We start from the raw sequence: 72,089 nt of genomic DNA on the forward strand, positions 1-72,089 counted from the left end.
TTTTGCAGCCATAAACCTATGAAATCCAAATTTCTCCATTCAAATCCTGTAGTTTTGCTGTATATTGTTTTTACTGTTGATTTACATTTGCATTATTTTTACTATGAATATTCACTGTGAATCCTCTCATATAATTGAGGATTTCCATATTTGTCCAGCATAAATCTACTGTAATACTATGTAATACAACCCACATATTCTAATATAAGCTTTTTAAAAAAATCAGTTTTTCAGAGTGACAAAATATTGGTATGTCTTTAGATTGCCTCTTTTTTAGAGTCAATAAAAGAGTAATTCTTTCTCTGTACACTGATGTTCACTGTTACTGCTGCAGACCAAATGAGATCAAAACAGCAGAGACAAAGTGCACAGAACATCAAACCACTAGGAGCAAACTGCGTACGTCGTCTTCCCCATTCTTAGGTTTCAGCAAAGCCGCTAGGAGAGCCTCGGTCCTCTCTCATTATGGCCCTTAGGCTCCACTTAAACACACATCAGCCAGTTAAAATGTGTAATTAGTCGAAGACTCAAGGAATCAGCTTTTGCACCTACGAGAACGATTTTCCTTCTTGTCAGTCACCTAAAAGAAGTTATTCTGTCCCAGCCCAGTACCAGACAGAGACCATGAGCTAAATGAATGCTGATAAGTCAGTTAAGAGAAGATTCTATTCTTGAAATGTAAGGGACTGTAGAAAACAGTCGTTTCTAAGCAAAGGATGCTGTATGCATTCGTAACATTAGACATCAGTCTGGAAATACCATGTCATCTCTACACAGCAAGTCTTTCAATAAGCATTTTTCCTCAGTTTTAGTTTCTGATATGGTAAATAATGATAGGTATAACCCCCTACAAAAATAAATCTATTTGGGGTCCTTAATAACTTTTAAAGTTTTTAAAAGTCTTGAGATTTAAACAACAACAACAACAAAATGGAGAACCACAGCCTTCCATATTTGTAAAAGGCACACTTGACTAATTTTAGATTTCATTCAATCCATACACATGTATCCTCCTTTTAACAATCTGAAGGCCTTAGAATACCGTGATGGCAATGGCTTATTGAATCTGACACTTATGTGATGATTTAACTAAGGCAGAATTCCAGGTTACAGTTATAGACTGTCAGCATTTTGAAGGTAATTTTCCATTGTCTTCCGACTTCTTTTATTGCACTGAGAATTAACTGTGCTGGCTGAAATTTGGGGGAATTTAATCTTGATGCTTCATTGTCTACTGATTCTCACTCATGGATAAAATGTTTCCTCATGTGTTCTGTAATTTAAGTTGTGGATTTATCTTCATTGGGACCTAGTATTGACACAGCTTGGAATGAGAAAAGAGGTTTTGTGTACACTACGCTCAAGAGCTCCAAGGTGACCGCCAGTCTGAGGTTACTTTTGTAAGAAAATTTGGTAAGACATACTCGTACATAACAAAATAGTTACCATTTTAACCGTTCGTAAATATATGGTTCAGTGGCATTAAATACATTCAGTGTTGTGTAATCATTACCACTATCTATGTGCATTTTCCTCATCTCAAACATAAACTCCATACCCATTAAACAATAACTCTTCGCTCCTTCCTTCCCCCCACCCCTGGTAACCTCTAGTCTACTTTCTGTCCCTATGAATTTGCCTGTTCTAGGTACCTCATTTAAGCGGAATCATACAATATTTGTCCTTCTTTGTATGGCTTATTTCATTTAACGTGTTTTCAGGGTCTATCCATGTTATAATCATGTATCAAAATGGCATTCCTTTTTATGGTTGAATAATACTCCACTGTATGTATAAACCACATTTTGCTATCCATTCATAACTGTTGATGGACACTTAGGTTGTTTCTACCTCTCAGCTGTTTTGAATAAGGTTGCTATGAACATTGGTGTACAAATATCTGTTCAAGTCCCTGCTTTACATTCTTTCAGATGTATACCTTGGAGTGGAACTGCTGGGTTATATGGTATTTTTATTTTAATTCTTGGAGGATCCTCCATACTGTTTTCCATAGCAGCTGCACCATTTTACATTCCCACCACAAAGCACAGCGGTTCCAATTTTATCACATCCTCGTTAACACTGTTACTTTCCATTTTATTTATTAAAGCCATCCTAGTGGGTATGAGGTAGGGACCACCTACAATATTAATTTCTTGGCGTGGGGTTTCCTGCACCTAACAGGGAGTGCATACTCAAAATCCAGACTTGTGTGAGGGCTGATCCATGTAAACAAATCCTCAGGGGATAAGACTGTTTCCTTACAGAGCCTATGCCTATCTTAGCCACCATTTTACTGAGGTTCAGACCTTCAAGGATCCCATAAAAATGGAGAGTTTGATTCCAAAGTCCCATCAGCAACAGACTTTGTACCTATCATTATTAAAACCCAAATATCCCGTACTTCTCCCATAGGCCCCCTTTTCCAGGGCTCCAACAAAATCAGCTCACAGATTTTCTCCGAGGGTTTCACCAGCTCATACTGCAACTCAACAAACCCCACTCCACAAACCTACTTCATCTATGACCCGTAAGGATTTTCCTTACTTTGTTGCAATTTCAGCTATGCTTTAAAAATACATTTATTTTACTTTATTTTTTTGGTATTTTTATTGGGAGCGTTTTTCAGGTTACCTAATCCATCAAATGTCCTCCAAAAAATCATGTTCCATCTTCTGGCTTTATTTTTAGAAACCAGTCATACTATGTGATTGGAAGAAAAGAAACCTAGACATGATTCTACTTGTTCATATTTTAAAGGTAAGTTCAATGGTTTGTTCAAAACATTACAGACCCTTACGTGAGTAGATTGGAAATTATGTCATGATAAAAGTTTGGATTATTGACATATTGTAATATTTCTCAGAATGAGTTTAGTAGCACAGTTTCCAAAATAGACTAGCATATTAATTATGAAAATAATTGTTTTAAGATCAAGTTAGTATTGTATTAAACTAAACAGCTTTCATAACTGCAAGACTTATATGCAATGTACATAGTGAATCTCTAAGAAAGTGTTTCTCAAACTTATTTTCCTGGACCATCGTGTAGTACTAAATATTCAGAGGCACACACCACTTCTGGAAACCTTAATTCCACATGTAAAGCTCAAATGTAAAAATTTTCCATCAAATTATATAAGTCAGACTATTATCTGGATCATGACATACAAGTAATTCAGTAATTTACAGAATTTAAGATGACCTCTGATTTTTGTTAGCTACAATATTATCTTAAAGAAAGCTAAACTTTGATTTCTTTTTCATTTTTAATATCACCATAATCTCTGATACGTATTTTTATATATCAATAATCATAATAAAATTAAAAATTAGAATATTTACATACTTTGGAAGATTTGGAAGAGTGGAAAAGGAATTAGAGATCTCAGTACAGAAGGGAAAATGCACATTTAACGAATAAGTTTTCCATAACAACAGAGTCAGATTTGCCCCATAGTGATTGTACCAAAAATAACTTCTCTGAAAGCCCTGGACACTTTAAATTAATGGAAATACTAAAGAGAACATTAAAGTCTCATTTCCCTAGACGGTGATTTATGGATTGGGTTTACTAGCCTAAATATTCTCCCATCTGCTGATAAATATATCTTCAGAGGTTTAGCATTAATTTTAATAATTCTAGTTTTGAATGCAGTTTTCCACAAGCAGAACTTTTTAAAAGAATTTGCAACACTTCTGTGGGAAAATCCCTAAAGTTTCATACGATTGAAATCTGTTCAGAAGTATAAAAACAAAGAACCATTAAAATAGATGTAAGTATCAAAGACATGGAAATGACTTCATAAGACATTGCACAGTTTGTTTTCTATTAAAGGACTAATTTTCCAGTTTGTACACTAGTGTACTTCCTAGATTCTTCTTCTAATTTTTTTCTACGAACTAGTCATATCCCTGTTAATCAACAACCATATCAAAATGTGGAAAAAACTGAACATTAAAAAAAAATCACAAAATATTTGAGTTGGACAAGTTCTCAGAGGGGATCTAATGAAACCACTCAATTTACAAATGAGGAAATTGATGGCAGGTGAGTTGGAACATTTATCCAAGGTTACAGCAACTTGTGATTTCATCCCCTACTGGGTTTTTCAACATCTTGAACCAAGCAACTGTTTAATTTCAGCGATAGGTAAATAGCTGAATAGGAAAATTAGATAGACAGACCACTAAACTCCCTCTGACATTATTTTATCCATGTGTGTATGTGTGCACACATACACGTGTGTGTAGCCACTAACCCTATAAAATTTCAAATCTAACACTATATGAATATTAGGCATTGTGCTATATGACCAACTAGTTATTCTCCCTGAAACAAATTCTGTTTTCTCTCTTCTTCTCCAGCTCCATCCATCTCTATTCTTTTTCAATCTCTTAGTTTCTGCATTGTTTAAAATTTAATAAATTCCATTCTCATATATGAATAAAACTCAAAATAAAATGACCTCGTGAGAAATCTCATTTCATGGTAATTCCAATCTGGCAATAGCAAAGAATGATTGCATTGTACTAAAAGCATTCCATATTTGCAAAACATACTGACTGCCATTGGTCGCATTCCTTTTCCAAGGGAGAGCGTACTCAAACTGACAGGATCACAGTTCTGCTTCAGGTTTTTGTTTTGTTTCTGTTTTAAATCTTAAAATGGTGATAGATAATTGTACCTCTTTCTTAAGATGATCCTGAAAACTGAATGAGATAACGGGATAGAGTGCCTAGTTCAGAGCCTAGCGTAACAGATGGTCAAAATAAACATTGCTTTACTTTGCTCTCTGCTTTGCAATTGCATCATTATTTCAATTCCATAAAAGTAGGCAAATCTCTTTGGTTGAAATAAAAAAAAAAAAAAAGTATAAAAATAGATGGAAAATTATATGACCCACTTCAAATTACTTTCTCTAAACTAACTCAGGAATTCGAAAGGAACTGATGAAACCTAAACATAAAAGAAACAGACACAAAGAAATGTCCCATCTTACTTGTGCTTACTTGGGAGAAACAAGACAGGTTATGCTAAGCTCCAGGTTTGTCACTGAAAGCTCAGGCTACTTGTCTGTCTTTTTTAGTACCAGAAAGTAATTTGAGGGACAATTAGACATTCAGAGATGACCCAGATGTGATCGCTTTTCAGTAGCTGTATCTTTAATCAGGCATTCATTCAACATACATACATCATTGAGCAGCTGCTGTGTACACTGGGATAACTGTTAGTAGACATACAAATTAATAGAAAACTATCCCTGTCTGCTGAAAACCGACAAATCTACTGCAGCAATGAAGCTCAATGTGGTGGATGGAATATGAGAGAAATGAATAGCGTGACATGCAGTGCTGGGAGACCTTGGCCTGCTTGGAGCACAAGGGGAAATTAGGTCTGAGCTTAGTGTTTACAGTTAGAATTGACGATTCAGGGGTTGTCTGAAGGGAGAACATTCCATGTAGGGGCAAGCAGAGACAAGCATCAGGGCTGTGAAATGGATGGGAAAGTGTGACTAATGTAAGCCCGTGGCACATATGGGAACGCCGATATTATGGGGGAGACTTGTTGATTTTCCTTACTTTCATTGGCACTTCTTTCTCTTGGGAGTGAGAGGTGTTCAAAGCAGCTTGCCACATGTAAAAATGTTTAAAGGCAATTAAGTACAAATTTCAATACAAATTGTTAAACAAAGAAATCGAAGCGACTGATAAGATGTTCAGGACAGGCTTCGTAAGGGCAGGAAGGATAAAGGAACAGACATCAGGAAGCCACCGAAATAGCAAAGCTGTGGAGGTGTTGGAACAACCAGAAGGAGGCTTTTAGGTCAATGAAACAGAGTCAGAGGGCTGACATTACCCGACTTCCAGACTTACTAGAATGCTGGTTATCAAGACAGTATGATGTTGGCCAAAGAATGGACAACAGATCAATGGGCACAGACCCACATAAATACAGTCAACAGATCTTTGATGAAGGAGCAGAGGCAAAACCATGGAGGAAAGACAGTCTTATCAACAAATGGTGCTGGAACAACTGCACACCCACAGGGGAAAAAATGAATCTGTACACAGACTTTACATCCTTCACAAAAATTAAATCAATACAGATCATAGGCCTAAATATAAAATGGAAAACTATGAAATTCCTGGAGCATAACACAGGAGAACATCTAAGCGACAGGTATGGTGACGACATGTGTAATACAACACCGAAGGCAGGATCTATGAAAAAAATCATTGACAAACTGGACTGCATTACAATTAAAAACTTCTGCTCTGCAAAAGACAATGTCAAGAGAAGCTAAGCCACAGACTGGGAAAAAATATTTGCAAAAGACGCGTCTGATAAAGGAGTGTTATCCACAATTTACAAAGCATTCTTAAAACTCAATAATAATAATAATAATAATAATAATAATAATAATGATAATAAAATGAATGATCTAATTTTAAAAATGGGCAAAAGGTCTTAACAGACAACTCACCAAAGGAAATACACAGATGGCAAGTAAGCATATAAAAAGGTGCTCCACATCATGTCATTAGGGAAATGCAAATTTTAAAAAAAGAGAGATGCCACTACACACCTACTAGAATAGCCAAAAATCAAAACAACTGACGACACCAAACGCTGGGAGGACGTGGAGCAATGGGAATTCTCACTCACTGCTGGTGGGAGTGCAAAACGGTGCAGCCACTTGGGAAGACAGTTTCGCAGTTTCTTACAAAACTAAACATGCTCTTACCATACAATCCGGCAACACACTCCCTGGTATTTACCCAAATGAGTTGAACTCTATGTCCACACAAAAACCTGAACAAGGAAGTTTACAGCAGCTTTATTCACAATTGCTAGAACTTGAAAACAACCAAGAAGTCTTTCAGTAAAATAGATAAATAAACTCTGATACTTCCAGACACTAGAATATTGTTCAGTGCTAAAAAGAAATGAGCTAGCAATCCATGAAAAGACATAGAGGAACCTTAAGTACATATTACTAAGTGAAAGAAGCCAGATTTATAGGGCTACCTACATACTGTATGATTCTAACTATATGACATTCTGAGAAATTCAAAACTATGGAGACATTAAAAAGCTCTGTGATTGCCAAGGGTTAGGGGGAGGCAGAACAAAGAAAACTTTCAGGGAAAATTGAACCATATTTTAAATATTCCATGAAGGAACTGGTATCAAATAACTGTATAATAAATTAATTTGCTAGGTGAGGATGATATATAATATATTGAGCTGAATGTGTGCTGAGATAAAGGTTTTTCTAGGAATACCTAAATGAAAAGAGAAGATCATCTGAAAATTAGAATCTTAACTAAATTCACAAGTGAATATATATCTCCTATGCTGCCTTCTTGGCCTGAAGAAAGTTGATTCTACACAAAATACACCTCAAAAGTATTACCATCACTTTCAAACCTACTCTTCTGCCTCTGTTTCATGTGCATCTGGGTATACACATTCCGAGTGTAGGACAATATTTAGGTATTTAACTATAAGGATCCAAACTGAAGACCAAATATGGGTACATGGGAATAAAGACTAACTTGCAAATCCATTCATTAACATGTCTATTTATAGTTCTGCTGTGAAAAGTAGTCATTATTTTCAATATGGCCTCTGTGCCATGAGTTCAAATATTGTTATGATCTTCCAGTTATGGCAGACTAAATAATAAGGACCAAGAGTCAGGAGAAGAAAGAAACACAGAGAGGTGAGCCTGGAGTTTCCCAGTGAAGTGTCTCCTGATTCTGCCAGAGGTGAGGAGAAGCTGAGCAGTGCGGTCAGCAGCCTCTTTGGGCCACAGTGGAAAGTGTAAGAATCAGTATAGTGGGCTTTTTGGAAAGAGGAGGGGAGTAAGGTTGAGAGGAGGTGATGATCTTTTTCTTGACCTTGATGCTGGTTATACAGGTGTTCACATTGCCATAACTCACTCAGCTGTATATCAGTATTTTGTGCACTTCTCTGTATGTGGGGTATACTTCAAATTAAACAAGTAAATAAATCATACTAAGAAATGTCAACTGTGTTTATGTCCTTAAGTTTACTTAAACAAATTAAAGCGTCTTCTCCATGTCAGCTGCTGTGCTAAGTGCTAGCATTGCAACTTTAAGTAAGAGAGGAATGTCCCTGCCTTCATCAAGCTTACAATATAGGAAAAATATGGCATCGGAAAATGCCTCAGGTAAAGTAAAGAAGTTAGCACTTCCATTGAAAACCACTAACTTAATAAAGGAAGATGATGTCAGTTCTGAATGGTAAGTGGAAACCTAATTTATAAATTTACTATTTAGTTTTCTATGGTCACACTTTTGCTGTGATTTCTAAGCATATCAACTAGAGGTTGGAGGCCATGTTTTACTTCTCTTTGAATCCTCTGTTCCCTGCACAAGGTCTAGCTAACCGATATAAGTAAAAGGTTGGATGAAGAAATACATCAAGATAGTACATAGAATGTCTTCTTCAATGTACCTGGTTGCCTATTTGACTTTGCCTTTTTTAAATATAAGCTAACTCAAGGCAGAGATTTAATTCTTTAAATTTTATGGAAAAATTAATGTCATGCACAAACTTAGTGCTTGATAATTCTCTCCTGATTATTAAAGATCCACTGTTCAGCTTTAATTTTTTAATCTTATACTGACTCATGGCAATCACATAAAAACTAGTTTTCAAAACTGCAAATATTTGTAATTTAGTCTAAGTTTTCATTTCATAGATGAGGCAAATAAAGCACTGAGAAATTTAATGACTTGCCTGAGCTCATAAACTAATGCATAATATTTAGACAGTCTCACCTGCAAATTCTCTCTACATCCCCAAAGAAGAAAATTTAGTCTGAGATCATTTTATGTGTTTCCAAATATGTACTGCCTGGTGGTTCAATCAAAAAACGAAAAATAATTCATGTAAGAAAAGCAGTGTGATTCTGCTTTAAACAGGAAGGTAAAAGAAGGCAGAAAATACACAATATTTATGTAAAAAAAAAAAATGAAGATCTCCAAAGTGTACGTATTTAATACTAACAAATGGTTTCAATAAAGTCAAAGTTATTTTGTAGGGATATGAAATTGCAAGTTTTTTAAATTGTTTATTATAAAAATTAGAAAATAATTTACCTTCACAATTATTTTCAACCTGCAGTCAAGGAACATAAAGCCTACCCAAGACACAGATTTCACACCTGTTATTGTTGTTGTTTTAATGGTAGCATCATCAAATTGAAGAGATCCAGCCAAAAAATTGAGTCTCTGCCTTGAATTTTCTTATATTCAGAAGGAAAAGTCAAATAGACAACCAAATACATTAGATTCCTAGACTCGGTGGCCACTTTCTAAAAGAAAACTACATTGCTACATTCATAAAGCAGAGAAAGGTTTAAGCTCAGAAGGCTTTCTCACAAGACCGGGCTGAGAATTGAGAATGAGAGCCTCCAGAGAGCATTTCGCTAATTAATCTCTCTGGTATCCAGAGGTTTATTATCTCCACTGGGGCCACTTAACAGGTGGAAAGGAATCCTGAACAGAGATTCATTGTCAAGTTGTTATGCTAAACAACAAAACTAGTCATGACACAATGCATCGTTCATCCTTACTAAGAAACTATTTAAGAGATTTGATATGATGACTGAATGACATACAAGAGATTTAGAAATACGGCAATTTGATGAACTATCGTTTCAGTTAAGGGTATATGAAAGAAAACTGGTTATTAAACGATTATCTAAAGTTACAGATTATACAACTTCTTGGGAACTTTACCTTTTTAATCAAATTTAGTTAATCAAAAATAATGAGTCATTTAAAATGAAAAAAATTCCTACACCAAAGAGATAATCTTCCTACGGGTTTCTTAAGGTTAAAGGTTGATTTAGAAAGAGATGAATGTTTCATGAAGACAAGTGAATTATAAATTAAAAAAATATATATATCGCTTTGCCAAAACATTTTATAATCTGAAAATTAAAATGCAAATAAGCATATGGAATATTTTTACAATCAAAAAGTTAAAACACAGTTTCTATGTACTTTCTTGTGCACTGAGTTCATTGTATTAGGCCCCAAATTTTCTCAGTAGTCACATTATATCATATTATTCTTCCATACATGACTATTTTTGGTGTTTTATATTTAGAAAAGTATGTTAGCTTCTTGTTTGTCATTTATAATATCCAGAGGGAGTTCAAGAAGCTGAAAATTTCATAATCAAAATCCTTTCCTGCTGATATAACTGAAATAATGTTTCTTTGAGTTATATATTCTGGCCCCAAATAATATTTCTGGAGAAAAAAATAAATACAAATAAGAGCCCTGAACGTAATCAGCAACAGAAAAGACTACTATAAGACTCTCTGGGAGCTCTGCTACTTTAAAGTTAAGCAAAACCCCACCCAGGGTTTTGGGAACGGTCTCTCGAAGTGGGTGGCACTGCCCTGAAATGGCAACATGAGCCAAGCTGACACTCTTACTGCTGCGCCTGCAGCACCGCTAAAACGTCACAATAATGCCGGTTGGTGACTTACTCTGTAAACTAGAGCCATGCTGATTTTGAGTCATTTGGTTTCACTATGTCCTTTTCTTCCTTTTCTTTTTCTTGTTTTGTTTGGGAGCAATCTCATGGTTTTCTGGACAATTATCTTTTAGCAGCAGCTATTTAGAGTGGTAGTTAAGCTTGTGGATTCCAGAGAAAGACTGTCTGGACTGCCTCTGCTTTTTCATCTATGAAATGGGGATGCTGATCATTTTATCCACCACACAGAGTTGTGATGAAGATGAGTGAATGCATGCAAAGCTCATAAAATGGTGTCTGGCACATAGTAAGTGTTCATGATGTTATTTATTACTCATATTGTCCCACACCTATGACTCTCATATGCCAATCAAAGCAGCAGCCTAGCCTAGCCATCACTCATCTCAGTTGTTTTCAAATGAACAGTATTTTCATTATTAACATTAATTTAATCTCACTCTTATATCTACAGTTCTTGGGGGAAATCAATAACCACTGATCTTTTAGAAAGGACAGACTATTTTGAGGAACAACAAATTAAACTTAACTCACCGTTTTTAAATCAAATTAATCTTGTTTCAAAATAGTGAGAAGAGCAGATAACTTATACATTTGCAGACCTCACTTTGAGTAGTAGAGTTATTTTGGGAGATATTTATTCAAACAACAAATATTAGACCTAAAGAAAAAAATGTTACAAAATTGAATCACATCATACTTGCAGTTACAACACCCATCTATTGTAATTTGAAAAAGGTTTTAAATATTATCTCTGCAAAAATTAAATAACTCAAAATATTCTCAAACATGAGTTGATTAATTTCAAGCATAATTTATTAAAATTGGGGGAAAAGAACTATTTAAATAATGTAAAGTCAGTCTCCTCATTTTATTTGTATTGATTTCATTTGTAAAGCAAAAAGCCCTCTGGTTTGTTTTGTTTGTTTGGTTGGTTGGTTTTTGCCCTCCGGTCTTAATATTGTATTCTTGTTAGAATGGTGCAATTTAAAACATTCAGATTAAACAGAACTAAAAACAAAAATCACAGGATTGAAAACATAAACTTAACTTTTACCATGTAAGGTCCAAGGAACATATTAAGCAATACTAGACTCAGGTAGCATTTAAAAATAGTTTGGGCGCAACAATTGGAAAACCAGATCTCAGAACTGACTGTGGCACACACAATGCCAGTAAGCTTTTATTTTGCCTAGTGCACAGATGATAATCAAATGGATTATTTTAATACGAATTCCACAATGGGATCATTCTGGCATTGCTGACGAAAACAATAGCTATCACATACCGAAGGGGGTAAGACAACATTTCTGTAGATGAATAAGTTCAGGTGTATCTGTGAAATCAAAAAGTCAGTATGACATTATATCATGCCTTACAGTCAAACATTAAACACATTTGATTAAAGAAAAGGAAGTGCTCTGTAGACATTTTCCGTCCTTGATGGTAAGCCTCCTACAACACTGAAGTTAATAGGGAGAGACATTTGCCACTATGAATTCAGGATAAAATGATTTGCTTTTGAATCTTAAGAGTTCAAGTCAAATCTTTAAGTTATTTTCAAACACTGAAAGGGATCAAAGGAATGGAAAAGTCAATGTAACTAAGAGTTTTTCATGCATTTTAAGGACAGATATTGAGTTTTACAATGTCTCTTGAGAAAACTGCTATAATGTGGATGAAATGGCAATTCAAGAAAACAAATTCAATTCTGCAAATACTCATTGAGTATTTCCAGTCTATGCAAAGCACTTATGAGATACACAAACACATAAAATCTGTCCCTTGAGTAGCTTAAAATGTAATGGGAAACATAAACTAAAGTCTCAAATAACCATAAATAGTTACAAATAAAATGGTATAGATTATTAAAAAGCTGGGATAGAACACAAGTAACAGAGGGTTCAGAGAGGATTTAAGAGTGAGCAGAATGAGAAATAAGAAGCTGAAGAGGAAATCCATCAACATTTTTTTATTACCTACTCTTTTCTAGAGAATTTATATTCATCACCTCATTTCATCTTCAGCATCGTCCTTTACAGTAGGTATTTTTTTTTTAATTTGTCCCAAATTCACAGACAAACTGAGACACACGGTGATTAAACAGCTCGTCCAATGTCACCTAGTTAACAAGTAACCTGTGTGAGCTCTGTGTGATTACACAACTCCTCACTGGTTCCTGGAGAAGTGCTTTGAAACATGATAGTGGAAAGATCGTGCTTTCAAACACAGGTTCATCAAAAACAACCTTGTCTTTTAATGCTTAGGTTTTCTATAAAGAGATTTATTAGGAAGGAGGGAGCTGTAAATTAGATATGTTTTGGTCCCTTATTAAAATAAATCAAATTGGAAGAACTTCTAGTTAGAGATGGTTGAGTGAAAAAGCACCGATCTAGTACTTTGACTCACTAAGTTAAAAGAACAAATTTTAAAAAAAGCGTGGGGGAGGGATTTCTGATCTGGAATTAACAGAGTAATTCCCTACACCAGGCAACCCCTGACCCCCAGCCTTGAAAATAACTGTAAAATTCAGACATGCTACAGATAACAATTACCTACAGGCACTGGAGAACCAACAGTGAACAGACGCTTGTGCTGTGTCACCATTTGCAGAAGAGAGGAGCTATACCGAGGAAATTCCCATTTTCATGGTGCTAGAGAGAGGCTAATGGTTACTGGCATGTCACACACAGGACAGGAGCCAGTAGAAACATTAGTCTTTCTCATGTAAACCATAGATGCTGAAGAAAACCCTGAAAGGAAAAGAGCTGTTTGGAGATTGGATCCCAAATGCTGTCTACCCACATCTTTCACCGGCCCCTGAACCATGCATGTGTGGCACAAAGAGACAAAGAAGTTAAAACTAACAAAAATGAAAACTTTAAGACTAAAAAGTACCATGGTTGAACTAAAAATGTCACAGGGCAGATTTAACAACCCAAGCCTAAACGACAGATATGATGGAGGAAAGAGTAAGCAAACTTAAATATAGATCAACAGTAACTATCAAATATGAACAGAGAGATGTCAAAACAGAACAGAGACTCAGGCACCTGTTAAATAGCAAATGATCTAACATATATGTAATTGGAATCCCAGTAGGAAAGAAAAGAATGGAACAAAATATTATCTGCATAAATAAGGTCAGAAAATATCCCAAATTTAATGAAACAAAGAAATTTACAGATACTCAATGAGGCTCAATGAACATCAAACAGGGTAAACACAAGAAAACCCTGGCTTCCCTTTCTTATAAATGCCTTACATGGATTAATTATTTAATCTTTACAAAATCTTCAAAACATGGGTAATATTAGTATCTTCGTTTTTAGATTAGAAACTAATACACATCCCAAAAAATGATTAAACTACTCAGACAAGATCTTCCAGCTACTCAACGGCCAGTCAATATATCAGTGCAGCGGTCTGGTTCCAAGACCTGCCTGTACCCTCCTCCATCGCCGTGAACATCCACTGGTGTGGAAACCCTGATGTCCAGAAGAAAAAACTGAAAAGATGGAACGGGATGATATGCAATCACGTAATAGAAGAAATGGAGACATCGTATCCCAGGAAGAACTGATGGTTACTACCGCAATCTGTCAGGTGAAGTTGCTAAATTTCATGCACTAAAAAAAGAAGTATGGATATCTAAACAGAAAAAGCAAGTCCTAAGCAAGTTAGCAAAAGTTAGATGGCCTCACGCTATTGTATAGCTGGGAATAGAATACATATGACCCATTTAAAAAAAATTTTTTTTTTAAAGGCTACTTGATGAAATCCAGCCAACTAAATATAAATCAAAACTTAAGTACTCAAAAGGGAAAAATCCATTGTTACAAGAACTGTTCGTGAGCTCTGAATTTTTTATATTTCCATCAAAATACAGAGTTAAGACTAAAAAAAAAAAGGGTATTATGGTCAAAAATGAAATCCTGGTGATGTTAAATATTAATATCAAAATTGGTAATAAATATTTGGAAGCAGGTAAGAAAGCAGGAATTGGTGTAGGCACTTGAATCAGTTATCTATTACTACATAACAAATGACCTCAAAAACTAGCTGCTGAAAACAACAAACATTTCTTTCCTCTCACAGTGTGTGCGGGTCACACAGGCCAGCCTCACCCGGCGAGGGAAGGATCCAGGCAAGGCTGTGATGCGGGGAGGTGACAATCCCTGGGCCATCTTGGCTTCCGGCTACCGTGAGGGCACGTCCTCATCTTTCATTACAGGGAACACAGAGGAGAGCCAGCCGCCAACACGGCCTCCAGGGATTTTGTTCCTCTTTGTTTTCTAGATAGTCTATGTCATGTCCTTAAAGGAATCTGATTTAAAGCATGGACTGCCTCTCCTAACTTTTCCTAATTTCTATTCCTCTACCAAAGCCTTAGGTCCTCGTTTTAGAATTTGCCTATTCTCTCTTCTCCTGATGGGCTTTCTAAAGCAGAAGCAGTGTTCCTAACCACCACTCACTTAAATGAGAGGAGGTGTATGACTTTTAACCAAAGAGCCCTGTCACTGCAGAACACCGTAGATGTCAGGCAAATAGAAGGCCTCCTGAGCACCCTCTTCTTACCCTGATGCAGTCAGCTAAGCTTCTGTCTGTGGCGTGTACCTAAGAGAGAGAATTCAGAGCCTGGTCTCATGAGGGCAAAGTGACGTCTTCTAAGTTTATTGGTTTGGATTAGTTTTCTAGTTTTTACTACCCTGAAAGACTGCCGTTTCATTTTAGACAAACATTTTAAACAATTACTTCTCTGATTATTAGCAAGCAAGAGAACTGTGGTGAAGTCAGGTATTGGCTGAATTTTATGCAATGGAATTTTATAGGACTTGACATTTATTCATTCAGTCCTTCCATAAATATTTATTGCCATTAACTATGTACCAGCCACAGTACTAGATCCTGAGACTCAGAGATGAAGAAACAAGCAATATTCCTGCCCTCGCAGAATTTACATTCCTACGCATTGCTTGCTGCCCTTGCAACGTTACTTGGTATTCCAGCTACACAGTCCTGCACAAAGAAAACACCTGTGGGGGAATTTATTCAAAGGTGTCCCAACACTATCTCCCACCCAACATGCTCTTCACGCAGTGTGACTTGAGACTCCTCCAGAACCCAGGGTTTAGTAGGGTAACCAGCTCACTCTGGCTTGCCCAGAACTTTTCCAGCGTTAGTACTGAAAGTCTTGTGTTCCAGGAAACCTCTCAGCCCCAGCCAAAAGGCCATGGGACTTGGTCGCCTGAGACTTACCTTCCCTCTCTTAATCCAGGTGTCTTGAGACCACATTACCAAGGACACATGTGACTTCCAAGACTCAATCATAAGAGGCAACAGACATTCACCTAACTCTCTTGAAACCGGGTGCCAAGCCCTGAGGAAGCCCCAACTTGCCATGGAAAGAGACTACGGAAATGACACAAAGTCACATGGTGTGACAGCCAACAGTCCAGCTCAGGTCCTAGCTAACATCCAGAGATGGAAGGGAAGATGTCTACCTATGACTCAAGCCCTCAGCCATCAGGTCACCCCCAGCTTTCAGATACTGTGGGTCACAGCAGAGACAAGCCAGGCCTGCTCTGTCCCGTCCAATTTCCCGAGCCATACAGCCACGGACAGATAATGGTGGTTACTGTTTAAGTCATGTGTGGTAGTGATTTGCTACTCGGGAATAGATAACTGACATACAGCCCCAAAACTTGTTGACTCAAAAGCAAAACATTTTGATGTAACTGTCAGTTTTATGGACCAAGCAATCAGTCCAACTTCGGCTGGGTGAATCCTCACGGCACTGACCTGGGCTACTCGGCGATAATCACTGGATAATAGTCTGCTTTGGGGAGCCCAACACAGCTTCATTCGCACATCTGGAATCCTGGGAGCTATGGCTGGCAGCTGGGGCTAGCCGGGACTGCCGGCCGCAGCATCTCTCCAGCATGGCAGGCTCAGGGTATGTGGCCGCTCAGAGCTTCTGAAGAATGTTCTGGTAGCCCAGGAAAAAGCCGCAAGGCTTCTTAGGACGTAGCCTCCAAAGTCCCAGAAAGCGCTTTCCACCAAGTTCTATTAGTCAAGCAAGTCACTAAAGCCAGGCCAGATTCCAGTCGAGAGGAACTGGATCCTACCCCTCAATGAGGAGAGTAGCGACCTATTTGCAGCCATGTCAAGTCTGTGTACTTGGTATCACAAGAATCGCACACGAGGACTAGGAGCTAAGATGACAAGATCGAGAGTTTCAAGGCCACAGTGCGTCCCTCTTCTTTATCTTTAGGTTGATTACTCTTCAACAGCTATTTGGACACCCAAACAAATATTATTTTTTTGTGGGTTCAAAGGCCATTATATTAAGGTCAGGCTGTTGTGCTAATCATCTGAAAATGGCAAATGCCAAACTGTTGTGCATGGGTGTTTAGAACAGTCCATGTGGACTGCTACTATATACATAGTACTTTGTGTTAAAAAAAAAAAGTTATTTTTAAAAGTAAGATTCTATGAATCTACAGCTAATCTTTATTAACACTCTGGGGAAACAATGTAAATTCTAAAAGAACATAGGAATCAAATTTCCAAGTACAAAGCAAAGGATGACTGTTCTAAATAAAATGACTTTCAGACTTGATATTTTCACACATGCTGCTGCAGTGTATTTTGTTTGTGTTATAATTGCTAGTAGGATTTTGCCAAGGCGTTATTAAAAGCAAATTCAACATTAAGCAATGATTTTCACATCAACAGCTGCCTTCCAGCAAGCTTTCTGTCTTAGGCATATGGAGCCAGTGTTTATTCCAGTGAATTGTAATTTTCAATGACTTCACAATGAGTAGGGAGCTGCTGGATTTGCACTTCTTGACTTTGGTAGCTTCACAGTCTCCAGTTTGCAATCTATTATTCATTTTGATTTGTATATTCCACACTTATTTCTCTTTTCTAAGAATGATTTTTAAAAGAAATTTTATTTGAATTTATTCCATTTGAAGTCTAGAGTGTATCTTCCCAGATTAAGATTTAAAAAATTAAGAGAGGCTGAAACTAATTTGAGATTCTTCACATAATCGCTCTTCTTCCTTCAGCCTCTTATTTTTCTTCTTCATCTTTATTAAAACAACTATTTAAGAGCCCACCATATGCAGGACACTTTGGGCCTCATACTATGATTAAAAAAAAAAAAAAAATACAGGAAACAAAGTCTACATTCAAAGGTTTACAATCTTGTTGAGGATATGAGACACATGTATTTAAAATAACAGTACAAGGTTGTTTTGAACTGGATGTCAGAGGTCAAGTGTGGGGCCCCCTGCATACCCTTGAACTTGAACGATGTTCTCTAATCTAAGAAATCATGACTGGAGACATTACTCCTCCCTTCTTGGAGACTGTCTGGTACCTTGACCGTTCTCTGGTCACCCAAACTCCAAGGGACATCTTTCAGGACTTCCTCGGAATGAAGCCCCTGCTATGATTCACTCTTTCTGGAAGAGTCCTCTTGTCTAATTCCCCAGATGACAATCACACAAAGAGTTTGCCTCTGATAAACGGACTGTTGAAAGCAGCTATTATTTAAAAACTAAGAACTTAGTGTCGATAGAAATAAGAGAGAGAAAATATACTAGAATGGGTGTAGAGATTGGATGGCTAAGGCATGAGAAGGAACAGAAAGAGAGAAAAGGCTAGTACTGTTAAGGGAGCAAACAGTTCCCTTCAGGTCAATGGGAGTTATCCATAATGATGCATAACAGATAACCCCCAAACCTGCGTGCCGTACAATGAGTGTGTACTGCGTGCACAAATGGGGTGATCAGGCAGTTCTGCTGATCTTACCTAGGCTTGCTGACAAGTCACCGGGGATGGGCCGGCTGTCAGCTCATCCAGAATGACCTTGGCTGTCTCAGCTGGTACAGCTTGGATTGCACCATATGTCTGTCACTCCTTTCCCAGCAGGCCAGGCTAGCACGCTCTTTTCCTGGCAGTGGGAGAAGACAAGGGCAAGCAAAGCAATGGCACAGTGCTTTACAAGACTCTCAGTAGAAACAGGAGCTCAGAGCCAGCAAGGTCAGGAGAGTGTAATTATCCTATATGACCGGGGGCTCGCAGGAATCTTGGCGAGGATGCAGGAAGGGAGATTCGAGCCAATGTTATCTTGGTATCGAAGACAGAGAAACCCCAGCTGACACCAGTGTATTCGTTTTCTGTTGCTGCTATACAAGTTACCATGGATTTAGGAGCTTAAAACAATAGAAATATGTTAACTAGCAGTTGTGTAGGTCAGAAGACTGGGTTGGTTCCACTGGTTTCTCTGTTCTGGTTTCACAAGGTCAAAATCAAAGTTTCAGCCACAAGTTTCAGCTAGCTGGGTTCTAGGATGCTTTAGGAAAACAAAAGGCTTCCAAGTTCATTAGATTATTGGCAGAATCCAGTTCCGTGTCATTGTAGCATTAAGGTCCCACGCCCGTGCTGTTTGTCAGCTGAGGGTCATTCTCAACGTCTACAGGCCACCCATACGCCTTAGCTCCTTCATCTTCAAAATCAGCTCTAGGTGGCTGAGTCCCTCTCACACTGTGACTCTCTCTAATCTCTACTACTACTTCCGGCAGGAAAACAAAACAACACAACACAGAATCTTCTCCTCGCCCAGCCAATGAAAAGCCACCACACTTGAAACTCCCAGTTTTCTCCAATGGACTCTTGGTTGTGCAACAGCCCCTCTGAATTCCCCTTTCTTCTATAAAACAACATTCCTCCCCTTAGTTCTCCGGACTTGTGCGTGGTTCGCCATTAGACCACATGTCCAGAATTATAATTCTTTGTTGTTCTCAAATAAATGCTGAGAAATATCTGTCTCTTTGTTTAAGGTCAACACCTAAGACACATGCAAATGAAATAGATGGAAGGAACTATGCCAGGCTACAGGCAGAAACAAAATCATACTGATATCTATGCCCAGGTAGGATTCTCGAGCTATATTTGCTCATGCCCCCCCCCACCCCACCCCCATCCCACATTCCCTTTTCCTCCATCCCAGAAACTCCCTGGGATATTTCTGAGAGTCTTGTTTGGGGTCTTGCACGTTTCTGTGACCAGTCTGTTTATGTCCCTCTGCTCCGGCTTCTTCCTCTAGGTAACCCCCACGGCTTCTGCCCTGGTGCCATCTGTGGGGGCATAACCTGCCACCCCAGGGGCCTCCTGAGCCTTCAGGTGACAATGCAACACTGTGCTTGGTGGCTGGGCTGGGGGGGGGGGCAGAGGGAGAACTGGGGTGGTCCTCTCCCCAAATCTATGCTGTAAGTGCCCTGAGGGGCCCTAAAGCAGCGCTGCCTATATCCAACGTGTCGCAGTCTTCCTCTGGCCTGCACCTCCGTCTCCCCTGGGGCTCCACAGGTACCCTGAAGACTAGGAGAAGAAAAATTCAATCTCATCCCCATTGACTTCAGGTCTTCGCCACATAACACTTCCTTCTACTCCTAAAACAAAAGATTAACAATTCCTGTATATAGACCCCTAAAGAATCACAAGTCAACCAGTTCCACAAACAGCCTGACTCTATTTCCCCATCTGGATTCAGCTAGGATTTCCCGCTCCGTAATAAAAGAGTAGCCAAGGAAAGTCAGCTTACTGAGAAGAGTCAGGAAAATAAACTTAATAGAATAGGTAAGGCTTTAACAGGAAACTGTGGGATTTGAATAAATGCAGAGAGGGAAGGTATTTTAAGTCATTAGTAAAGAGAAAATGGAGACATAAATTTGGCTGAACAAAGGCAAAGGTAAAATTCATTTCACCTAGTCATTAAGATTCTTCACAGGTATCTGGCAGAAGAAACCATCTTTAACTCAACCCACAGAAATCTCCTTTCACTGACTCTTATTCTCAGAAAGAATGTCTACATTTCTGGGAATGATCTACACACACACACAAATATTTCTTTCCCATTCTCTTGAGAGGATTTTTTTTTTTTTAATTTTTAACCCAGATAACTCACTCTGGCTTTGTCTATAATGAGTAATTTCACTTTGCTTCATTTCCCCTATGCCACAGTTTTGTTTTCTGTCGGGTTTCCACGCCCTCCCGTCAGGCAAATGTCTTTTCTCTTTTCCTCAGCACCATCACAAGCTCCAAATGGCTCTTTCTGCCTCTCCAAAAACCTGTAAGGAGTAGAAACACATTCTCCCTGCCATGAGCTCTTCCTAGCAACCTCGACCTGCTAACTGGAGGTCTCAGTGACAGCAGGACAAAGTAAGTCACCTGCTATTCACATTCCAGGCAGGGAGGACTGTATCTGGGAAAAGCATGTGTTTTCCCACATCTCAGAGATCTGGTGTGAGCACGGGCGCAAGCCCAGGGGTCTCGGCCACCGTGACTCCAGAGCTGGCTTCCATCCTCAGGCCTGCACGCAGCACGCCAGCCACCGTACAGGCTCTGGTTTATGCCCCGAGGGTGTGTGTGGTGGGCGGAAGGGGTGTCCAGACAGGGCTTGTGTACAGCACTTATTTTTCAGCAGAACACAGAGGTTATACAGCTCCTAAGCCCAGAGATCATTCTATTGTGGCTCATTCATGGCTGTGGTTTGGTCTCAGAGGAACATGTCTTAGTGAACAGAGTTTGCTTAGGACTTAAATTGCTCTAATCGTTTAATGCATCAAGCGTTCTTGTTCCAAGAAAGGGAAGGTTGCTTGCTTGTTAAGGAAACAAGCATTATAACCGGTTGACAAAACCCAACTGGAATGAGTTATGAAAAGGTCAGATAAACAGGCACATGTTTTTACAGGGCTTTTAAAAATGCAAAATGTCTATAGATAGTAAAATAATCCGAATGGTGACACAGCAGCATCACGCCGTCTAGTTTAAGAGTCTGTTTAATGTAAAAGAGATTAAATTAAATCATGCTGAAAAGGCGATTAAATACACACGAATCTATTTCCAAAAACTCACCAAGGGCCTTGATCTGCTACATTTCATCTTTTTTTTTTTTTTCATTCACTGAAATACACTTGGATTAAAAAATTGGGGTGGTAATCTGTGACCGTCACAGTTGTGTGGTGCAGCTGAATCCTGTTTAAATCTCCCACAAGGGCTTTTTAACTATAGTGCTACTTAGAACAAAATGACACTTACCCTTGACAAGTGTTAACGCTTTGTTGGTGCTGTTACTGTGGCAGCTTCTCTAAGGAATACCCCTAAGGCTGTGGCATTTTCTGAAGGTCTACAATGCCTTGGGTGCTTTGCTTGGAGAGCTTTAACTTTCACACCTGTTTGCAGCATAGGAGTTGTTCTTCTGATTTGACCAAGAGAAGCTGACAGTCCTGGGTGAAAGGAACTTGCCTCCTTATGCTCAGGTCCCTGTGTTGCTACTCAAGCCCAGATTATCACGCACACACTTTCCCACCGCACACGCCTTGGGCTGGAACATGCCCCTCCAGAGGGGAGACTCTCCTGTGACCTCGGTCTGTGTTCCCTCGTCGGTGCCCTGGCATCCTCGGCTGTTCCTTTAGTTGGTTAGCACGTTTCCCTGAAAATAAGACCTACCCCGAAAATAAGCCCCAGTTAAGATCGTCAGCCAGATGGGCGCATTTAGTACGTTATGACGATGTTCCAGAAGAAGATGACATGACTGTATTTGAATAAATGTAGCTTGTTGTACATGAAAAATAAGACATCCCCTGAAAATACACCCTAATGCACCTTTTGGAACAAAAATTAATATAAGACCCGATCTTATTTTCAGGGAAACACAGTAGTATTCTGCCTACCATCTCCTCTGAAATGTCAACTGAATAAGGACAAGGGACCATATCTGCCTTATTCACTTCGGGACAGCCAAAGCTTAGCAAAGGTTTGCCATATAACAGACAATTTGGTAAATATTAGTTGATTCTAAATAACTCCCAGCTTTTTTTCACTCACTACATTGCCTCTCATGGACGATTAATTCTACTGAAAAATTGTTTTGTTTATGAATTCCCCAAATAAAACAATGTTAAAGATAAAATAGTAAGAACAACATGTTCCAAATGGATCCCTTAAAGTCCCATATTGTTAACTGTTTCTCATACAAATCTTTCTGGTTTCTTGCAACACTTGAAAACCAAGATGCTTCAATGCCCCAGTGATAAAATGAGTAGGGGCTCATCTACCCTCTAAAAAGTTCTTCCTGCGACAACCAGAGGGAAGAGATCCCAGCAGAGCTGCTTTGGGGCGGGTCCAGAGTTTGTCCTCATGGCTGACGGAACTGTTCGCATGTGTACTACAAACATATGTGAAGTGGTATCATGACGTCCTCGGGCCACCAGCACAAGTTAGGCATCATTCTCTGCTGGGGACTCGAAGAGCCTACAGAACAGGGTGTCCTTAGGAACTCACAGTGAAGTACGTCAGCGTATGTCGATGGTCGTTTTCACGTCTGCATCTCCTAAACATGATCAACACTGACAGCTGCCTAGCTCCCAGGGACCCGGAGCTTGTGGTGTGGAGGGCAGAGGAAGGAGTAGAGAGCAATCAAATCAAATGTTCATTTCTTGTTCTATTATTATTAGCTGCAGGGCAGTGGATGTGCTGTAGTTGACCTTAAGGAAGGACTCCATTTGCGAGAATTTGCCATTCATTTCGTGTTGTTTTGCATTGCTGGTTGCCTGGTCATAGTCTAACTTTCCTTAAAGCCCAGGGGAAGCTAAGAAAGCACATTTCATTTCCCACTCCATTAACAGGAGGGGAAAGCTACAGGAAAGTAGATATAATAGCATTTGCTGCTGAAAGTACAAAAGACCATAAAGCATGAGCCTACCCAGGTGGCAGCTGCACGCAGCATGACCACACCACAGGTCCAAGGTCACTTGAAACTGGAGGTGTCATTTCACTAAGTTTGCCCAGCGTATGACAAATTTTACTAACAGTTTATGTGTTTAGTTTTACATCATTCAAGTCTAGAACGAGTGGTTTTTGTGCACTATGCTCTCATCGGTGTTTTGTGCAGCTCCTAAGACAAAAGAAGCAGTCTCAGAGAAGCACTGAAAGGGGTTTCAGTCGTTTACCGAATTTCACAGTAACACTTGCTTACTATTGTAACCACACGTTCAAGAATGTTGTCTCCAAGTATAAAGACTAATGATGGAAAAATGGCACTAAATATCTACAGAGATTACACTGATTTGAACCATAAAGAGATATTTCCCGATGCTTCCTTTCCTCTCTTCAATTTTTTTCATGTATGAAAAAGTGTTAAACTATTTTTAAAGTGTTTGCTGTAGAGACAACTCCAACTGTCATGCTCATTGCTGAAATGATACCCTCTGTTCTGGATTACTCAATAGCCTGTACGTCTTATAGGTATCTGTGATTTTCTCCAACTTCTTACAATACTCCAATACTCCAATCGTGTGGAAAGTGTATAGAGGTGATCAGTGAACAGCTGCATGGGCCACCCAAGAACACCACACCCGACTATCACCTGTTTGAAATAAAAACCACACCCCTGAGATTGTAAGTATGGCCGCCAGAGAGAGCCTGCGCGTTCTCGCCTGCAGGCTGAACGGGAGGGGACGGAGTTTAAGGGCGTCATATTGGAGTCGGCTTCCTGGGTCCCTCATGAAAAGCTAACAGGAGAGCCACCGAGAGATTTTGTTAAGACACAAGTTTCCACAGTCATCCGTCTGTCTGTCTGTCCTTTCCCTTCCTCTCTCCCCTTCCTTCCCTTCCTTTTTCCTTTCCTGGTGGAAGGTATTTTCTATCCAGAAAAATGAATTCAGTTTTGTTTTGTGTTAGTTCCCTTAACACAAAATTCTTTCACTGCTATCTTTGTATGACTTTTCCCTTTGACTTATATCATTGTTATCTTTCTATCCTTACTTTAGTAAGCTGCTACTAAACTGTTTACTTACCTGTTTAACTTTTATTTTCCTGCTCTTTTCCTTTAAAAATATTTACCCTTAGAATTTAGTATGCACTTATTTTTACCTTTAATGTCTTTTTTTTTTTTTTTTGCAATCCCCACGCTTCATCTTTGGCTTTGTCAGCCTGTACCACCTGATGCTGCTGCTACGAAGATTTGGACCAGACTCTCATTCCTTTGTAAATAATCTGCTTTCTTTATAGAGGCTTTTAGGGCTTTCCTCCTCATCCTTCATGTTCTAAAATCTCTACCATGTGGCCGAGAGTGTGTGTGTTTGAATACATCCCACTCAGGACTGGGGGGTTCCTTTATCTGAGGGACCATATCTTCACATCTGGAAACTCCCTCTCTTCTTTCCCTTAAGTACCCCTGCCATTCTCTCCACTTTCCCCATCTGGCGCTCATTTTGGGAGATGTTGGAACGTTTAATGCTATCACCCATGTTTCACCTCTTCTCTTCTATTTTTGCTTCTTTATCTCTTTTCCTGAGTGCCGTTTTATGTCATTTCTCCATTTCCAGCTCATTAATATCTTTCAACCATTTTTGTGCTGTTCTTCTGGAAATGCAGTGAGATTTTAATGTTAGTAATTATGCCATATTTCTTATATTCACATTCTCTAGGTTTTGCCATTATTACCTCATTTTAATTGAGATATAATTGACATATAGCTTTATTGTTACTCTGTAGTCTTGTTTCGTAAATCCCTAATCATAGTCCCTGATTGTGATAGCTTTGTTTGTAACTCTTAGGACAAATGTGATATTCTAAATCCCTGCGCTGATATTTCCACTAAGCCTGTTTCCTTTGGGTGACATTGTCACCTCTCTCTCACATGACCAGCGATCTTTTGGACCGGGCTGTCTCTGTCACCAGGGCGTTTGCAAAAACCAAAGAGCTTTTCTTTTCTCCTTGAGTTTCACTCACACTTCTCTTGCCCGGAGGGAAGTATGTGAAGTCTGCGGCCTGGCTGGAGGGGAATGGGTGGCGGGAGGCAGAGACCCCGAGCTTGTCCTGCGTGACTGCTCCACTGCGCGTACCTGAGCAAATATACCCGCAGATGCCCATTAGGACACTTCTGCTCCCGGCTTCTGCCCCTGGCAGCAGGAAGGGCACTCTGCCCAAACAAAATTATTCCATTAGTCCATGTGGACCAACAGCTGGACCCTTCATCAAAGCATAATATTAAAAAATGATAGCTCTGAATCTGAGTGGTGGACACCAGTATGGAAATCTACTGACATGTGTGAGTAAGTGTGTAAGTGCACACACACACACAAATACATAGATACATTTATATCTATATCTATGTATGTTATATGTAGGACAAAATCCAAGTTTTTAACGTGAATACATGAGAGTAGAAGAGGGTTTTATTTTCTTTTTTACTTTACTGCTTCTTATTACTTAAATTTTTACACACATGTAATCATATTTAAATTTTAAATAATTATTAAAATAGAAAGAAATATAATTTTTGCAATGGAAACATTTCTCTGAGTAGTTAAATTCTACAAACCAGTAGTATTGTACCACTTGAATTGTAACATTCTAGCCTCTGCTAGAATAAATTTTAAATGAATTACTTTTTGGTGTTGTGCCATGAACTTTTTAAAGGGAAGTTATGAAAAAATTCCTGTGATATCTGTTGTTTCATTTACCCTATGAAAGTTGTTAAGGAAACAAGTCATTACATTTTAACCTGGTATATTCGTACCAGGAATATCATATTCATCTCCTGAGCAGTGGCCTTGTTTATAGCTTAATGAGTTTATGAATCTTGTAACTAATTGCATTTCCCTCTTCAACTGGCTGCTAGAAAACTGCGAACCAAATAGCCAGCCCACTTTTAGCAATTAGACAGAATCTTGCAGTAAGCATTTGGTAAATTCTTTCACCCCTTGCTTCATCCTGTGTTTTTGTAATATTTTTCCTTTACCTGAATTTCCTCACTTTTTAATTTTGTATATTTTTGTAAGTTGCCTGAAATCCTTCTTAAAACAAAGCAAGGTATAAATAACTAAAATCATAATATGCAAAGCCAACACTGCCAGGACACAGTGACATTTCCATTTATGTCCTAAATATCACTAGTTTTCCCCATCCTAATACCCACATTTCCTCTCCACAGCCCTAGAAAAGCCATTTACTCTTAATATACTGTGGAGTTTATCAAGCATCCAAGAATCCAGGGAGCTTTGAAGGGAAGGTTGTTCGAGAAATAGGCTAAGCTGCATCCTAGCTGTCAGTGGGTCCCCAGTTGAGAAGTGTCGTCAGCAGGACTATTCGGGGGGAAGGTAATACTTATCACAGTTAATAAACAATGTGGAGTATAAGTCGTCACTTGCACTAGTTAGATCCCAAACTACATCATCATCCACTGACATTTATTAAACTCATTTTTTTATGTGGTTGTTGTTGAGTCCCACTGATGTGCAGAATTGAAAGCCACATGAGTAAAAAGGCACTCGACTTTGCTTTTATTGTAACCACTCTGAGAGAGAAAAAGATCTAAAACATTCCTTTTAATCACTTTCCTATTTCCATACTTCTGGGAAAATATGTCAAGATAAAGCTGTTTTTATTATACTATATTAGCTGAGCCCACAAAAGAACAAAAAGTAGACAAGAAAACTCTAATAAAGTTAGGAACAGTCAAAATCCCAAGCCATTGTTGTGAAGGCTATCCGCCAAACCGGGGACGGTGTCACAAACTGACATCTCCGTCTCCAGACCCTGCGTGGGACTGAGCTATGAAACCTGAGCGACATAAGCCCAGGAAGCCGCCACAACCACTGTTTCCTTGCATCAGTGAGTTCCACAGGGGCCCAGTTCCACCCACACTGAATCGTAGACAAAGGACCAAAGGAGAAACCATTTGTACCTGCCACCTTTAGTTCCTGAGACAAAGCTTCCTAACTGAGCAGTTGGAGAGGGGGTGAGGCAAAAAGTACAATCATGTTTACAATAGAAACCAGAGTCAGTTCCTAAGAGAGCTAAATAAACCCAGTGGCACAATTTGGAGAGCCACAGACACACAGCGCTTCACCGTCTATCTGTCCAAGTGGAGGCCAGTGTGCCCAGGAGAAGACACGCGACTCGTATGTGAGGAAAGGCTGGTGCTGGCAGCCGCCCTGCATCATGTTCCCTGTCTCTCTCCACACAGTTTTGTGAGTCAACAACCTGCACATTGAAAACAGAGTGACAGCCAGGACAGAAACTAAACATGGATACAAAAACAAAAAAGAGCACAGAACGTAGCAAGTAAGAATCAAATGAAGAACAGAGAAGACTGACTGACTCTCAGCCTCTATTTGGATCTTCCTCTCAGGTAGTGCGGAGACCGGAAAGATACAAACTACATTTCCCAGAGGAACTTGCACAGGGAGCTCCTGTACCATTTAGTTTCCACCAACTGATGTGTATCTTTCCGTGTCTGTGAAACTCGACTTCGGAACAGAGGCAGTGAGAAGAGATGCACGGAAAGAAGCCGCCCTCTGCGGGCACGGGGCACAGCCGCTGCAGCCTGGCTCTGGAGCAGCAGCCATGGGGACAGCTTCCCAGCTGGCAGGCGGCCTCCTCATGTCAGCAGGGACACCCACTGCGCTGGCTGCCAACCAGCTCTGTTCTGTGGCCTGCGGATCATTTCTGATCGCTCAGCCTGGAACTTACTTCTTCAGCCCTTCCAATATTTCTGAAACCCAATAATATGTTGTAATAAATCCCTTTACTAAACAAGCTACATTCTGCCCCTTGCAACTGCGCATCTCCGTAAGAGCACTCCAGTGAATCGGCACGTTTCATTGTTTTATCACAATTTATGAATGATAACCAGGGAATACCAACTATTTGGGGAAAGCTTCAGCACGGAAGTGAAAGACCAAGACTAAAAATCAGACTGGTGCTTGAGAGAGGCAGCGAGAGAGGGAGTGTGGGTGAAATGGGTGAAAGTGGTCGGAAGGTACCAACTTCCAGTTATATGGTAAATAAGTCCTCAGGATGTGATGTACAGCATGGTGACTACAGTTAATAATACTGTTTATATATTTGAAAGTTGCTAAGAGAGTAAAGCTTAAAAGTTCTCACCGCAAGAAAAAATTTGGTAACTATGTATGGTGACGGATGTTAACTTACTGTGGTGATCATTTAGCAGTATCTATAAATATCCAATTATTATATTGTATACCTAAAACTAATGTAATGTTGTGTGCCAATTATACTTCAATAAATAAATGAATAAATAAGCAAAATTCCCCAGAACATATAACTTCAAAGGATTGACAATATTTATAGACCAGAACAGAAATTTAAACAAACAAAATTTCTTTCAAAAAGCACAAAAGAGTTTATAAAAGATATTACATCAACAAAGCAAATATGTTATTATGAACAAGGACCAATTAGGGAACCAGAAATGCACCAGTTCTTAAAATATTCAGTTATGATTACTAAAATTTAAAAATTTGGTAGAGTGTTCGGAAGGTAAAATTCAGATTTTCCTACAAAAGTAAAGTAAAATGGAAAAAAACAATGGGGGTGAGAGGGAGGTAATCTAGATTAAAAAAAAACAGAGAATTCAGACAGTCCAAAATCAGAATAAAATAAATCACAGAAGGAAACTTCCAGAAAAACAGAAATAAAATTATCAAAGCAATAATTCAAGGGAATAACTCAATGGTCAAGTACATAAACCTCTAGATGAAAGAATATACTTAGTGCCCATTCCAGTGGGTAAAAAAGGGGAGATGAGACATAGCAATGTAAACTTTCAGAACAAATCATACTGGTATCAAATTTTTCATCTGAAACATTGGGTGCTAGAAGACATTTTTAGAGAGACTCAGAAAATTTATTTCCCATATTCCTTTCATCAGGGAGCTGTGAGAATAAACTGTAGCAAAATGAAGATGTAAACCAGAAAATATGTTGGAATGAATCCAGGGAAGCAAGGAAGGACGCACCAAGTGCTGAGACGACAGCTGCGGGGGAGACTGGCGAGCAAGGAGTCTGGAGAAGAGCCGGGATGCAGCTCCCAGGGGAGGCCCTGGGAGATGAGAGGATTCCATGACATTGGGAAGAGTTTTACAAGAAAGCAAGGACACACTCAGTTCCAGCTTCTGATATGTAAAGAGCTGGGAAGTTGTCACTCTCATCATCACAAGGGAAAAGCTATACAAAGTACAACTCAATGACCTTCCTTAGAAGCATCAGAGAATTGAGGCCACTGGGCAATCCAGCACCTCAACTCTAGAGACAGGCAGACACAGAGACTCACAGCTGTGATCTGCTTACTGAAAGCAGGAGCCTCTGCAGCCAGCAACTGGTCCAGACGTGGAACCAAGAACTTAGGGAAACTGCCGGAGGCTGAGTGTGGACTAGCTTGAGTTTTCAAAACTCCGAGGACCCAGTCTTAGAAGAGCCGCCACATTTTCATGGGACTTACTTATCTCCAGAACTCCAACTGGTTCCCACAAGCAAATAGCAAAGAAAAATTCCCTGTTCAAGGAGTTATGGGGGATAGGGGGAGGGTTGCATTTTGGGCAAGGAGAGGAGAATGTCATCATTTTGAAATATGCCCAGAGTATTCTCCTAAACAAAAGTCTGCCCTTCCAGGGAGATCATGAAACCCTTAGGTGATCTAAGGGAAAGGCCCTTAGTTAACTCCAGTCCTCCAGCCTCCCTGACTCACAAAAAGGGAGAAAGAAAAGGCTAAGAAGTGCTTTTAAAGGTCACCTCCATGGAGCTCTAGTCCACCAATAAAAGTGAGATTTACTCAAATAAGATTAGAACTCCCTCATCCCCTGCCACCACATCAATGGGACTTCAGTAAAACAACAGGAGATCACAGCTGAGAGAGCTGCACAGCACAGACTGGACTTAAGGAGTTCTTTCAGAAATCCGAAGACAACAGGGAGGAAAAAGGAAACTAGAGAAAACTGACACCTCTGGCACTCACGCTACAGCAAACGTCAAACACAGCCACTCCTAGCCAGAGTGACACAAATCTCACACCAAAGGCCTAATTAGCTCAGTTCCCAGTACCTGATATAGCATGACCAGCTTTCGACAAAAAATGACAAGGCCGAGTCCAAAGAGACACAGCAAGCGTTAGAACTAGGCTCAGCTATGACACAGAGTTTGGAATTAGCAGGGGGGGAGTTTAAAATAACTATGATCGATATTTAATAAGGGCTCTAAAGAAAAGAGTAGACCAGAACAGATGGCTAATAAAAGCACAGAGATGGAACCTCTAAGAAAATGCTAGGAATCAAAAGTATTGTAAGAAAAACGACTGCCTTTGTAAATGCTTTGATGGGCTCATGAGTAGACTGGTGAAAGAACCAGTGAGCTGAAAGATATATCAAGAGAAATGTCCCAAACAGAAATGCAAACCAAAAAATGAATGAATAAAAAAATACAGAGTAGTATATCCAAGAACCATGAGACAATTACAAAAGCTGTTAACGCAGACACAATGGGACTACTAGAAGGAGAAGGAAGAAAACAAAAACAAAAACAGGAGACATATTTGAAGTAATAATGGCTGAGGATGTTCCCAAACTAATGGCCTACACGAAACCATCCACCCGGGAAGCTCAAAGAACACCAAGCAGGATAAATACTAAAACAAACAAACAGAGAAAACCCTACTCCAGGCATATCACATTCCCAGTACAGAAAACCAAAGACAAAGAGAATGTCTTGAAAGAAGCCAGAGAACAAATGCACTTTACTCACAAAAGACACAGCACTCTCCACTCCTCTGCGTGCCCTCCTTTCAGTAAATGCTCCTGAATTTCTAGTTTTCTGCTTATATAGACAATGGGGACAGGTGGTCCAGAGACCAGTTTGGCCACCTCTTAGCAAGTCCTTTGAGAATCTGTCTCTCTTGAGAATGTACAGGTACTTCGTATATTTGCCTTTTAGGCTTCAGCCAAAATACTAAGGGAACAGAAAATATCCTATTGAACGTTTAGTTAACATATTTATAATATATAGAATATCTTTTCTTATACTTGCCACCCTGTGACATTTATCCCCATTTAGGTAGCAGCTAGTGGGTTCTATGTCTCCAGAAGAGGATAATGCAGAATACTCTACAGTACCAAAAAAAAGTCAATGTTTTGGCTTTTGGTGTTCAATAGCAAAAGATCAAATATTAAAAAAAAATGTCTGAGAAGAAATGACCAGGTAGGGCCACATTGACATCCAAAGAAACAAAAAGAATAAAAAGGCAGGAAGCCATATAGAAAGATGACTGTGACCAGACCAGATGCCCCACTCCCTCTGTGCTGTTCAGTCTCCCAGAACTCGGGGAAAATCCGGATAATGGGAGCTTCATACAGAAATCAAGTTCAGGTACAAAAATTAAAATTAGATGTTTTTATGAAAGGCTCTTATTTAAAATTTGGACTTGACATGTATCAACTTGATTTATACAGAAAACGTCCGAAAGCTCACACAAGAAATTGTTAGCAGAATTTATCGCTAGTAGAACAGGAAGTCAGTAGGGGGAATAAGAGCTTTTACTTTTCCCTTAGAAACTTCTGTAATGTTCATGTATTTTTGGAATTCATTTATTTATTCAACAATGTATATAAATTATTTCTATAAAAGCATAGCTAACCATTAATAGAGACCACATTAAAAAATACACATGACGAAAATTAATGCAAATTTTACTCAGTTCTATCTATAAGGATGACAAAAAAAGAAAATGTAAGAGGATTCAGTAGGGAAGGAAGGCCATGGAGAAGGCAAGAAACAGATAAGGACCCACAGAGAGTCAGCAAAAGGGAAGAAGAAACGTTAACTTCTTGTGCACATGGCGTAAGGTCAGGGCTTCACATACGTGTCTATAGCCACCACACTACTAGAAAAACACTGAGAAACACTGCAAAGGAAACACACAGGCCAGTTAAGGAGCTGCCAGTCACTCTGGCCAAGGAAAAAGGACAAGTTGAAATGTGAGCAGGAGATCAGAAGCCCGATGGAGAACTGCAGCCACCTGGAAATAAGTGAGAGTTCATCAGATTGAAGAAAGGTTAGACGAAAATTTTGCCTGTGGAGTAAAGAATTAAAACTGAAGAGTCAATAAGGTTTATCTTGTTATTTAAAATAAAACAAACTGAATCGCTTTGAAAAAAGAATACAAAGAAAACAACAAAAAAAGAGAAAGCAGATTTGTATTCTCTAGAATTTCCTTAAAATTAGATACCTGAATTAAAAACTAGCCCTGGGCCTCCTGAAGGGCAAAGTGTCAGAAGTGTTCTGAACTGTTACTCTGTCTGCTTGACAGCTAACGTAGCCGAAGGGAAAGTGTTAAAATAACTATGTTCATTAGCCGGTAAGCGGAGGCGAGCCCAGCACGGAGGGCAGCCTCCCATTGGTGAGGTAGAACCAGTGCCTTCTACCTTTTATAGAAAAGAGTAAGACGTGGCTCTAACAAGCTCTAGATAACCAGGGCAGCATGGCTTTAGGGATCCAGGAGAAAAGTGTCTGCACAGAGGGTGTCCAAAAAAGAAAGCAGGGACAGAAGGCTTATGAGCTCTGAGAAAAACGTGAAGGTGAACCCGACCCACTTCACAACTATGCCTTGGGCCAGATTTTCCCCTCCCCTCATGCCGTCCTCTTTTCTTGCCCTTATGATCACGTCTACCACTGAACAGCAGTAAGCCTTAACTCTGAATGTCAGTCCTAACTATTTATATGTTAGCACAAGCTCCCACGCATTAGCGGTCTGATGGCTACGAAGTGTTCAGAATAACTCAGCATGATAACCAAATGTCAGCATTATTTTAGTATGGCAAAATAACAGTCCAAAAATATTCTATTCCCAGTTCTCTTCTAAACATTAATTACAAGAAAATGAGCATTTATAATTATCTTTAATTTAGGAAGGAATTCATGAATGACAGCTTGTTATTTGCAGGTCAAAATCAAGACAGCGTGTGCTATTTAACGATCTGGAGGCTGGAAAATTAAATTGATGGAACACAGAGAGAGACTAGACACAAATCAAACTGGTAGTTGTTTCCTTATTAGGTGTTCACGAGGAGCCCTTACAAACTTAATAGTGAAGGTCCTTATTAAAAAAAGAAAGACCATTCTCTCCTATTTGTTGTGGAATAAATATTAAGTTGGTGCAAAAGTAATTTTGGTTTTTGCAATTATTTTTAACCTTTTAAACCACAATTACTTTTGCACCAACCTAATAGTAATTCAGAGACGTAGTTCAGTGTCTTCCTAGAGTCAGAGAGGTAGCATCTGGACTCTTCTATAAAATATTTCCGGAGTAAATGAATGAATAAATAAATGTGTGAGTGGATTAATAAAAAAGAATCATTAGACTAAACAGGCACAGCTATTATTGTCTGGTTCTATGCAATCGTGGAAAAATTTTTCATACATTAACTCATTTAATCCTCCCAAGAACGGTCTTCTGTCCTCACCCTCTTTCCTGAACACCCTCTTAAATTAGAGGTGAAGACACTGAGGAGTGGAGAGAACACTGTCTAGCCAATGCAACAGAGAGGTGGTTAAACCAGATCTCAACACAGGTGAGACCTCAAACCTGTAAACAGTCACCTTCGAACGGTTGCCTCCCTCTCTGAAATGGTTCTGTTATTAACAAGCTCTATGTCAGATAAGTTGATTAATTTCTCTGGATCTTAATTTCCTCCTATGTAACATTCTGTTACTGAATTACATGAATTCCAGTCCCCTCTTGTCTAACATTCCATCATTCCCTTAGTAAAAGCGTATCATAAAGCCAGAAATAAAGCATGTGACTGTGCTGCTAAGCTTTGTTTTTTTTAACGTAGGGGATCATACCCATCAAAAATGGAAACACTACTTGAAGAATCAATAAATAAGTGAGTCGTTAAATCATTACTTATTGAGAGCTGACTCTGTACCAGAATGATGCCTGTAATTGACATGAAGGGTGCAATGATAAAAATAATAATAAGAAGAAGATTCCTGCCTTCATGAAGCTCAGAGACACCTGAAGAAACAGGCATTTCCACACCACGTGTTAGGGTACGAGACTGGACCTGAACGAGAGGCATGTGACAGAGACCAGGGAGGCATGACGGCTCCCTGCAGGGCACAGTGCTGAAACACACCCTGGAGGACGGGAGACGGACTAAGCCGACAATGAAGGAAGAGAAAGCTGTTTTATGCAGGGAGAGCTGCAGATAAACAAATATGAATAACTAATATCTTAAAAGCTGATTTGCATATAACTGTTCAGTTTCCAAACTGTGCCCATAATTGCCATAAACCACAGGGGCTGATGTAGCAGAAGTCATCCTAAGTATATGGTCCTGCAAAATGCTGTTCGCAGATGCTCAGTGGTGTGACCAAGGCAACCCAGCAGCGTCTGATTCCAAAGCATCAGGCCTCCTTCCCTTTGAGCATTGCCACCTTCCTGTACAGTTTGTCCTTGAAGCTCAACTGAACACAAATGATCCTGAGGAAGAAACACATTTAAGCGCACACTGGACAACTGAAGCAATGCTGAGTAATTCAAGAGAAAACACATAAACTCCGCTGAAGAATCAGAAATGAACCTGCTCTTAAGCCATTTGGAAAGGCCTCCCTGAATGTACGCCACAGCCGTGTACTGGAGGCATCTCAAAGAAAGAGACTTTTTCTGCAAAAAGGTAGTCAGGGGAGGATTTTCTCCCCTCTGAGGTTTAGGAGCGCAAGCCATGAAGCCATCAAGCCCACAAAACTGTAAGCGTACACTCGGGTCCCTTCTGCCGCAGCAAAAGCACGATTTTACTTGTGGCTTGGCAATAACTGGTATTTTATGGACTTATATATTTTAACAAGGTACTAGCATCCTATAATTTTTAAACCAAAATGGTAAAACAAATTTGAGTTTTCATTACTGATTTTAACATCCCAAGGAAGATCAATGATTCTTTCAAACGTCTGTCACATGACATTCACTTCTTAACTGCATGTCTGGTGTGGTGAGAAAAAAATAAATGTCCTTATGCGTTTAAATATAAAGTGGACTTTATATTTAGCAGGTGTTTCCCCAGACTTGGCTGGCTTTGAAAAGGTGTAGAACCCATGAGTCTCATTCTCAATGACAACCAAAATAAAAATAAATAATAAACAGTACTCCAGAGATTGAGGCCCAAAAAGAGAACCCCAGAATCACCAAGAGCCCTGTCCCCAGTCTAAATGTCACCCCCTGGCCCCACTCCCACCCCCCATCCCCCCCACTCCGTCCTCCCAGCCAGGGTAGGAAGCAAGTTCCTCTAACAAGGTGAACAGCGTAAAAACCCCTGGCCTTCCCCTGGGAAACTGACCACGGTGACCAGACATTTCTACAGGCAGTTGAAAGAGAAAAGATAGGATTCCCACCATTAAAAACAGAAATCATTAATAACTACTTCTACTTTGTTTTATATGCAACTAAAAATAGCAAACTACTTTTTTTAATCAATGATTATATTCTATGTATGTATTATGGTCCTGACATCATTCAATGGAGTCAAATATTTCTCCTAAGCGACCAATCAAAAATGGTTTCAAGGCATAGATTTAGAAGTACAGAATGAGGCCACTGACACTTAAGTTACTCCCACCTGTCTCTTTCAGCTCCCAGTTCCACAGTGACGGGGTGTGGCTACAGCTGTTTTTCATTGGTTCCCCCAAAACTTCTCCCCAAAATGTGTGTATATAGGAGAATTTTCCAAGATTTGGTGCTATAAGAGATTTATGTCAGAGCAAGTTAATAACTTACCAGTTATTAGACAAATGTGCTCTCTAAAGACTTTGACTATCCTGCCATGGAAAGCTGTTCACCTGCTTAACCATTAGGCGCTGTTTCTGGAAGGTTCTAAGAGCCACGCCATGTTGCATGGCTCCCTTCTCCCTCCTCTGATGACTAGTGGCATCTCATCGGAGCATTTTATCTGCATGAGCTTTGTTCTGATAGCATAAACTATACCATGGTGTCTCCGCTATCCCTTCCGAAGTCAACTATAGGTATTTTTCTAAAGGAAAAGTTGTTTCCAAAAGAAACTCTATGCTAGCTAGCTGTTAAGAAAAAGCATGATTTTTCCTTCTAAAGTAACATAGTCAATTTTGTTAAATGTAATTAATTTTAGAAAGTTGTGAACAAGAACACTAGTGAGGCAGATAAAGAAAGACCTACGGTCTTGGGGGATATGTTAGTTCTTCAAAAGTCCTCATTCCATATTCATTGGATGAACATTTCCTGAGTCCTGCTCGGTGCAATGTTCTGTTGTGAATGAACAACAAGGAGCCAAGCAGACATGGCCTCTGGAGGTCACAGTCCCATAGAGGTGACGATCATTCTTCTAAAAGCACGCATACACAAAACTTCTGGGCGACGATATGAAGACCATAGCTGAGTGCAACGATCAAGAGCAGGATGGGGTCCTGCTTGGACAGGCCATCAGCAAACATGTTTGGAAGAGGGGACATCTGGGCCACGCCTGTGAAATGTGGCCACCAGAGTATGACTTGCAAGACGAGCCCCCGAAGAGGAAAAGGAGAAAGAGAGAGGAAGTGAGTGTGGCTGCCCAGCTCCACTCCTTACACACTGCACAGATCTTTCTCTTCCCCAGCCCACTCTTCATAACAAAACGTCTCCATACAAATGAGCAGGGGAAACTGGACGAAACCTTGGCCTGGAGGCAAGTGGGATAGACCACTCACACCCCTCGGACTCTATGTGCCACCCACCAAGGAGGCGTTCACTTCTGGCCTGTCCTATCTTAAGCAGGGACCCTTTTAAGTGGAAGTTTTAAATGTTGTGTGGAAACATCCTCCAAGCCCTCAATGCTGGGGAACTGTAAAGAGTGGTGCATCTGCTGCCCCTTCAAAGAGTAGACAAGTGACAAACTCTTGACTGATGGATAGTTTTTTGTTTTGTTTTTAAATCTTGCTTCTTGGTAACCGTCTCCTAAACAAAAGCTATGTTTAGACAGGAGCCTGTGGTAGTTACTTGATGAAATGCAGCAATTGACATTGAGTTAAGAATCAAAACCACCATAAAAAAGCCTTTAGAAAAACACACAGGGACACGATAGTCGATATTTCTCCAAAAAAAGGTGATATTGTTTATTCATGAGTCAGTGTAGCTCTGAGTTAGATTTAAAGAAGCTCAAAGCTGCTTCCCTTTCCATTCCAACTGGTGAACGTACTGGGGCATCTGCCTTATAAGATATCTTTTTGGCACAGCAGTGAAGGTAGGTAACAGGACATGAAATAATCTCCTTCAGGGTCAATTTTGCTTTGCTTTGCTTTTTCCGTTGGAGACACTAATTGAAATGGCTCACCAAAATGTCTCCATAAAAATGAGCAGGGGAAACTGGATGAAACCATTACGGAGATCACGAGTGTGCAAATCTTTACGGTGATTCACCTACAGAGAGGAGTCCGCCAAGCGAAGAAACGTGAGACTATGAGGACTGGTACCTGATCATGGGAACAAGAAGTGGAGGAGCTGAAAGAGCATTTGACAACTGGAGATCAGGAAATTGTTACTTCTAGCTCATCGAAGCCCTCAACGGCTAGCCCAAGTTGTATCTTTGAAGGTGAGGTGGGTGAGCACGTATTTATTTACCTGCCAAGCCCACCAAATCCCATGGTTTTCTCTACATGTCCATAACCGTAAAAAAGGAAAGAGCTGACACATGAAAAGTAGAGCCTGACCATAAATGAGCATGTCCATTCACAGAGGACATCTTTCCCGCCAGTATCTTCCCCGCTGCTTATTGTTACTATTACCACTTATGACAAAGAAATGGCTTGGTTAGAAAGGGCTTGCACATAGCGCCCAGCAGGAATAAGGAACCCACGATCTTACTCATGTTATAGTGAAGCCTACAGCCTATCAGCTCCCACAAAACAGAGACTGAGGCTGTTGAGTGGAGGAAGGGAGAGACGGGGACCCTGAGAGGAGGATCACTCAAATCCCTTGACTCGGGGAATGTGCACCCCTGTTGGACAGTCCCTGGCCAGGAGGCTCCCTCACTTCTGGGAGGAGCCACAGCAGAGCTGAGACACCCAGCTGCCTGGACCGTTTGGAGCTCGGTGCAGGGCGCAGGGCGCAGGGCGCAGCAGCAGCAGCAGCCAGCCCTTCCAGAAAACTATGGTCTATGTGAGAGCTTTGGGGTGTAATTTGCTTCAGCAGAGATTATCCTGAGACCCTGGGGGAGAGCAAGGCCCAGGTCGGGTCAGGGGGGAGAGAAAGGGCCACCAGCGTAGGTCCTGGTAGGAGGCCACCACAGGCTCAGGAAATACCACGCTGAATACAATGACTGATTCCAGCCTCAGGTCTCCTGCCTCCTTGTGGTGGGACCCTCAACAGCAACCTCCCGCCTCAGTCTTCATTCCCACATCTGTGCAGTGGGCATGATAGTAATACCCATCTTTGGCTGGTGTGTGTTTGCTTATTTTATTTTATTTTATTCTTTAATTGAGTGAGTTAGTGTATGTAAAGTCACTCTTTGAACACTGCCCTCTAAAAAATAATGGTCACTATTTATTAAGTCCTTAGCTTGTACCATGTTTCCCTGAAAATAAGACCGGGTCTTATATTAAGGTTTGTTCCAAAAGACACATTAGGGCTTATGTTCAGGGGATGTCACCCTGAAAAACACTCTAGGGCTTATTTTCCGGTTAGATCTTGCTTTCAGGGAAACATGGTACCGAGTATACAGCTGAGCAGTTTACATGTGTGATTCTCTCATTTAATCCTCACAAAGTATCTTAGGAGGTATAGGCATTTAGAAATCAAGAAACTGAGGCACAGAGAGGAAAACTAACTTGCCCAAAGACATACAATCAGCCATCAGTCAGACCCCAGCTCCTGTGTTCTTATCTGCAATGCAACAACTCCACACAGCTAATTTGCAAAGATGCTCATTATTAGAATTTCAGTGGCCAATATCCTTAACAGTTTGCTTTTCTTCAATGAAATAGCAAATTGCATTGGTTATAAGAATAGTCTTTTTTAATGATATTCAAAACTATTTTTCAAGTGGGGAAAAGTAGCAGATAAAACACTTTTTTTCTGAAAAAGTTCTTCATCAAATGGTTATTTACCACCAACACATACTATCTCCCTGTCAGATCACAACCAATTTATACTATAGGACAGAAGACTGAGTTGAGGAGAGGTTAGTAACTTGTAATACCGGTAACCACTTGTTGACACTCCACAGCCAATCACTGTTTCAGATGCTTTAGGTTATGTCTGCCTAATTCCCATGGTAACACAAGGCAGTCTCAGCCTTGCATCCACAAATACAGGGAAAAGGCAAATAGTCCCTAGTAAAGGGCTCGGACCCTTAAGGGCCAAAGCTGGGGTTCAAGTTCAGGTCTGTCACTCTCCAAGCCGTGTTTTTTTCTGATCCAACACGCCCTGTCATAAATAGATGCCTCTGTATTCTTAATTGTGCCCCTCCTCTCCCTGACTCTATCATCACCCAAGTTCAAGCTCTTATCATGCCTCACTGGAGCATTAAAAATGCCTCTGGATTTGCTTCCTTAGAATGCCTTGGCCTCCACACACCACAGAGTTATGTAAGTACCAGCAGCGCACATTCTATTCTTACCATTCTTACCAGACCTACTATTCTTACCGTTCTTCAACAAGTCCTGTCCATTACATGCCAAAGCCCACGCCCCCGGGGCTGGGCCCTGCCTGAGTCCCCCACTCCCACCCCCGGAAACCACATGTCGGTGTACGTTCTAGTGATACAAACCCGCGTGCGGCCCCCAGCACGCCCTGCTGTTCAGTTGGCACTGCCTTCATGCCCGCTGTGGCTGAACAAGCTTGGCCTTTGTAGTCACCCCCCTCTCTCCACCCCCAAACCTGCCACACGTGCCCATCCCTGAAGAACCACTGCAGATATCTCCTCCTCCACAAAGGCTGCCCACCTTTTTATTCTGCAAGTGAATAAGGAGACTCTCTTTCCACCTCACAGGGCCCTGCACACACTGCTCTCACATTAGTTTGAAATGTTCTATGTATGTCTGTCTCTCTGGGACCGTATTTTATTTAGCTTTGTTTCTCTGGTACTTGATAAGACTAGGAACTCAGTAAATGGTTTGTTGAAAAAAGCTGATGTGACTCACAGAGTCTAACATTTAAGAACTAGAAGAAGCAGAACTGTAACTTCAGGTCTTCTGAGGCTGGGTCCCATACGCTTATACCCACAAAGAGACACGTCTGTGCATTGAGGGATTTTACTGGAGAGAAACTATCCTGAAACAGAGATTGGGGCAGAAGAGCTCCATCAAGTGCCCACCACATGCCTGCAATGACTGTCACCTTGGGAGCAAATGACAGAAATATTTGTAGATACCTTGAAAACTGCTGGCATCAATATGTTGTAAATGTGTGCTAAGTTCTGCGTGGATCAGTGAATTTCTAAAGTGTCTGTAACACAGCAGTAAAAGTTTGCATTTACTGAAATATGTTCATACCAACAATGACCTTTAGTAATTGCATAATAACTCCATTGCCTAGTACTGTTTACAGACATTCAGTTATTAAATCCAGATTCAGAAGCAAGGGAGGAAATCACAATTTTTCTTGGTAGGCTCTCAATCTACAAGTAATTAAAGACTTAATTAAAAACAAAACATGAAAGACCTTCTACAAACCAAACAGTTAAACACATATAAATGAATATTGCATTTTACCTTAGAATTAGGAAAATGAATATTTTGTTTATCTGCTGCCTGTAAGGGGTAAACACATAGTAAATAGAAAGACAGAATTTGAAATCGACTCCTTGAGTTGGCATTGTGTCCTCACTTGATTTCAAATGAAATGCTTTTTCCTGTTGGAGGAAATGCCTCCCTTTCCTTCACTGGATCCCCTCCTTCATCTGTCTCTTAAATGTGAGTGTCTTTGGGACACTGCCTTTGGCTCACTCCTTCTCTCTGTCACACTCCCTGGGGATTTCATCAAGGAACTTCACTTCAACTGCCGCTCAGAAGCAGATCACTCCTACAACTCAATACCCAAAATACAAATAACCTGAATAGCAGATGGACAAAAAGACTTGAACAGCTATTTCTCAGTACAAGACATACAAATGGCCAATAGACATATGAAAATGTGCTCAACATCACTAATCATCAAGGAAATGCCAATCAAGACCACAATGACACATCACCTCACACCTGTGAGAATGGCTATTATCAAAAAGACAGGAAATAAGTTTTAGTGAAAAGAGAACTTTTGTGCAATTGGTGGGAATGTAAACTGGTTCAACCACTATGGAAAATAGAATGGAGGTTCCTAAAACAATTAACAACAGAACTACCATATGATCCAGCAATCATTCTTCTGCGTGTTTATCTGAAGACTATGAAAACATGAATTTTAAAAGACACATGCACCCCCTGTTCTTTGCAGCATTATTTACAATAGCCAAAATATGTAAATGACCCAAGTGTCCACTGATGGATGGAAGAAGAACATGTGGTACATATATGTAATGGGATGTTACTCAGCCATAGAAAAGAAGCAAATCCTGCCATTTGTAACAACAATGGTACTTGATGGTGCTATGCTAAATGAAGCAAGTCATATGGAGCAAGACAGATATGACTTCACTTAAATGTGGAATCTATTAAAAAACACACAAATGAACAAGCAAAGCAAAACAGAAACAAACTTATAGATACAGAGAACAGATTGGTGGTTACCAGAGCGGAAGGGGGTGGGGGAGGGTAAAATGGGTGAAGGGGGTCAAGTGTATGGTGATGGATGATAACTAGACTTACAGTGGAGATCACCGTGTAGTGTATATAAATATTGAATTATGATGTCATACACTTGAAATATAATGCTGTCTACAAATTTTACTACAAAAAAGTAAAAAAAAACCAACAACCCTTATGTTCAGAAGAAAATACCATAGATACATGTTTATAGAAGCGTTATAGACAATCTCCAAGAACCTGAACCAACCTAAATGTCTTTCCACTGGTGAGCGAATAAGCCAGCTTCATTCTATCCACACAATGAAACACTAATCAGCGATTTAAAAAAATGAACTATGGATATACACCAAAACACAGATAAATGTATGATGCTAAGTGAAATGAGCTAGACTCAAAAGGCTGCATGATTGCATTTATATGACCATCTGGAAAGGCAGAACTATAAGATGTAGAACAAATCGGTAGCCAGAGGACCCAGGCTAAGCTACACAATCATTAGAGTCATTCCTTTTCTCGACTCCGGAAGACTTCCCCAGTCTTCTTTTGGGTCCTCACTTGGCCCTGTTGGCTCTATGGTATTCTCTGGGAGGCTGACCTGCCAGGCCCTTTCAGCTTCACGTGTATCAGCCAGTGAGAGACAGCAGCAGTGCGACAGGGGGACTGAGGCCCATCACGTTCCCCCGACCCCCTGCTCCTCAGGCTGTTGGTTTCCTTCAGGTGGGAACTGGTCCGACAACTAGTTTATAATTTTGTGTTTGGTAACAGAACATAGAAAATGTTTAACTTGTTAAATTTTCAAATAAGATGAGGATGGAAAGTAATTAGAATATATTTCACATGACATGACTAGGAAAAAAAACAGAATTTAATTAATTTATTGAACATTGCACGTTAAATCTGAAAGAAATCACATTAAAGTTTTATTGAGGGTTTTTTCCAATTATATTTGAAAATTTCAATGTTCTAGAAAACATCTAATTACATTTTTTAAAAAGCTTCCCTACTGTGTATTATTCTTTGGCTGTTCTTAGGTTCTTTTAGATACTAGAGAATAATATTGAGAAGAGTGGAAAAGGTGAGTTCCATTATTAAATACGTAGAAAAGATCGTTTTTAAGCATTTAACACTTTTTGCTTTTTCCTCAATGAACTCTCCCTCGGAAAATAGTCAGGAAATGAAAGAAATAACGTTGTATAAACAAAAATTGGTATTATTCCCTCACGCTCAATACCAGCTATCTGAATTCACCACTCTTCTAAGTGGCAAAACTACCGGTTTCTACCACGAGCTTTACCCTTTACAGAAACCACGCGTACAGTCAGGGCAGACTCAAAGCCTCCGGGTTTCCGGCGCTGGGATTCATCACTGCAGAGACTCCCCTTCGTCAGGCACCCAGGTATGTGCACCCTTCAGGCAGTGCGCCCCCGTAGGACATAAAATGAATGAGGGATTTCCATATCCTTCATACAGTGGGATTTTGGCTTTGTGAACATACGCTTGTTTCCTGGCGGGTCAATTTGGGGGAAAAGCTACATATGAAAGTGAAGTATCAGGCAGTGTATTGTGTTAACCCCCCCACACACACCCCCACTTAGGCATCATGGGAATCTTCAGTGCCTAAAGGTTGAAACCACTGTACTCCCCTGTCCTGTATTTCTAAACATTGGGAAGGATGCTCAAAGCTTAGGAAAGTCGTGAGTTATTAAATTACTGATTCACAAAAGCTCAGAATTGCCTCAGTAAAAGGACCAAATCTATTCTGACTGTCCTATGAAAAGCACAATATAATTAACATAATGTTTCAACTAAAAACAGGGAGGACCTTAGGTTAAACCCCATCTTCCTCCCACGCTTCTCAGGAGCCGAGTCCTGCGGCCTGCCATGGCTCCCCGCGTCTCTCCCCAGATCCCCATGCGCCCCTGAGTGTCACCTGCTGCAACAGCACACATTCCTTATGAACCTGCTGGGGCCCAGTGTGACTCAGTGACCCACTGCCCTCGTCTTTTTAGGGCATGTTCTCAGCTCCCCTAGACTGAGTCCACAAAACCTGAATGTGGGAGGGGTTAGACAACCCTCTTACTGTCTCTTTTTGTTTTCTAGGTGGTGAGACAATGCATTAGAGAAAAACAAAGAAAGCTCCTTTTTTTGCCACCCTGAAATACTGAGCACCAACTACCAAAGCACTGTGAAAATCCTGCGTAATTATGGGTTCCCTAAAACACACTCGGATTTTAACCTAGTTGCTTCTGTTGCATTGGGAACTGTTTCGCGGGAGCGAGCATGTTTCAGAGTTTCAAAGTACAACTTCATAGGGTAGACTCCCCATTTAAGAACTCTGAGCCTGCAAATAAGATCCATTGCAATCGTGCAGCATTCAAAAACCTCTTCAATCCTTAATTAGGATACCTTGCCACCAGGTGGCAGGGGAATGCCTTTATTTCGTGAATTGAACCATCTGGCAAAAACTAGTACTGCTATTTATTTTATTTATTTGTTTTTCATTACAATCTAGACTCAGTTGGAGACTAATATTAAGAATGCGTGTTAATAATTTTTGGCACTAAGTGATATAAATTGCTCTTTCTCTCTGTATCCCCATGGCATTTTGATTACATATCTACTATAGCTCCAAATATCTTGTTCTCTGGTTCATTGACTGATTGCCAAAGTATGGTTTCTGAGGGTCCTCAAGACCCTTTCAGAGGCTTCACAAAGTCAAGGACATTTTCTTAATAATGCTAAGACATTATTTTCCCTTTCACTCTCATTTTCTTAAAAGTGTACTTACAAGAGAGTTTTCCAAAGGCTACACGACATGGGATAAAATTACCACTCTGACAGTTAAAAGAATGTCTTATTATGTTTGTGTTTTAAATATTCTCAGTTTTAATTTTAATGTGGTAAATATTGATAGATATAAGCTTTACAAACAAAAGCTCCTTGGGATCTTCAATAATTTTTAAGAGTCTAAAGGAGTACTGATATCAAAACAATTTGAGAAGTGCTATGCTATCTAATTAGTCAACAAGCTCTAAATAAGTGTTCATGTATTTTTCTATCTCTCCTGAGTACAGGGATCCTTTCGTATTTATCTTTGTATCCAATCCCATGGAGAACCTAGTACTAACCATGCATAATACATACTCAATAAAGGTGTGTTGAAAAGCAAAGTGTTGATAGCTGGAAGCTGTTATTAGAAAGGAACAGGTATTAATGGAGACTCAATACATTTTTTTAAGTTCACCCTTTAAAATTAAATAATACAATATTTAATTCAAATATAAGTCTTCAGCTAAAAGCTTAAATTAAGTATAATTTGGTCCCTTTCTCTCCAGTCTTTCACTATGTTAAATGAATATATTTGTCTTCCCTCCAAAGATCAAAATTTTAAAGAGACACTTTTTACATTTGTTACATATATTTACTATACATAACCGTAAAAATTTTGGTCCCAAATATCTCTAAATTTTCCCTAACTTCCAGTTATAATAAAGTCTTCTGATACCATATCTTCTTTTTCAGGCATTAGTTCTCCTCACCTTTTATTCTAAAATTCTAGTTGTTCACCATTTTGAAAATAAAGTACATAGCACTTTACTGGTGAATATGGCTTTGATGCCCTGTATGTTGTGTTTGATGCAAACTATTCTTTTTATAAGTTAACATATTTTACCACAAAGCACCATATTCTGAGCAACTGTTTTCCCCTATATACATTATAAAGGTTTTTACAGAAAAATTTTAAGTACAACTATCATAATCATTTTATCTGAATTCTAGCGGAAATATATCAGAAACCATCAAAACTAAGTAGGACGTCATGCCTAATTACGCACTGAGGACAGGAAAAGTGTTCAAAATATCTGAAACACAAAGATATTCTTATAATAGTATCTTAAGAAATTGAGGACTTAAAATAATCATTATCTGAGCTATGAAGAGTTAGCATACTGAGAACAGCCTTTCAAACATAAGCAAGTACAACTCGCTTTGAGGAAAGCGAGGCTCGGAGGCAGCCCAGCCAGGGAGGACCAGGCTTTCAAGGGCCCTGTAGTTACTCTCAGGAGAGCGTGGAGGGATGACTTACTACTCCTGACCACTCTGGGCACAAATATCTTGATTGAAATTGTCAGCTGATTTCACTCAATTCCTGTATCTAAAATACTGAAAGGAATTCTTCCTTTATAAAATCCTGAGTTAAAACACTGAGAGTGACTGAATGGAAACTATGGCATGAGAAAAATGTGCAGTAAAGTTTGAATCAGTATGATTATGTACAGTCCGAAACCTCATAAATAATATTGTGTGGTCTTCCCATTTCCTTTCATTCTTTCAAGCTAAGGAACAGATTATGGTCTTAACCTCAGATAGTGGCTAAAAGATGTTTTATAAGTCGAGTAATTTCTTTCATTTTTTCATTTACAGTAAAACTCAGGAGTTTTACAGTAAACTAATTTCCTATGTAGTCCACACTCTTCATATCTCTTTATGAGACTTGCTAGAATTTTTACTTTATCAGGAACTGAAATACATACCAAGTATTCTTAGGCTATCCGACTGCAATTGTTCTAAGTTTCAGTTGTATTTAAAGATTCTCCGGAAACACTTCCTGCAGCTCTTGAGGTTTGTTCTTCCTTGTGCAGGATTTATTGAGCCTCCCTCCTGCCCAGTGTAGCTGTAAATTCTTGCTGCAGAGGCTCACACGTAAGGCCGTCTGTCTGCATGGCACACAGCTCTCAGTCGCTCCTGCTGTGCTGCCTGCGGCCTGTGCAAGGCCTAACGGATCTATCTTTCTTGTGTCTGTTTGTTTCTGGAAGCCCCTCATCTTCTTATTTGCCCCACTGCATCCATGGGAAGCATTAAATAGATAACCCTTATCTTTTGGGTGAGATTATCTTCCTAAATGTTTAACATAGAAGAGTCTCCCTCACCAGTCTACATGGTATTGCGTTCACTGCGTTCTTTTCAGTGATGGCTATGATTCCATGACATTCTCTCTTCTCGGGACATGTTATCAGCAAGTTATTAAAAGGAGTAACTGTCCAAATTCAAAGAGACAGGATAGGAAGACAATCTAAAGGATGAAATAATAATTCTACATGAGTTAACCTAGATACTCAATAAAGGCTGTTGACTGACTTGTTAATTTACATACATGTCCTTTTTTTCCCCCACTTTCTTCCCCTCCCCCCACTCCAGTTCAAGCCCTTGTTTCTCATTCTAGTTGTACAGGACACAGCTCCCTGACCCATGCTGGTATTATGAGCCTTGAGGCCCCCCCGCCCCCCCGCCCACTGGCTGAGGCAGTTGGTCGCCTGTTGGCTGCTGGCCACTCATGATGGCTGCTGGCCACTCCTGGCAGCACACAGCAGCCTACAGCAGCTCAGGCCAACCTCCAGCTGCTCACCGCAGCCCAGCTCCAGGGAGAGCTGTTGTTCACAATCTTAGCTGTAGAGGGCCCAGCTCTCTGGCCCATGTAAGAATCGAACACGCGACTTCGGTGTTAGGAGCACAGCGCTCCAACCACCTGAGCCACCAGGCCGGCCCCTACATACATGTCTTTCAATGTGGAGGTTCTTTAAGGGGAAGAAAACAAACAATTTTATCAAAACAACACAACGGGTGAACTCAATATAAATGAAAATCACAAAGAGAAGGATGATAAAGGTGGTCAATATAATTCAGGTACTTTCATCAAAAGATAAGATACATCACCTATGTCCACAGCATACAATTTTCTTTTCCCTCTCTTCATCTATTTCTAATTTCATGAGTATATGCATTCATTTGTTCAAATAAATAAATAATGATTGCCTGTTACATGCAGCGTACTAGGCTAGTTATTAAATATGGAATAAAAAGATCAAATAAGATGGTTTTTATAGCTGTAACAAGTTATAGAAATGTATGGTATTGCTATTATTGCTACAAAGAAGTTTATGTGCTTTAACACAATAAACTTGGGTCCTCCTCTGGGGCCTGGATAGACCGGGTTTATAGTCCAGGGCAAATGCTGCCAGGCAGTGTCTGGAGTCAGGCTGCCACTGGGAGAGCGCCCATGCTGAGTGGGCTGCAGTTCACAGTAACTGGAGAGAGAACCTCAGATGTCGACAGAATGAAACCTACGAGCACGCCGGGAATGTGCCCAGCTATGGTCTAAAGAAGAAGACCTAACAGAAGCCAGGGTTCAGGGAATAGGTCGGCGTGGAATACTCCAGGTCTCGGACTGGATGATTTACCCTATTTATAAAGTAAGTTTGCCCAAAACTATTTTATAAATACTGGCAGAGGATAAGGGGCTGCTGGGTCAAAAATAAAAGGCTTTATTGCTCATGGCATGGCAAGTGGCATGAGCATCAGAGCCCTTTCCTTCGCGAGTCCCACAGAGGCAATGTGGACAAGGGCTCAGGTGGATGCCTACACACAGAGTAGGTTGTGGTCCAGGATTCAGAAGCCAGCATCTCATAGGCAGAGGTAAGGAAGCTGACTTTGTCCCAGAGAGGGACATTACTCCGCTTCTCAAGGTTGTTTCCTGAGAATAAAACCTTAAAACTGGCCCAGGTAAACAGTAGTCACAGCCTTGCATTCTTGGCTTACCCAGCAAGACGTGCAGGAGCATAGAGGCGTCATGAGGGGGTGGGGGGGCATCATGAGGGGTTGGGGTTGTCATGAGGGGTTGAGGGGTGTCATGAGGAATTGGGGGCATCGTGAGGGGTTGAGGGCATCGTGAGGGGTTGAGGGCATCATGAGGGGTTGAGGGCATCATGAGGGGTTGGTGGCGTCATGAGGGGTTGGGGGTGTCATGAGAGTTATTTCCCAAAAGTATGCAGAGCACGTTGGGCAGACATGTCAGACAGAAAACAGTACAAAGTGAAATGATGCTGGAGTTCTACTTACTTGTAGCAACAGCTAGTGGATTTGCTGGATTTGCATCTTTCAACCCAAGCTGGGTATTAGAATCAAAACATTTAAAAAATCCACATCCTAGAGATTCTGATTACACTGGTGTTGTACGGCTTGCCACGAGTAGTTTTTTCAAAGCGACTCTGATGTACAAAGTTGAGACTGATTTAAACAGCCCATGTGGGGTTACAGCATGTGTCTCCACCTCTCGCAATGACAGGCATGGTGTACAGCAGAGGTTCTCAAATGTTAGCATGCAGGGCAATCGCCTGCAGAGATCTAAAACCCAGGTTGCTAGGTTCCAGCCCCAGCGTTTCTGCTTCAGTAAGTCTGGGGTGGGGCCTGAGAATCTGCATCCAGCAGATTCCCTCATGCTGCTGGTCAGGGACCACCCTTTGAGAAGCCCTGGTTTAGAGCAGTGCCTCGAAACGTATGAACGCCCAGAGCTACCAATTTCCAGTTCAGATTTTGTGAGCCCAGGCTGGGTCCCAGAGTCGGCGTCGCTAACGAGCTCCCAGGTGATGCCAGCACTGTTAGTCCCTGGTTCACATTTTGGGCAGCAAGGGTCGAGGTTCCACTGAAAGGTGTGAAATCCAAGGCCCCGTTCCACACCCACAGAAACAGAATCTCCAGGGAGAGGCCTGGCTTACCTTATGAAATACCCCAGGGGATTCTATTCACACAAGGAATAGTCATAATCTTGAAAAGTTTAATGTGAGTAAAAACGATGTGATCAAATCTGAACTTCCCATTAACTTACATGCACTTCCAGATGCATTTGTTTGATGATACACGTTCAACTAGCAGTGACTTTTAAGTCCAAGCTGAAAGCTTGTGAAGGGTAGCAGAATATACCACCCCCAAAACATGCCATTTTGGCCTAGGATCATTGCGTTAAAAGCAATTGAGAAGAAGCGATAGAGAAAAGCTGTCTGCCCTGCCCCTATTTGCCTAAAAGCAGAACATAAATTCTCTACTAGGAAGAGCAGTAGTTCATCACTGGAGACAATTCTAGACCCTGTGAGCCCAGAGACGGCACCGGAGGAATCTGCATAACAAATCTTGCTCAACTAGCCCTCGTATGCCATTCGTTTCCCCATATATTTGCCTTCCCACAATTTGCTGCCCTTAGAAGCTCAAAGTCCTATTCCTTCATCTTGTCACTGCTCTGAACATGTACCCTTCTTTTGTTAAGATGATATATAAGCCCAAGTTCTAACCAACCCTTTGACTTACTCATTGCTGAGTGCACCCATGTAAATGCACAATGCACATGTTGATAGATTTCTGTTTGTTTTTCTCCTGTTAATCTGCCTTTTGTCTAATTTAGAGGGCGCTGGCCAGAGAACCCAAGATGGGTGAGAAAAAAGATTCTTCCTTCCCCTACATTTGGAATGAGTGAAGTCAGACCGTCATGTGGGATCACTCTGAATGGGGCTCGCATGGAGGCCAGACCTGGAGCAGCTCAGATCCAGCCCTGGAGAAAGCTGGTCATGAGAGGGCTCTCCGGAAGTCCTAAATAAAAGGAGAAACTAGATGCCAGCAAGAGCCAAACTTAACGGCTAGATGTTCACTGTGGAAGCGGGAGGAGATGCCGAAAGTAGAGGAGTCAAGCCAGCCAACGGCAGGAGACAAAGCTGAAGAACAGATGGAGGGAGGGCCATAGTTCACACAGTTTCTGAAAGATGAGGCCACACCCACAGACCAGAAGAATATCCACTGATGCTGTTTGTGTTTCTGTTGTTTTAAGCTTCAGGACCCTGCCTCTCTATGTATAATAATTAAGGGTCTGCCAATAATGCTTAAATGCACCAAAGCAGCTATGCTAAATCAATTTATAAAGCAAATACTCCTCTATAAATATAAATCAGCACTTCAAAAATTATGTTTAATGGATTTTTATAGAGTTGAGTTTCTTAAAACCTATCATTGAGTCCTAATGTTTTTTAAAGCCTGTTTAAAGACGAAAAAGAAAAAACAAAAAAGTTATCTAAATTATGTTATTATTAGTCTCATATTTTTACCATGGTTCCCTAATGTTCCCGTTTACGTATATTTTTCTACCCCATACTTTGTTCATCACTGTCAATGAGTTAAAAAAAAAAAATCAAAGCCTTTAATCTAACAAGAAGCTAAATCATAAATCAAGCTTAAGGTGCTTTGAAGTTAGTAGACAGAAAACAAAACATGTCTAATGAACTTCAGTATTAAATATTATATGTACATATATACACATATATGTACATATATTAAACATGCTTTCCTCCAAAGGATTCATTTCGTGCTTGACATCACACATTTGTGTTAAAGCAGACAGCAAAAGATGAGGCTCAGAGACGACTCCATGGTGAAGCAGAGGTCTCCACTGAAGCAAGTAACTTTATCAAATGGCCGACATCCGAAGACCTGAAGGATGTCCAGGTGCCATCTCTACTGCGTTTGAGACCGGAGCTTGGTCATCAACTGCCCCCTAAGGGCACTGTTTTCCAGGTTCCTCTCTTATCTCCAAGTACCTTCCCTCAAGGATCTAATTCACTTCCCAGCCTGTCCGTCATTCTCATGGAAATGGCTCTTAAGCTGTGAGCCATGCAGGCCTTTTCCTGGAGCTTGACTCACATTCTCAGCTGTTTATTAGCTTTTACTCCATAGATAACACATCAGAACCATAAATTCAGCTGATCCTAAACCAATTTTACAACTTTCTCCCCTGGAGGAGATGCTTCTCTGGGTTGCAGCTAACAGGAATTCCTTTTTTTCACACTTCCATGTTTATAACAGCTCGTCATGTTCGACTCTTCTTTCCGCCATATCCAGTAAGTTCCAGGGGTCATCAGGTCATGTAGATGCTCTCTCCCTGGTCCTCACTTCCTCCACCTGGTTCTTGCCCTCCGTGGGGAATATTAACTGAAGCTCCAGAACGGGGCGGGGAGCCTTCTCTCCTCCTGTCCATCCTGGGCACTGACAGCGACTCGTCTTCCTTACCCACGTCTCTACCTCTGAAGCTCTGAAACCCTTAGTGCCCCCTGGATTAGCACCTTTACCCGGTATTCAAGACCCTTCTAGTATACAGGCCTGCAACACATTCTCAGTTTCATTTCCTACAATTGTCCCTCTCTTTCCACATGTTCCTCTCCCAACAGGACCTGTGCTTTCTTCCTTCTAAGGCTTTTCTTCCTGACACTTAAACACAGCGTGGACGATGGAAAGAAAAGCTGTGAGCTCCAGACTCACTGCGTTCAAATTCCCACTCATCAGCTGTATAATTGTGGACAAATTAATTTTTTAAATCCTCTGTTTCATAATCTGTACAAAGTACATAATTCCTATCTCACAGCTATAGTCTGAGCTTCCAATGAGATGATCCAGCAGAGAAACCCAGAGCACTGCTGTTCCTTCCTCCTTTCTTCATAGAGACAAATCTCAAACACTGTTCTCACACCATTAAGTTTTCCTTCACCTTCTAACGCAGTGTGATCTCTGCCTTCTTTGTAGCAATTTGTATGAATCTTAGGGCACTAGATTTATTCTGTATTTAAGTCATTTACTAAATTGCAAAATCTCTGACACTGATGATTTGGTTTTACCCCTCTCAGGATCTCTGTAGCATGGTGTCTTGAATGTAGCTCAGTAAGTATTTGTGCAATAGAACAGATTTGAATATCGCCAATAAAAAACAAAAAGGATGCAGAAAAAGGCTCCTAATTGATCCTGGTTCTATGGGGACAACGCACTCATAAGAGAAATAAGAGCTGAAGCTGCAGAATGGAGAAACCACATCGTCCACTCCAGAGAGCACGACTGCATGCCTCTTACAGAACTCAAGGCATGGAAACATCAAACTAAACCTCAGGGCCATGTCCCATGATTTGAAGGAGCCAATGCCACTATAAGGAAGTAGACACCAAGAATTGAGAACTCAGAAAGGTGACGGGGAGGTAAACAGCAGTGGTTTCACCAGCCCAGGCCAAAAGTAACCTAAGATACAAACACTGTAAACAAAATCAGCATAGACAGGACTAGGCCCTAACACCAGGCTGCACACACTGTCAGGCTATCTGTTATCACTCTATAAAATCTCTCTTCAGGTTTTTAAAATATTTTGCTATTACTCCAGATTTCACATGGAGGGACATGCGGGACGGTGGAAGGCCACTTACCGCATTAAAGTCAAGCCACAAATCCTTGCCATGATGGTTTGGTAAAGCCATTTTTACCTCACCAGCTAGCGTTTCTTCACATACACTCTTGGGGCACCTTAGAAAGCTCAGACGTTCTCGCTTTTTTGACATCAATTCAAAGGAAAATACTTCTCCCCATTTGCCCTTTGATCTGGAGATGACTGTGTTTTCACCTGCACCGTCAACGACGCTGTTTTAAGTGGTTTTAATTGATAACCATAAAGTCAGCAGCAACCAAGAGAAAAACGATAAATGTGTAGAGAATATCTTAAGGTTTCTTTCGTAATTATTTCACTTTGGGGGATAAAAATAGGAAAATAAATATCAAGTGTGTTCCTAAAATCATGAAAAGTAAGAACTCAGTGCAAGAGGTCGCTGACCTGCCTACAAGAATGTTTTGGTTCTTGGCTTTTCCCCAACTGAGCCAATAGTAGTAGAATCTAACCTGTGCAGGTAGGTCTTGAGAGAAACGGAATCCTCTGTTCTAATGGGGCCATGGAGACGGCAGATGGGCCAGGGCCGCCCTCTACGCCAGATCACAGGAGCAAAGGAGGAATCACTGCAGAGGAGTGAAGCCTGGTCGAGGAAGACATCCCCATGCAGCACATGTCCCACTTGCTCTGAGGACACAGCAAGCCCACACCATCCTTTGGCTTTTGCTGGGATAGGCATCCTTGGCAAGGATGCAGCTGGAATCGCTAATGCTGTACCCATCACCAGCCACATCTATCCCAAAAGGTGACACTTGATGCATGAAAATATCCTACCCAAGACCAAGGGTGCAAGATGAGGGGAACTGGTGTTCTTTTATTTTTCCTTCTTTTCATTGTATGCAATGGGTAGACTCAGACCTTTAAAATAAATAAATAAATAAATAAATAAATAAATAAATAAATAAAACAGAAAACTAATGGTCTGTATTCATTTCAATGGGTTCCTATGGGTGGATTACGAAGGAGGGGCATAAACTATATCTCCCACTTTAACTGCTCCGGCTAAGTCTAGTGGCCATCTTTCACAATATACACATCATAAGTGAGCTAATCTTCACTACAGCGTTATCAGTTTTAAGGGTATAAGGTCCTCAACTTCACTGGGTTTATTCTAAAAAGTTACTGAAAGTCATTTTAAATAAGGAGAATGTAAACTTTAAAGAGTCACTAATGAAAGTATCACTTTTGTCCAGATGGCGGTGTAATGTGTTAGTACTTCTGTGGTTTCAGGATTGAAAGTCACTGCAGTCAGTGCTAGGACGGTACTTCATACCTCCCTTTTCAAAATCACCCTTTTCTCACTTTTATGAAAGAAAAGCCTACCTCTCACAGGTACCAAATCTTAGTATGGAGCATTTCCATAGGATAGAAATGCCATCAGGAAGGCAGACTCGTCAAAGCAAAAACTGATTATTGCTGTTAATGCAGCCTGGTTGAACTGAGTCACCATAAACCCTCAGCAGGAGTTCAGCAGTTTCCCTGGCTTTCAGGTATTTCTGTGAACATAAAATGTTGGTGGGAACCTGTGTTATTTGGCCAATACATCTGAATTCAAATTTATTCTGGAGAGACATAGACACAGTGATAAAAATTGTCTATATTTAGTCAAATTTGCAAAGAGCTTTCCAAAATCATACCCTTGCCAAAAATACAATAACCCATTGAAAATAAGTATTCAAACAGTTCCTTATACATAACTGTTCATAAGAACATGAGTCACAACAGCCGAAAGATGGACACAACCCAAGTGGTTGCAGGGATAAACAAATTGTGGTCAATCCATACAATGGAACACTATTCAGCCAGAAAAAAGAATACAGTACTGATACCTGCTACAGCACGGATGCACCACAAAAACATTGTTCTAAGTGAAAGAAGCCCGTCACAGAAGACTGCACATTATGTGGCTCCATTTATATGAAATATTTAGAATAGGGAAATCCACAGAGACAGGAAGCAGAGTGGAGGTCACCAGGGTACGGGGCAGGGAGGGGATGGAGAGGACCGCGTAACGGCCACTGGGTCTCCTTTTGGCCTGAGAAACATGTTCTGGAACTCGACAGAGATGGTTGTTGGACAACATTGTGAACGTGCTAAATGCCACTGAATTGTTCACTTTAACAAGGTTAATTTTGTGGTATGTGAATTTTACCACAGTTAAAAAAATATTCCAACTGCTTATGACTTAGCAGTCAGGCAGAAATAGTTGCATTGGGGTTAATTGTATGTCTTTCTCATCATGAACCAAATTTTAAAGGCGAGAAAAACTAAAATCTTATTCATTTGTGGAATGCTAAATTTCCACGACCATATTCAACTTCTTTTAAATTCTAAAGGTTTGAGAAAGATGACAGAAAAGAAGAACTATTGGAAGACAAAGTCTATAGCAATTACTTTTTGGTTTGCCCTAACTGAAAAAACACATTATACGAATCTGCAAGGTTCATTTTCCCGCAACTCTTAAATGTGTTTTTCAAAGCTACACTTAGCTGAGCCTTTTCTGATAACAATCGGAATTAATTATTTTGTCATTATTAAATACTCTATCTCTCTATGTGCTATATAAATCTGACGCTGCAAAAATAGATGACTCAAAAATATGAAACTTAGATTCCATGTGAGTGATGTAATCAAATTTATTTGGTTCCAGCTATTAATGTTATCCCAGATGGCACTGTCCTTGCTGTCATTTCCATGAGAAAATAGAAGTGATTTTTCCATATGGAAAATTTTAAGGATGGACACATCCTTTTGAAGCACAAATAACATACTTTCTTAGTATCACTAAACAGCGTTTTAATGGCATGGAATAAAAAAAATGTGAGTCCTTATAAGCTTAACTTATGGTAAAAATTACTTAGGCTTCACAGAAAGTTGCACAGGGATACACAGTGCACAGTAAGATGATATTAAAATGTATGATATCATTTCTAGAAATAGTATTAATATCCCAAGGAAAATTGTCTAACTTGTGCTTTCGGTTAAGCCAGCTCAATAAATATTGACCCCCTATTATATGCTGACCATTGTGATATGGGATAAAAAAAATAATTACTACCTTTAAGGAACTTACAATCTAATGAGAACCACAGAATCCAAACAATTTGTAACTAGACAGTTTTATGTATAAAAAAGTATGGGCACACGGCAAAAGCAGTACACAGAAATAAGCAGTGAGTTGAGTTTGGAGAACCTGGAAGGAATAGTATTGGAACTGGCCTTGGAAGGACAAATAGGGCTTCCATGGTGGGCAAAGTGGGGGAAGATGTCTCGGATGGTCTAGGCCTATAAACTACCTCGTCATCTTCAGAGAACTACAAACAATGTAATGCTGAAGAAAGAGGAAGAGAAGGGTAAGAAAAAGAAGGGAAAAAAGCAAAGGGGAGAAAGGGAAGAGGAAGTTAAGAGCAGGCCGGAAGTGAGCTGAGCTGAGCTGAGCTTCCATCTCCTCTTCCGAGCATCAGGCAGTCACTGAGGGAACTCTCCTGGGAAATGACACGGTCAGATTTGAAATCTGAAAAGGTCACTCTGCTAACAATATGGGGGAAATGCAGGGGTGAGCCTAAAACCAGGAAGATCACACAGCAACTACGTTAATAGCTGAGGTGGAGATGAGCAGTCCTTGAACTGACACAAGGACACTGCTGACGACGCAGAGAAAACGGCTTTGAGATCTAACATGAGTGACCACCTGGGTACTAACTGTGAGAGAACAGAGGAAACACCAGGTCCTTCAGAGTTTTCTGGACTGGGGAGAGTGGTGGTGGCATAGCACTAACGCAGACAGGGGAGAGAAAAGTGGGGTAGTTGCAGTGGAGAAGGGGGAGCCACATTGCTCGTCTCTGGGTACGTTGACGGAGGGGCTTGGACCTCAGCAGAAGATACATATTGAGGGTTATTTGTTTTTAAATGATAATTTAAGACTCAGAGATGGGTGACAAAATCCAGGGAGAGAATATAATGAAAAGGACCAATAAGCCTGGACAAAACCAAACTTAATCACACTTCAAGTAAAGGGTGCTCTAAAGAAAATGTCCCAGGAAGAGAAGGAAATCCAGAAGAGAACAATATCATGGAACTCAAAGGAGGAAAGTAGCTTCGAGGACAGAATAATCAACAGTGTTAGATGCCAGAAAAAATTAAGTAAAACAGAGACTGAAAAATGTTCACTGAATTTGGCAGTTAACGGGTGAAAAGTAACATAGCAGCAATTCCAATGGAATAGAGAAGTTGGAATTCAGATTGCAAATGGAGGGAAAGAAAACGAAGGTATTGTACTTTATTAAAATTTTTATAATTTATTTTATAAAGGTATTATTCCAGTAAGTTGGTGGAGAAGGACAGAAATAATAGAGGCATTGGCCAGGGAAAGAAAAGTTTCAAAGAGTGTTTTAGGCTACTTTGAAATGTCAGTCCGTCTTTTTTTTAAGAAACTAGAATCACTGGCAGTTTGGCCTCTAAAGTTTTCCTCGGAGCAAGACAATTCACTGCTGAAAATTCTGAAGTCATTTGAAACAGCAGAAATTTTAAACTTTCAGGAAACCCTTGGCGGCAGAGAAACGGGTACCCTAATAACTTCAGATACAGGTGTGGAAAGCAAATGAGCACCTTCCAGAAGTGCTGCGTGTCATGGAGATGTGACACTGGAGGCAGCGAGACGTGGAGGGATGGCTCTGGACCCCGCCTGCCAGAAGTCGGGGCCTGGCTCTACCACGGTCCCTCTGTGCCTTTGCCCAAGTTACTTACATTGTCTTCAGTCTCAGTTTTCTCACCTATAAAATGGAGACAGTAGCCCCATCTACAAAATAAAGTTCTGCCAGGGTAAGTGAGACAACATTTCTCTGGCATTTGATGATGAGAATGTTCATTTGGTCTATTCTGCTAGATGACAATGTTGATTATACATAGTTTGAATAAATCATATTTAAAACCATGAGACAGGATGAGACCACGAAGGCAGTGAGTGTAGACAGAAAAGACGTCCACAGGCTGTTCGAAGCTATAAGATTAGGATCTAGGGGAAGAACCAGCAAAGGAGACTAAGCTGGAGCGGCCGGGGACGCAGAAGGAACACTAGGAGAGTAGAGTCATTCACGTAAGCAAACGGAGGAACGTGTCTCAAGGAGGAGTGGACAATCGAGTCAAATGATATTAATAAGTCAAGTAAAATTGGGACCGAAAATTGATCACTGGAAATTTTAGCAAAGTGGAAATCTTGGGTGACCTTGATGAGAGAGGGTTGGCGGACACTGTGTGAGTTCTTATGTTAACATGTGTGTGACCTTGATCATTTATAGGCAAGCCAATGAATAGGGCAGGTTTTTGTCCATTCGAGTACATGATGCAAATAGGGACAAAATGTAGTTAATGTTTTCTGGGGGCTTCTTGGAGGGAAGTTTACATGCTCTTCTCACAGAGCTAATGGAAACACACTCTCTGCCGCTGCATGTGACCGAGATCAGGCGCCCCAGGAATTGTTGGCAGATCTCTTACAATCTTGAGAAGGAACCGTTTTGTCACTGGAGGAACGGCAGCGCGGCATAAACAAGTCACTGACGACATAATCGAACTACCAGCTATCTGAAGTTCGATACGCTTCTACTTAGCCTCCCCACAGTCTGCTTGGCTCAAGATAGTTATACTAGCAAATGGGTTCCTGTTTTTATATAAGCCATAATGGATTTTTCTGTTAGCTTACAAGAGAACTGTTCCTAACTGATAGCGAAATTTATCAAGGCTGTAATTACCTGAGCTAAGTCACAGGTAAGGCAGTGGTTGCTGGAAGGATTTTGGACAGTCAATAAAAACAACTGCTACCACAATCCATAGATTACACAGGCCCAAATCCCTGCCTTTTTTTTTTTTTTTTTCTGTGTGTTTACCCATTTTAAAGATGTTCTAATGATTTATAAAGTTAGCTTTGTAACCTGGAAATTTGTTCTGAGAGGATTTGGGGAAGATAATGATCAAATTCAAATGTCTTATTTCCTATCTGCTCCTAGCTTGAATCTATTTGTCTGTCTTGAGCCAAACAGCAATTGGTGGTAGTGGTCCACTGAGTGTAAGTAAGGTTCCGAATTCTGAAAAGGTCTTGGCAGAGGGGACAAGGTGGGGCCTTTCCAACATGGGCTGGCAAGAGCCTGAAAGCCAAACTCAGAGACCCTTGAGATGAAATTCATACTCGGTGAAAGCTTAGGGAAAGTTTCAAAGTTCTGTGCACCCCAAGCATGTAAGGTTAACTCAATTCCCTGTCAGGTTCTTGACTGACCCCCCCACCCCCACCACCACCACCACCACCACCCGAAGCCCAAGTTGTGTACCTGGTAGGCGGAGCCTTTTCTATACCTGTGGATAAGAGAGTGTGAATAGAAAGAGAAACAGGAGGGCTCTCTCTGCTGCCTAGACAGAGTCTGGCTGTCTACCAGCTAGCTGCACCACCCCCAGGGAGCCAGGCAGGAGATGCTTTGCTTCCCATCACTCATGGGACCACTGACACTCCCAGATCTGTAATAACAACCAGAAAGAGAAAGATTTGAAAAAAAAAAAAAATACAGGTACCCAGTAAGGTAGAGCTGCTGGGGAGATTTATGACAAGTTGCAGAAAACAACTTGAAGAACATTTTAGTACAGCACACACACCTAATCGAAACAGATATTTAAATCTAAAGAGATAATGGTAGACTGTCTGGGAATGTGTTTTTTTAAATACTAAGTAAAACTTCTTGAAATAAAAGTGTAGTGATTAGAATAAAAGTATTTATCTCATCACAATCTAGAAGTTGGGGATGCTGGCAGGGTGGGATTGGGGTGGAGGGACAGGAAGAATAAAAGTATTTCAACGTCTCATCTGCCGGGATGAAGCAGGAGGCTAAAACAGTGAAAGCTGCTAATGGGTTCATCTTCTTACTGGCGTGAGTGGGATGAAAATCGGTGGAAGTGGAATGCCTCGGTGGGAAAGAAAAGTTGGCATCTCTTTTCAAAATGTACACACATCTCACATCATCACATTGGATACTTTAACTACATTACAATTTCATTTGTCAATTATACCTCAATAAAGCTGAAAAAAGGGAAAAAAGCAGAGGAGCACAAGAGAGAAAACAAGTCTAGTGAAGTGTCTGATTCTCTCGTCCTGCTCTGCCTCTTGGACTTCTGTATTCTTTGAGTCAATATACGAACAAGGTGTGATCATAAAATATGGTGAATGTTTAAATTTAAAAAATTATTGCGGTAAAAGACACATCACCATTAATCCCCCTCAAAATACTCCCCCCTCACTTCAAACACACCTATCCCATCATTCTGGTCACTTTCTGAAGCAGTTCTGGAAGTCCTCTTTCATGAGTGTCTTAGTTACACTGTCATGGCTGCCTCGATGTCCTGAATCAATTCAAAACGTTTACCTTTCATGGTCATTTTGACTTTGGGGAAGAGCCAGAAGTCACACGGTGCCAGATCCAGTGAACAAGGTGGATGAGGACACATCGTAATGTTTTTATTGGACAGAAATTGCCATACCTGAAGTGATGTGTGACACAGAGCAATGTCATGCTGGAGGATGAAACCGTTAGCCCATTTCTCAGGCCGTTTTCTACACACATCATTTCTTAAACACTCTAATAAGCCCTTATAATATTCAGAATTCACCGTAGGGTTCCTGGGTACAAACTCAGCTTGCACAATTCCATCAAGGTCAAAAAACACAATTAACATCACCTTGATGTTACTCATAGATCTTGATTGACACGCTTTTTTCACCTGAGGAGAACTGGGTGATTTCCATTGAGAACTCTGAACCTAGGTCTCAGGATCATAACCACAGACCCCAGTTTCGTCTTCGGTGATGACAGGTCTTAAAAAGCTGAAATGTGAAGCAGCGTGATTGCCAATGCCAACAAAATTGACAAACACTGTTGCTTTTGTTTGACAGTCCAAATGCCTGGAACAAATTTCATACTTCCTCACCTCATGATCAAATCTGTTGTTAAAATGCTTTGAATGGAACCATAAGAGATGTTCAGATCCTCAGAAATTCCCCTAATAGTCAATCACCTGTTTGATCGAATCATTTCGTTTACTCTTTCAACATTCTCTTGGGTTTTTGGTGTTGAAGGCCATTCCAATCTCTTGTCTTCAGTCAATTCACAACTATTACAAAATCACTTGAACCATTTGTAAACTGTCTTCATGGTCACTGCAGCATCACCATAAACTAATTTTAGACATTTTGTGTGTTTCTTTAGCAATTTTTTGCAGTTTGAAACAAAATTTCATGTTAATGCGTTGTTCATGATCCATGATTTGCAGCACACTTTAAAACATACCTTCTCTCAACCGGAGCTCACAACCGACCGACTGCACCAAACAAGTTGGAAATTGTCACACACTGTTACTAAGATTTGATGGACCACTTTCTGTATTGAAGAGCCCTGCCTTTCTGTTGGATGGCTCTCAGCAGCCTCAGTCACTATATGTTTTCATCACACCTCATAGCTCTTCTTGTGCTTAAGTTTGAAAAAAAAAACAAAAACCTAAGTATCCGCTAAGTATCTTGTTTTTAAGTAGCAGCAAGAAATCTGTGTCTGACTGAGCAGCAGCAGAAAGGCAGTTAAAGTCAGGTAAAAGGTAATGGGATGAACAGTAACTTGAAGAAACCAGGAAATAAGAATAAATTGCAAATAATTATGTAAAGTAAGACAAAAATTAAGGAGAAGAAAGTAAATATATCAGTCAATATGCTGAATGTCAATGAACCATATACTTCCACTAAAAGAGTAAGTCATATTGGATTTAAAAAGAAAAAGAGAAAATTAAAATAATTAGAAAACTGAAAATAAATAAGAAAATACCAGGCAAATGCAAGCCAAAAAAAAGAGAATATTAATATCAGACAATACAGAACTTAAGGTATTGTCTTAAACTGGGTAAGTAGGGAAAAACACTAAACTAGGTGAGAAGGAAAGTCATACACTAAAAGATACATGAAAAATATTCACTGTATTAATGCACCAAACAACACAAGTGCTAACCGTGTAACACATAAACTATTACAATGGAAGGAGAACTTGATTTAAAATACACGTATCATGGGAAATCTAAATACATCTCTTTTCAAAGCACACAGAGACCTAGTGGCAAAAAAAAAAAGACAGAATTGAACCGTGTAATCAACAATGAAAAATATATAGCTTATATATCTCAAATGTAGACGCTAATATCCCTCTATAATCTATCTCAGTATAATCTCATCAGTGGGAGAAATGAGCATGTAGGGATGACCTGGCAGGCCTCTCTGGCAGCCTAAGGTAGGCGGGAGGAAAGGGACGGAGAAAGAGGAGGAAAGGGAATAAAAGGAGGAAATAGAGGAGGGAGGAAGGAAAAGTGAGAAAAAGAGAAACAGAAAGAAGAGAGTGAAGAACAAGAAGTGGATGGAGAAAGAGGATCAGGGAAGAGGATGGGAGAGGGGAGGGGAGGGGGGAGAAATCATTAGTTGAAATCCTGCCCCTGCCTCTCTGTGGCCTCTGTGGAATGAAGTGTGGCACACTGAAATGAATGAATGTGCTTTTAGAGTATGTTTTAGAAGGTAATAGTATTTAGCATTGAGACAAATTTTTCTGCCTATTCATCACATGAAAAACAAAGAAAACATTGAAGCAATATACACAATGGTACTTTATTTGGATTTTTGATTCTGCAAAGTCATTAAATTCTGTTCCTGGAAAAGCTATTATTAACAGTGCTAATTGCAGCTCAGCGCAACAGCTCTCAATGGTGTGTCACGTTTAGAAGAGTGTTTTTCAGTAAGCTTTTGAAAGACCTAATTAATGGAAAAGACCCAGACTCTCACTGCTTCTTCTATAAATGCTTAAAGGACAAAAGATGCTTGATGAAATTATACTACTGAATGACCAAATGGATTTTTTTCCGAATCAAACAAATGTGATTTATATAATCACAAACTCTAAGTAAGACATTAAATGGGCTAAAACATTTACTATATCTATAAGAACACTATTCATGCTTTCATCAGAATATCCAAATTCCTTTTTCCCTCTTATCAGAAAGGAAAACAAAAGCAGTTTTCAATACTATACTATTTAAATTCTATTGTATTAAGTTTACTTTTTCAAAATTTTTATTATAAAATTTTAAAAATATTTATAAGTTGAAAGAATTTTACAGTGAAGACCTAGATCCGTCACCTAGATTCTGCCAGTAATACCTTACTACCTTGTTTCATTCCATATCTGTCCATCCCTCCATTCACCCACTAGTCCATCTTCATTTCATGTCGTTCACAGTAAACTGAAACATCAGTCCACTCCTCCCTGAGGACTATGGGAAACAGTAGTGATTTGTTTTTTGACAAGACAAGACACCTACACCTTCCCGCATCCACAGCAAGACGCAAGGCACATGTGTTTGGTGTAGGAGCCTGGTTCCTGGATATATGAGTGCTGCTCACTTCTAGAAAATACACAGAAAAATAGCTAAGTAACATCTTGAAATTCTCTGGAAAAATGAAAGTCACAGAGATGACAAACAATCCTGCATTTCTGAGATAAAGAAGAGGGGCAAAAAGTTCATTTTTCCTTAGAGTTCTTCTTCTAAACCTATAACAGACTCCAATAAACACACACCAAATCCTCTGATTTGTCAATGAGGAAAATAAAGTTTAAAAATGTTGTTACTTAAGCAATAGAGAACATTATAAAGAGGAAACAAAAAGAACCTGAAACCTCTCACTCTTAATAGTTTGGTAACTATCTTTACCCAAGCATCTCCATCTTTTATTCATACATCCTTCCTTTGGCGACTAGTGTTTGGCTGCCGACTCTGTGCCATGTGACATACAGTTTGTATCCTCGCAGTGCTTACATTCCAGTCATATGTCAGGTGATAAGTGATGCTCTGAAGAAAAATAAAGAAGGGTACTAGTATTAGAGGGCGACTTATCAGGGAAATCCTTTTTGATGAGGTGACAATTGAGCAGAGGTGTGGAGATGAGGGTAGCAAGATGGACAGATCTGGGCAAAGGGGACACACATACAAAAGACGAGATGGCATTCCGGGCACCTGAGGCACCCCCGGGAGCAGGACCATGGGGCTGGAGCGTCCTGAGGGAAGGGTGAGTATGACAAGGCTGGAGAAGCTGCAGGGCCAGACCCCACTCTGCATGAGATGGACGGAAAGCTCTGATCACAAGACGGCCAAGATCTGGTTTAACTTTTCAAAGAAGAACTGGCGTGGCACAGAGGACGGACTGTAAGAGGGCAAGCATGGAAGAGGGAAATCAAAAAGAAGATTCTAGCAGGAATCCAAGTGAGAGCTGACGGAGCTTGGACCTGAACTGAGATGGCTCAGATTTAATCACAGCTCCACATTTATTGACTTTGTGAGCTTAATCTGGAAGCCTCAATTGTGTAACCTGTCAAATGGGGCTAGTAGTGTCTCAGAGGGTAGCTGTGAGAATTAAGTGAGAGAATGCCTCTGTGTGAAGGGTTTACTCCTGGGTGAGCAGCTAGTAAGCACTCAAGAAAAATATGCTTCCTATTCTGACCCTCAGGGGAGCTGAGGCAGATTCATACACTTAGGACTCTGTACCTCCCACCAGGGAAAGAGCAAAATTCCTCGAGTCAAGCATCCCTTTCCAGGCATTAAGAGAAACGTCAGACATGTTGAAAGTTGAAATGTTCCTTTGAAGCATCCTGGTGATACTTTTAAAATTATTTATAATAATCAGAGGGGGAAGGGACTATAAATAAGTACTTTTCCCTTTGTGTTTTTAAATGGTAAACTTTTTTTTTGCTTTAAGAAGGTATAAACTTTTCTGCCTTAAGAAGGTATAAATTTATTGAAAGTATGCAGTTACATTGTCAGCAAAAAAAAAAAAAAAAAAACTAATGTGAAACCCATATGGTAACAGTATGTTATTTTGGTAGAAGATATTTTATGGATATTTTAAAGTCATGACTTTTGAAATAAAGATCGCTCTTAAGGAGAGCATAGATTCACTGATTCTCATAGAAATATTAGAATGTCTATTTAGAATCTAAATACATTAAATGGGAAACTTTAAATGACATTATTGCAAACTATGAAATATTTCAGCTGATTCCAGATCCCCAAGGACTCTGCAATTAAGTGAAAAGGATGGCATTTGAGAGAGGCTCAGAGCAGCTGTGCACTCGGCAACGCAGAGACAGAGCTCTGTGTGCAGGATGGGAGTTGTCTGGCTCGCTAGTTATTTCTGATGCAGCTAATGAAGGGCAAACCTCAGAATGGCCAGAGCTCCAGAACTTTTCAGATAAACACTGGAAACGGTGAGGATAATTCATGCCAGAGACTGATTTACTGAAAAATACAGATGTGGAGAGAACATTTCTGCATTTTCAACTTCTAAATATGGTCCTGAGATACAGTGGAGAAGTCTCCAGTGGGAGCCAAGAGATGCAGGCTCCACCGCGGCTCCCACTTCACTAGCTGTGTGGCCTTGGCCGCTGCACTGTGTGCTTGCTGTCCTATCTTTACACAGGAGATGAGGACGAGGCCGAATGGAGGTCCCTTCCAGCTGTAATTGCCAGGGGAATCAATGATTCCATATTTTCTGTATCTTTTTGGTATCTTTTATATTTAAAGTGGATCGTCACCTTTGAAAGCATACACATGAAATAAAATGTGGGTTGACGACATCCTGGAAAGGCATCTTGATGACCACTCACTGGGGGAAAACAGACTGCAATTAGCAGCCAGAGACAGTATAAGATTAAGTTACATAGCAAGAGTATTCAAATATTTTCCTAGGCATGGAAATGGAACTTTCAGGATTATCATTTTTAAAATCATAACTATTTCAAAATGTACACAGTTAGTAACCATGTGGAAAAAAGCACAGCCTATTATTAATAAAATGTATTTTACATGTAAACCTCAATTACAGAAAACAAAGCCTTCCTATGAATTATTTTCAAACATTCAAACTAGGCTTTAATTTGTAACAAACTTTCCAATTGTAATACAAATACCCAACCCTATTCCTGTCATATCAAATAGCTCAAAAATACTTCTCAAAACCATTATCTGTCAGCTCTGCATCCTTAAGAGGGGAAGGAGGGTACCTCAATGAGAGGGCAAGCAAATAAGAGAGTTTACACACTGAGTGTGCTCACACACGCGTGCGCTTCTCTATGTTTTGACCAAAGGCCACGTTTAGGAACTATTAGAAAAATTATGTAGGCTGTGCATGTGTTACAAACAGTAGTACCACAAATAATTAGAATTCTGCAGTTGCCACTAGCATAGGTGATTGTGCGTCTTGTAGGTGGTCCTCCCCAAATTGGTCTCCTCTGCCTTCCAACACGGTGACCTGCTACTCCCAAGCTTTTTACTGTGGTTGCTCTGGGCCATACAAGGATCTTTTAATCAACCTTAAAGTACTTACTGAACAAGCTCTAACTAAACATTGTGATTTAAGTGCCGAGATTAGTGAGATATCGCTCCAGGGAAATTGATGTTTTGAGTGTTTCTAGGGCAACAGTTAATCTCTCCCAGCAGCAGGTCTGTTAGAAGACAGGGGATGGGAATATTGAAACCCTTCCAAATGAAAGCAAACAGCATGTTTGAAGATTAAGGTCGATGGAGAGATGCAACCCAGCATACACTAATGCCACAAAGGAGTATGCTGTTTAAGTAATGACATAGTTACTCAGAAAAGCAGAAATCAAGAACATTTCCCGTGATGAAATTGTTTTGTGTTCGGGTGATTTGGGTTTGGTTTGGTATGTTACTTGCTGTGGTTTTCCAGTGCAGTCTAACTGCTGACCTGCCCAGAAGCCTGGCTTCCTGAGACTCTGAACCATTGTGTAGCCCTGGTAACAACAGGGGTGAATCCAGGTGCAGGGCTGCAGAATAGCTAAGCAAATGCGGAGAACAAGGACGACCTTTTCTGTGCCCTTCTTTTTCCGTTTTCTGTGATCCTACCATTCTCCTGAGAACCACCTTTCCTTCCTCTTAATCAATCTCTATTATTGACAAATCTAGAAAGCAGAGATTCTTCCTTAACAGAATATTCTCAATTGTGGTATTGCTTTTTTCTTTTAAAGTCTGCAAAGACTTAGATCAGGAACTAACACTCTCTTAGAAACGAGTGTCCTTTTGATGCCATTTTTCGCTCACTCATGGTGAGCAGGGGGGTGGGAAGGGGAACACACAAGTGGTGTGGGTTGATATACCTGCTGGGGGAAGAAGGAAGCCTTCCCAGCTCTAGGAATCCCACCATAATGCAGAAGTGGGTCAGAAGTATCAAACTGTTATCAACTGATGTAATATTTCACTAATTGATGACACTCCAGAGAGAAGAAATTCAAAAGGCTTTACAAAATAATGGGGGGAAGAAGCTATGGAAGGAAATCTGAGAAGAAAATTAAAGTGGAACAAAATCACATAACCTGCCAAGCAGCAGATTAGTAATCTCCCTGGATGGGTGGGTGGTTTGTTTGTTTGTGTTGGTGGGGGGAAGTCACATTGTGGAAAGGGGACAGGTCTAAGTACTCGACATACTCAATTCAAGGAAAGAAGCAAAGCGCACTGAACACTTAGCACTTGTTGTCCGGCCTTCGAGGACCAGACAGCCTCAGGACGTTTGAATCCAGTAGAAAACGTGGGTTCAGAGGTTCAGGGTGGGGGAGAACGCATGCGTTTACTGTACCTGCCACCCCACCGTCCTTCCTTTTAAACAAGTTCAGATTGTGCCATGGGCTCCTTCAACATCCACCGAGAAAGAAACACTGCTTTTCTTCTTTTCCGTCAAAGTAGCTACAGATAAGGAGGTGCTTTATTTTGTTTAATAGGTTAATCTGAAAACCAGTTCCCTGAAGAATCAGAGTTTAATCTCAATATTCACGGAAACAAAAGCATAAGGGAATAGAAATTGCGTGACTGGCTGACCTCTGTTAGATGCATCTGTTTGTTTTTCTTTTAACGAATGTGCCAATTGAACACCTACTCACTAATGAGAGCTATCCATGTTTCCAACGGACAAACAGTCGATGCAGAAGGATTAGGAAGAACTGGACAATAATTTCCTTGTAGGTGGAAAGAAAAATTATCACTCATGCTGTGTTTCAAAGCAGCCCTCTGCCAGTCTTCAGTCCTTGGGGAAGGGAGCGTTCCCAGTGCTTTACAAACTAAAATTTAAAAAAAATCAAGGCACTCAACTTGCGTTACCGATCCAAGCACCTTTTGAAGCCCAAGAAAGAGAACTGTCATTTTTCCATGGTTTCTCTAATCTAATCATTCCTTTTAGAAAACTACCCTCCCTCTTCATTATTCTAGAATATTGCCGTTCTGCCTCCTGTGTTACAGCAAACAAAAACAGAGGAGAGAGGACTTGGCAAGTTTAAAAACTATAAACACATTTTTTTCAGGTGTACAAATGGTCACCCCAATAAACTTAAATTAAATATATGTATGTGTATATATATGTATATGTATATACACATATATATATACATATACATATACATATATATATATAAACACTTTTGTAAAAAAGGAAGACTTGGTAAAGATTATTAGACTGTGTGTTCTTTGGTAAATCTGCTTCTTGGCTATGTCTATTAAAAAAAAATGACCCCCAAGGACCCTGTGAGAGCACGTGTATTGTGAAAGCACTCCTTATCAGCTGCCAATTGGAAATATCTCAAGAAGCAAATAATTTAATCAACCCAGACCTGGGTCTCAGGCCTGAACTGCTAAAAGGAATGAATAAAGTTAAGAAGCTTTTACCTGTACATTTCAATTCTGGCAGATTGAACAAACAACTAAGTCTCTTTTTCCCTAAATTATTAACGTTTCCAGAGAGGGTGGGATTATTTGGAGGTTAGTTTTCAAAAAATGCCCCAAACTCTGGCACAGGATTGGCACTGTTCCTATAATGTTTCCATTTAAAGAGTGGTGTTGAAGGAGAAAAAGAAATGTTTTAGTTATACATTGTAAACAGTCTAGCTGACAAAGGGCTTTCATAAGGATATTTGTTTTGGTGAAATAATTTGGCATTGATGTACAGAAAGTGATTTGAGGGAAAAGGACGCCAATGAGGAATATAAATTAAACAGAACTACAAGGAAGAGGGGTGGGGACTGGCAGTCAATCGTTTATTCATGGCCAATTACTGATGTTATACTTCCAACAATACGCTATAAGTAAGACTAAAATCTTTATACTTTAGAGGCACGTTTAATATTTATCTCAGAGTCTTAAGGAATTCTTCACTCCATTTAATATACTTTTAAAATATATTTGTTGTAAGATTCTGGATATAGAAAATATAGTCAAGTTTTTTCATTCTTATCCCTATTAGGATATATTTCCCCTTCCTTTTTATAGGTGTTTGGAGCATCATAAGGCAGAGTTTCTGAGGTTCCATGTGCACGGTTTATAACTAATTTGAGAAACTCTTAAGTTTTGGGGATTGTTTTCTGGTCTGTACAAAGTTAGTCTTAGCTAGTGTGCTGGTCCTGGCTCATCCTGCCTTGTGAGGGTCAACTGTTAAACTTTCAGGGGGATTTTGAGCCAACTGGTATCCCACCGGTAGTTTGAAATTGCCGTGTGGGAGTAATTACATGATGTTAATTGTCAAATGGTATGAATCAGGATTCCCCTAACCCCACCCTGAGAGCTGATTAATAAACATCTACCAGTACACCGCTGGGCAGAGCAATTCTTTGACTTTTCATAAAACGCCAAGTTAAAGAAAATCTGTTATGTAATTCAGCTTTAACCAAAAAAATCATTAAAACATTTTAGGCTTATTTTTTTTCAATCCATAATTTATAAGAGTCTCAGGAACGGGTACCATTAAATTTGAAGAATATAGTTCAATCAAATTGTATTAGATTAGGTTTCGCCGTAAATAATTCTATCTATTTTAAAGTTGGAAAGTATGTCTTTCATAGATGTATGTTCCCTGTATTCCGACACATTCAGTTAGTGAGTCTCTCCTCTCACTCCAGTCCCCACCTGCTGTCCTTCCTTTTTAGGGGATTTAGCTCTACTGCGTCCTACTTTGACATCGGAGAATATATTTATTTTACAAGTAATTTTATATGTAAACTTTTTAAATTATTAGCCATTTAGCATTATTTTGTTGAAGACAAAAAAGAGTCAGAAGACAATAGTCAAATCAATAAAAATTAGAGTAAATATAAACGTCAAATTAAAATCCCCGGAAGAGGAGACAGCTTCCCAGGCCCAGTTAGTTGGTGACAGCCATGGTCAGTGTCAGGTCCAGGCCGAGCCCTGAAGAGACACCACGGCACAGTGATGGAGGTAGCAGCTCCCCTAAATTCCCAATGGACAACCAAAACATATTAATACTGTTTGCACATGAACCTAATAAAGTTTTCTCCCGTGAAATTGTTATAGGTAAAACAAGGTTGTTTCATTCATTTTGGCTTCAGTTTCACATCTGGGCAAAGCACAATGCTTTACAGACATCTTCTCTCACGTTTCTGGTGACAACTAGGCCCTGGATCGCTGCATGACAAATATGTAGCACTTTCGTGGCAGTGTTCGGTGTAAGCCAGGTTACGCGAGTGTCTCCCTATGTTTAAACATGGAAGGGTTCACGGTGAGGTGAGAGAGCTTAAACTTTTCTTTTTCCCTGGGTTTGGCTTTGGCTTAGTATCGCTCAGGAAATGAGCTGTGAAGGGATGTGCTGCCACATCAAAATTCTGAAAGAAGATCCCTTAAACCACTGAAGTAAACGTTCGTCTGTGGATAATTTAGCAGGCTGATTACATACAGCACATTTCATCACTGACCAAAAGCACAGAAATAACTAAAGCAGAAGGCTTGTTCCAGAAACAATTTTGATCAGTTTTCTCGAGCTTCAGTTTCATGGTTTCACATTTAATCACCTCAGCATTTTGCTGGTAAAACAACTCTGATATGAAATGTGAATCCCAAAAAGTGTTGTTTCATTCCAAACAGCTGGAAAATTTATAATTCTTTTTACCCTGCCACTTCATATAGCTTCAAAAAATCATTCCAAATCCTCACTATTTATTCTGTTCAACAAATGCTCTTGCTCTGTGGGTTCTCAGTTTTGTTAAACAGCAACCCTAGTTTCCTTCTGTAGATGTCCCATTTCAGATAGCTGCTTGAACCAAGTAATCTAAGCTCACAACCAAATCTGTAGCAGCAGATTCAGTCTCAAGCCCTCAAGTCACTGGTATCTCTTTTCCACACAACACGTAAAACAGAGTTTTCTAGGTCACGTGGGGCAAAGCCTCCAGATCAGTCAACTCTCACCTCTTCTCTGATTTGCATTATCACCGTTATTTACAATTTTTCTCTAAATTTTTAAAAAAGACGTCACGTGTCTTTGTAAAACTGTAGACATAACACTATTCATTTTATGTAATTCGTAAAAATCCTACTTCAATGACTTTAACTTTGAAAAGTTTAAAAAAGGCTTTTTTTTGGAGCATACAAGATACCAGAAACACGGCTGCTTTCTGTGCACCGGTCACGTTCATGAACTGAATCGATGTGTAATCATTTAATACTCCATTAAGATAGGACACGAGCCAGTTAGTGTGAATCTAGCTTTGTCTACCATTTTTGATCATCTGTGAGGGCAGTGACCAAACGTCAAGTACTAGCTATACTTCTAGTCTCTAGCTCTAATTCCAGCTCTAGTTCAAGGTTCCGGGTCTAGCTCTAGGTCTCGTTCTAAGCTCTAGGCCTCTCTAGCTCTAGGCTCTAGTCTAGCTCATCTCCAGATCCATTTTTAAACTGCTAGGAAACTTTGGGTAGATTGCATAGCTATATGGACCACGTATCTGTGCAATCGTTC

Source organism: Rhinolophus sinicus, chromosome 15 (assembly GCF_057876585.1).
Source record: "Rhinolophus sinicus isolate RSI-liver-muscle chromosome 15, RSI-T2T, whole genome shotgun sequence".
NCBI classification, from domain to species: Eukaryota; Metazoa; Chordata; class Mammalia; order Chiroptera; family Rhinolophidae; genus Rhinolophus; species Rhinolophus sinicus.